This window comes from Zea mays, chromosome 4 (assembly GCF_902167145.1).
Source record: "Zea mays cultivar B73 chromosome 4, Zm-B73-REFERENCE-NAM-5.0, whole genome shotgun sequence".
NCBI lineage: Eukaryota > Viridiplantae > Streptophyta > Magnoliopsida > Poales > Poaceae > Zea > Zea mays.
Window position 1 is genome coordinate 244,802,406 of NC_050099.1, and position 72,089 is coordinate 244,874,494.

Here is a 72,089-nt window from a genome sequence, read left to right on the forward strand (position 1 = left end):
TCGGATCGGATCTGCGACGAACGGCGCGGGCGACCGGAACTGCGACAAAGTGACGCCGGCCAAGGATGGCGCGTGGGTTGTGGCCGGCGCTTCGCCGTTAGTCAGGTCGGTGCTCTCCTCTTCTGCGCCTCTTCTGTGGATCTCGACCTACGCCGTTGTGCTCCGCGGTGCCTGTGCCCATAGCGTTAGGTGAGAGTTAGTCACCGGATTCTAAAGTCCCACAAATCCGAGCCCTGCCTTGCCTCGATGCGTGCTCCGCATCCGTCCCGTCGCCTCTGCTTTTCCAACAGCGTCGGCTCGCTGTGCTTCTGTCCTTTGCCATAGCGCCCATGCTGCTGCTTTTTATTTTACTACATATATGGAGCACCTTCGCTCGTGTCTTCCTCTTTCCCTCGGCCTGGTACCTGGCGGAAGCGCCTTTCTCCTCCTCGACTCTGTCGCCGTCGTCCGTTCCTTTCTTCGGATCCTAATTTCTCTTGTGTCGATTCCTACTCATCTCTTTGTTGGATCCGTGTGCGTTGGCTCATAGTGTCTGTTGTTCTTGTAGATCTGCTACGTAGCAGAAGGGCAGACACACGCAGATCCTCTGGCTATCCTGTCGGTCTCTTCTGCATCTGTTCCAGGTGAGCCAGTCCTTCCACCATTCCTCTCTTTGTTATCTTGATTTGGTGTCGTGATTCATTTGGTCCTACACGTTTTAGCGCTACTTTCTATTCTGTTTGCATGCATAGATGGTTGTTTCCCATTTCACTGAGAAGTCTATCTGCATTAGAAAAGGCAAATGCCAGGTGTCAACGACAACATAAAAAGAATACTAACATTGCAAAGTGGTTTCCAAGGTTGAGCTGTTCTTTTAAATTTTAGACAAATGAAATGCTGCAAAATAGGTAGTGTTCAAAACGTGAGCTCATTACAGAAACGAATAAATCCCATCCACTGGTCCATTGTTATCACCTTGTAGTCATTTTGGTACTGAAACACATTTCAAATTTAGCATGTCAATTAAGCACCGAGCCTCAATGAAGAAAGCATGAACAAAACCACAGAAGATCCTACTACCACTAAAGGCTGAACCTGGACACTAATCTGCACCTGAACTATAATCCGGACACACAAGCTTATTTGCCAACAACATTCAGCACCCCATGGCCAGCCACAATTTCCCAGACATCACTTTTCATTACATTCAACACCCTGAGGTTTGTTGTTGTTGGATCACTTTCAACATGGTTTGGCAAAGCTAAGTGCTTGTACATGCCATCTGAACACTTTACCTAAGCATTAGCAAGATACGTTAGAAATTAGACTTACCTGAACAAATACTGAATGAGTATAAAAGTTGTGTACTATTATATTTGCGCCAAGAAGTGCCATCAGTGAATAAGCGCTTTCACCACTCAACTTGGGAAACATCGCATTCATATTGACTGGGGTATGTGGGTGACTGATTAATAAACCAAGCACAAAACAAAGAAGTGTAAATCCAGCTATACATGCATTACATATCCCAGCCACCTTATCTTAGAATGAGCATGAGTAGGAAACAAGAATTACATAAGGTCGAATACTTTAGAAGGTAATCATTTTATGATGGGGTTATTTTGGGATTTATAGATTTACCAGTCGGGAGAGTGTGTATGGTAGTAGATTAACAACAACACTTGCAAAACATATGGCTGTGATAAGATTGTCGTGTTCAAACACAAGGTTGAACCCCACTGCCATGCCTGCAATCTGAAGTAGCCAAATGTTAAGTGTTACACTTATAAGGTGAGAACTACGACATGCTCTGATAAGGAGTAATGAGTACTCCAAAAATAAATGCATGCATAGCATGATTACATAAACATCCCAGAATGAATCACAACAGAGCGAAAAAACCATAAGTTTGTAGGCATACCATTGTCAATTCAGAGGTCACTAAGGATAGCCATGCCTAGAGACCAAGAATAACACATATCACCTTACTGTATTCCAGGCAGCAGATCTATCAGTCATGTAGAAGTACAGAAAGTAAGGTTGATATCTCCAAAAGACTATGCAGGAAACAATTTAAAAGGCTTTAGAATGAAAAGAACACTAAATTGATAGAACTTAAACTCCAAACTATAAAGTTTATGGTTGGCAGTTCTCCTTGTTTCTTATCTGCATCTAATACTAAAAGAAGGAATTTTCATTCATGCCCCGGTCCGTCTGTCCCTCCACTCCCGAAGCATAATTCCTAACTGGTTTTACTGAGAGTAGCAGTACGTAATGAATTAGAGATACGAATCCTAATTGGTTTACTGTCGTGATGAATTAGAATAAGAATCCAAATTAGTTTACTGTCTCGTCCATGACCCGAACTCACAACATGTGAGTAACTAAGTTAAAATAGGGACGTCCAACAAAGTATAGAGTCTGATTCCAAGATGTATTTACCTCAAAATTGAGCCTCAATGAAGAAAGCATGAACAAAACCACAGAAGAAAAGTATAATCCATTACCATGAGGTAATTATTAAGCTTGTCAACCTGAGGGCGGAACTGTAAGCCTAATACTAGATTCAGCAACTCACAAGCAGCTGGTATTTCTATACATTTCTTCTTATCCTCTGAGGAAAGATAATCATTGTGAAAAATCACAGAAATAGCAGTCATCCTAATCACTTTGCTTTGGAGCATTATAATTTACAATAGAAACCAACCATACCTGTGAGGCAATAACGAAATGCATATATGTAGAAATCCTGGAAACTGGATGGCCTTGTAACCTGGAAATTCAAGCCAGTTCTCCGTTCATCCTGATAACATAAAAACATGTATTAGTCAACACTTGAAAACATAGAACAATTTTTTAGTATTAGAACTAAATCAGGTCCTTCATTGAACACTTGAATAGCAGTATGTAATGCATACCAGGGTAAAACAACCTTGCTTATCACAGCATGTGCCTCTTCTGTGGATCTCGTCATACGCCGCTGTGCTCCGCGGTGCCTTTGCCCATAGCATGTGCCTTTCCTGTGAGGGCCCTGATTTACACCTGCATTAACCAAAGAAATAGGGTCTGTTTCTGATGCACCTGCATGTATATTATCTCATTCATGGTATTCTTGGAAAAAGAACAAGGGAATGAAAAGAAAAACAGAGATAAGATATGACACACTCAAATAATTCAAGTGGACTTTTCAGATTAGGTGTGGTCGTGTGGCGCTTCCTTAGCTGTCATTATGTCGCACATCAATTTCTTGGAACTGTACTTTTTTAGGGAGAGACAGAGTTATCTAGGCTATCGCCATGCCTAAGATTAAGTTAGAAAATATGGCTCGACCAACATATTAGAATACAAATTAGCTTATGTGGCTTTACAAATATGGCTTTCTCAACTGGGTCACCAATTGTCCTGAACAAATGATGGCCCATAGACCGAATCCTACACTCCAAAATCTTTGGTGGAGCAGATTGACTAGCATGCAATACCTAGGAACTCATATTACAAGACATTGGTACGTACTTCTGTTCTCAAGGTCTGTAGACACTTCAGAATCAGCGTGCTTGCAGCTTGCTCATCGGTTCTATTGCCGCTCTTGCTGCCTTCTTTCTCGTAGAGACACAACTGCATTACCTTCCCTTCCATACGACCACGACCCTGTTAGTTCTGTATCCATGTTTTGTGTGCACTGCCAATGATGGATGGGGGCACACGTGAGAGCATGGCGTGCTGCCGTCAAAGCCCGAGTGCTCAGCGTTCTGCGATTTTGTGAGGTATGTACTGGTATAGCTACCTTCTTTAGGTTTAATATGGCCCCTGGTTATGCCAGTCTAGCTCTTTCCCTTTCGCCTACACAAACATAGAACCGTTTCGTCTTTGAACAACTGCTGTCGAGCACATTAGCTGGCTTCCCAGCGTTTCACGGGACCTCCTCCTCTTCCCGCCAACTGCCTACTTTGTCGCAGAGATATGCCTGTGGTATCTCCCCTTCCATACGAACATGTCAGTTTGACATTCCTGTTGTTGTGTGTGCTGCTGCTAATGGATGGGGGCACATGTGAGAACATGGCGTGTTGCCGTCGAAACCCCATTGCCCAATGTTCTGCAATTTCCCAAAGTCTGCACTAATATTATGCGTTCTTTGAGTTGAATATAGCCTTTGTTTAAGGCAATCCGTCTCTTTCCATTTCGCATAGACAACCGAACGTTCATTATGTCTTTGAACAGCTACTATCGAACACATGAACACACTTGATCAGCCATCCGCTTCGGCGCCAACACATGCGTCGCGTTATGCAATTTTGTTGCGTTCTCAGCAGGTTCGTCAAAAGCGGCCAGGTTAGTGACTGTCAAGCTTTTGATGCTGCTTGTATCTACTACAACTCTATGCTCATACTAAGATGCGTGTGCACGCCGTTTGTAGGCAACAAGTCCTTACTCGACTTTCCTACGACGATTGCCACTGCTAACAGACACCATCGCAAACAGAGAATGTGTCGTACGCCTGCGTCTGCTGAACGAGCATGTGCCAACAATGGTTTTCCCTACCACATGTCTTTTCCAAAATAATCTTTTGGTTTCATATCTAGTGCACGTTAAAGAAAGTCTATGAAATTCTGCTCGCCTTCCTGCTTATAGTTAGCACGGATGGAGCCTCACCGCCTCTTGAGCGATCATACATCGAGCTGCTTAAAGGTACTTGTGTACCACCTAGACTATTTTCTCTACATGTTCCTAAAGTAATCCTTGCAGCGTTTACACATATTTGCCTGTAGAGACTTACAAAGATCGCTCATACTATGGTGGCCCATCGGACGAGTGCCCACATTGTGGCGCCGTTTTCTGGTTTCAAGAACAGGTCAAACGTGTGTCTGCTGTTGCGCAGCGCAGGCTTGTGTACAACCTTTGTTGCAGAGGAGGCAAGATTGTTTTGGAGCCTTACAAATGTCCACCGGCGCCCTTATGTGACCTGCTGCGATTCGATGGTGATAGTCGTGCCAGAAGGTTCCTTAGGCAAATTCGCTCATACAATTCCCTTTACGCGTTTACCTCACTAGGCGCCATCGTTGATAGATCGATAAATAACAGTACTGCACCTTATGCTTTCAAAATCAATGGTGTCATACACCATCGCATTGGCTCGCTACAACCCAGTCATGGATTGCGACCACAGTTTGCACAACTTTACATATATGACACTAAACACGAAGTGCAAAATAGGCTGGGCATGTTTGAGAATGAGCCTGATGTCCATGATCGCCCGGATCCAGAGGTGACCCGTTTATTACTTAACATGCTAGATGAGCATAACAAGCTGGTCGCGGCATTTCGCTTTGCTAAAAACGTTTAGATGAAGAAGGCGACCAAAATGTGACGTTGCGATTGTTAGGCTGTAACACACGTCATGACGCACAATACAACTTACCGGCCAATGGTGAGCTCGCTGCTGTAATAGTGGGTGATTGCTTACCTTCACAATACAAGTACGATGTCCTCGTGCACGCTAGAGAGGGTGGACTCAAACACGTTTCGTGCTTGTACCCGTCCTACATGGCCCTGCAGTACCTGCTGCTTTTCCCTTACGGTGATCATGGATATCACCTTGGAATAAAATACACTGACGTGGGAGAAGGCGATGCCACATGCCGCAAGTATGTTACGATGCTTGAATTTGTTAGACATCGTTCACACTATAGGCTCAACGAACCGAACCCATTCACTTGCTATGGTAGGCTGAGCAACCAGCTAGTTGTCGATGCGTATTCTACGATCGAGGCATCTCGATTGCAATTCATAGCGGACCACCAAAAAAATTGCGTTGTGAATCCGTACAGGGGATAACCGATGCCATTGGCAGGGGTCTCACCAGTGCAGATTCAGTTGGTGGAAGAGTGATCGTGCCTGCATCTTTTACGGGTGGCCGAAGGTACCATGTAATGAACTACCAAGACGCGATGGCCATCTGCAGAGTGTACGGCCCACCAGATCTCTTCGTCACCTTCACATGCAACCCTAAATGGAAGGAGATAGTCGATGTGCTTCACTTCGAGCCTGGTCAGCAGGCATGCGATCGTTCCGATATCGTTGTAAGGGCCTTCCATATGAAGGTCGATGAATTCATAGCAGACATTAGAGAAAATAAAATTTTTGGTCCTATCCGTGCTGGTGAGCTTCATCTTAACTTGACACATTGAGTGGTCCCTTAATATTGCTTTGCATGCTCTCATCTGTAGCCTTTCCTATGCAGTGATTTATACCGTAGAATTCCAAAAAAGGGGCCTACCACACATACACTGTCTTCTATGGTTGCTTGGTGGTCGTTCAAAGACAGAGGCCTGTGCCATTGACGCTTTCATATGTGCTGAGATACCTAACGTTGCCATAGACCCCTTGGGTTATGCTCTCGTTGATGAATTCATGATACATGGTCCATGCTGTGATTACAACAGGCGGTGTCCATGCATGAAAAACGACAGATGCTCTAAGAAATTCCCTAAGACGTACCAAGACGAGACTGTCATTGACGCTTTTGGCTATACCCTTTATAGAAGACGAAACAGATGCCGGTTCGTAGTAAAAGGTGGAGTAAAATTAGACAATAGGAGCGTAGTGCCATACAATATGCAATTGCTCAAAAATACAATGCCCATATTAATGTCGAGTGGTGCAACAAAACACACATGATCAAGTACTTGTTTAAATATGTTACCAAGGGAAGTGATCGAGCCAAGATATATTTTGAGTTGACTGCAAACACAACTAATGCATCTCCAGGCCCTCAAATAGCCCTGCCAAATGAGGTTCGCGAATACATAGATGCCAGATACTTATCAACATGTGAAGCTCTATGGCGAATCTTCGAATTTGACATTCACTTTAGAGTACCTTCTGTGGAACGTCTGGCGGTGCACTTACCTGAAAAAAAGTCGTGCAGTACGAGCCTGGGACAGACCTACAAGCATTGCTTTTGAGCCGTGCAGCAAAGAAGACAATGTTAACTGAATGGTTTGAAACAAACATGAAACATAGTGATGCACGTCACCTGACTTATTGTGATTTCCCCAAAGAGTGGTCGTGGGACGTTTCTATTAGGTGTTGGTGTAGAAGGAGGTTGTCGTCTGCCAAGATTGGTCGCATGTACTACGTGCACCAAACAGCTGGGGAGCTATACTATCTACGCATGCTCTTGATGTTTGTTTTAGGTGCGACGAGCTTCGTTGATATAAGGACCTTCCAAAATACTGTGTACGAAACATTCAGAGAGGCGTGCGAAGCACGTGGTTTGCTCGAAGGTGACAACGAGTGGAACCTTCTATTTGATGAGGCAATAGTCTCTGCCTCGGCGTTTCAGCTTCGACAAATGTTCGTTACCATTGTCGTTCATTGTCCTGTTTGCAATGTCCGTGCTTTGTTTGACAAATATTGGATCTACTTCACCGATGACATACACTGTGGTCTTAGAGAAGCCCTTAGCAACCTGCACTACACAGCTCCACATGAACAACTCCTTACGTTGCTTTTGAGGAAGCTAGCAGACACGTTCGCTAACAGTGGTGCCAACATAGCTGATTATGACCTTCCAATCTTATCATCATGTGTGTGACGTAGTGTTTGGCAACTGGCTGATAAACGACGAACTGAGTCCTGAACCATTGCTATTGCGTGACCATGCTGTCGCTGCTGTCTGCAGTTGAATGCTGACCAACGGCTCATTTTCGAAAAGCTGACTGAATCTGCGCTCTCCTGCTCATCGGGCATATTTTTCGTATGTGGACATGGTGGGACGGGTAAAACTTTCTTGTGGAACGCTATACTCATGCATTTGAGGTCCCAACAAAAAATTGTGTTGTTTGTAGCGTCCTCCGGCGTGGCTTCACTACTATTACCAAAAGGCCATACTGCTCATTCACGTTTCAAAATACCCTTCGATCTAGATGAGGGTGGTGTTTGTGGTGTCAAGAGAGGTACCATGTTGTCTGAACTTATACAGCAGACTTCTCTTGTCATATGGGACGAGGCGCCGATGACCCATAGACATTGCTTTGAGGCCCTAGACAGGACTATGTGTGATATTCTTTCGGAACATAGAGCGGAAAATGCGAACATCCCATTTGGTGGCAAACCTGTTGTGCTTGGAGGAGACTTTCGCCAGATTTTACCCGTGGTGCGCAAAGGTTCACGATCTGCAATAGTGAACGCATCAATTGCCAGCTCACCGTCGTGGCAACACGCTACTGTTTTGAAACTACGAACAAATATGAGGCTCTCCAACCCATCTTTACATGGTAAGGAACGTGTGGACTTGGAACAGTTTAGCAAATGGGTCTTAGATATCGGCGATGGTGCTCTGCCAGCGATGACAAGAGGAGACGAGTCCGAACCTACATGGATTACGATTCCTGAAGATTTGTTGATACATACGGATGGTGATGATGCTGCGGCACTCATATCCGAGGTCTACCCAGATTTGTTAGAGAAATATATGGACCCTACATAATTAGCTACACGCGCCATTGTATGTCCTAATAACCTTACAATCGATAAAATAAACGACTACATTGTCTCAATGCTCCCTGGACATGGTGTCCAATGCCTTAGCTGCGACACGATCTCAAAGGCGTCTGAACGCATACCTGATTTTGACATGCTATATCCTACTGAATTCCTAAACTCTATTAATGCAGCAAATTTCCCTTGCCACAAACTCGTGCTAAAAAGAGGCATCACAGTCATGTTGTTATGTAACTTGAACCAGACCGCAGGGCTTTGTAATGGAACATGGATGCTTGTAACTGAGGCCGGACATCGTGTTCTTAAATGCGTAGTACTAACGCCCTTCGGAGTCGACGAAGAGGTTTTCATACCGAGGATTGCGCTTAACACTACCGATGTCAAATGGCCCTTCACATTGCAAAGAAGACAATTTCCGATACGAATATGCTATGCCATGACGATTAATAAGAGCTAGGGTCAGACCCTCTCAACGGTTGGCCTCTACCTTGACAGGCCTGTGTTTATGCATGGTCAGCTTTACGTCGTTGTTTCAAGGGTTACATCTAGAAGTGGTCTTAGAATTTTGATTGAAAATCCTGATGGTTCCTGCGGATCACAGACTCGAAACGTTGTTTACCGAGAAGTGTTGTGGGCCGTAGATGCGGACCCCCTGCAGACTTCTTATTGCATAATCGACTCAGACCTGTACATAACCAATGTGTAAAATAAAAATGTGTATACCGGCAACGCGTTTAGTTATCGTACCTATTCTGTTCTATGACTGCTTCCCCACCAAAAGAATTTTTGGTCTCCTATATTGTTTGTCTAGCGGCCTACCGGCAAGCGAGCACTATATGTCGCAAGTTTACAAAGGGGAACCGCTATGTCTGCATGCTCCAATAGATCTTGTCATACAACATCCGTGGTAGATGCCTACTCAATGATATTGACCTAACTTTACCTAGCATGTTTCTCCTATCCTAAATATTTTTTTGTAAGCATACTGCCCTTGTCAGCATCGAGTGTAGTGTTTATTGGTTGCTTATTTCGCTGGAAATGACTGACCTCTGCTTCATTACTGCAGATGGGGGACATACTCATTCCTAGCCTTATGGTTGGAGACTGCTCTCGCACCTTGTGTTTGCGTGTCTCTAGGCTTTGGGAATTCCTTGATCCTCAGGATGACAATAGGCTCCTGCATATTGATCTTGTTTTGCTTGATGAAGAGGTAGATCCATCTTTATACTGGTCTGATACTTGTGCATGCATAGTAACCATCAGCTCAGCCAACATGCTATACAATGTCCTATGCAGTTCTTCTATACAGTGTTCTATGCAATTCTTGCGTGTTGCTTAAAATGTTACCTCCTTTTGTTAGGGAAACAACATACATGCCCATGTCTATCCTCCGTTGTGCCAACAGCTCAGTGTGCTGCTCGATGAGGGAGGGATGTACAACTTGAAGTATTTCTTAGTCAGGAAAGCTAACAGATTCTACAAATCGATAGAAAACTGCAACATGATCAGCTTTACAAAGTGGACTATGGTTGAGGTAGTCCTCCAGATCCCCCCTGCTTTCCCGGTTTGCACATATAACCTCACTCCCATAGACCAGCTCCAACCGCGTGTGGACTACAAGGAATATTTCACTGGTAACCTTCTACGCATAGTGGTTTACATGTTATAGGTAACATGAACACAGTACTAATGCCCTCGCCATCTCTATGGTATATGTGCTCGGTGTTGTCAGCGTGATCTCCCGTGTTTCATCACTACGCACAAGGGGACGACAGTCTGAGGTTATGAAGCGAACAGTCACTATAAGCAATGCAAGGTACCATGTGCATTCCTATCCTACTACACATTCCTTTTGGGTGCCACATACATATATGTAGTCTGATTTTGTTTGCAACAACATAGCAAGGAACCCATGAACAACCTCAACCTAGACCACAGATTACCACTTATCATTCTCCACGCTAGCAAAGTTGTCCATACGCTCAAGTGAATAGATGAAGGGTAAATGCACCGAGACAGTAAGAACGCCATTACATCACGTGGGGTCAATTTGCGTCCAAAAACTCAGCAGACACTATGTCCACAGATCATGCAGGGGATATGCTACAAACAAGTTGCCCATAGCGGGAAATAAAAAATGACATCTTCCTTGCAGAGGAAAACTGGTTCTAAACTACCTATGTCTTCAGTTGACCATGCTTCATTGCAATGTACCTTAGAAGAGATCATTTTTCCTGCTCAGTCAATCCTCCATGTCTAATATTATCCATTGCCCGGACAAAGTTTCCTTTACTACATGGGCATACCATGCATGTTGTGCTCATATAGAAGATTACTAAACAGCTTCAGCTACCATCGACCATTTAAACAAACAGCTATTTTGAAGCTCTAGACGCACAATTTACGACTTTTATTTCTTTGCGATGTCCACACCTAACACGATACAATGACCAATTTATTTGTAAACTCGTTGTTCTTCACTCCGACAGGGATATCGGGCCAACCGTTGATGTTGTGCTTTGGGGCGAGCGGGCCACAACTTTCCTAGCTGAACAGGTCCACAGGGACAGTGGATCCTCACCACAGATCATAATATTTGTTGGCACTCTCGTGAGGAGCTACGCTGGTAAGTCTACTACATCCCTTTGGTTGCACTGCTAATACGCATGAGCATCTGAAAGGTTCCATTGTATTTTAGATAATGTGTCTTTATCGGGAGGATCATCATGCAAGTGGTACATAGATGCACCGGTCCCGGAAGTAAACGCTCTCAGAACTAGGTAACTTACTCATTCTGGGTTTTCAGACATACAATTTTCAGTCGTCTTTCTCACCAAATCTGATTACTGTCATTCGTAAACTGGCATGGCTAAACAGTGCTGAAACCAACCACCACCCTGTCATTTGGGATCAGGGCAAAGCAGCTAATGAGAGTACAGTAATCGCAGTTCCTGAACATAAGAAGCTCAAGGATATTAAGTACCTCCATCCTTTTGAAAATAAGGTGAGGTCCCTCTACTCGGCTAAACCTTGCAGTCCTAAGGTTTATCATAGGTTGATACTGTTCACTTCAATTACATTGTTTATAGAAGAAGGAATGGCTTGTCATCGTAAAGGTGCTCAAGATTGATAGCTCATGGTGGTACAACGCATGCAAAAAATGCCTTAGGACAACCAAACCGCACGGTGACACATACAAGTGCACCAATAATTCCTGTGACGCGCCTACCCCAAGGTCAGCTCTTATACGTCTCTCCCGTTTTTGTTAAGGTCCTGCTAGATCGCCTGGACGCCTAAGCGATGCCTTAAAAAACACCGTTACCTATCTCTCTCCTTTTTGTTTCCTGCACACCAAACCTTTTTCACTCCTTAAAAATTCACATGCCCAGACCTATAAGGTCACTGTTTTGGGCGGAGGGAGTAACAAGCATTAGATAAAGAAATACAAAAACACAGAAATGAGACACTAAATTACCTCAAAACGGTTCCAAAAATATAAAATCAGGTGATGCATGAATGCTGACGTAGCAGAGAAAGCCAAATATGAGAAGCCTGGTAAAGCATAAGTCATAAAGCACCAGAAATGTGTCATTAGTTAATCAATAGTTCAGTCAGAAAAAAGATGTTTGATACACGTACGATATAAGTATTGATAGTGCTGATGTTCTCAGCTAACCACATATTAAAATTGCAATGCTGTAATACAATAAAGGGTCGTTGTTCAGTTTTTGTCCATGGTATATTTTTTCTAACAGGCTCTCTATGCATGATACAAGATACTGAAAGAAATATTAGGTTCTTACAGGATTTGGCAAGTAGGTTCCTGTGCCTTAGAGTTTTTAGGTTCTTACAGGATACTGAAAGAAACAGTTTTTGCCTCACATAAGTAGATATGGAAAACCAAAAAATACAGCAACAAGAAGCGTGGAAAGAACTGCATCGATATGGATGTCCGCACACTGAAAAGCAAAGATATCAGGATAAGTATTTAAGAATGATTAGCTTGAAAATTTTGTCCTGCACAAGATCATTTCTGATAGATGCATTCATGCTACCCGACTTATACTATTTCGATGAGACTAAGTGGTTTAATTTTAGCTTTCTCTACCCACATATCTTTTATTGTAGTTGCTCTCTCAGCAGTTTGCTTGAGCAAAAGGCCTAGATATTCCCTTAGGGAAAATTTGTTGTGGGACATCACGACTTCGTATTATTAGCTCTAGCCTATAGAACACAGCAAAAGTCACTGTTTGGGGGGGAGGCGCTGTCAAATTGTAGCTGTTAGCTGGGTGCCAGGGGCCCCATTAAAATACTCTTTACGCCCGAAAGAGGAGAGTTTTTTTATTTTGGTGTCCCTGCATCACAAATGAACCCGAGCCGACCCAAACCAGACCCAACAGAAATTTGTATGAAACAGTGAATTCTCTAAAGGGGCGTTCCAAACTAAACACACTGAGCATGATAGACACAGACCAACTTTACCCCTTTCAGTTGCATATTGCAATTTACAAGTAAATAATAAAAAAGATGAAAAAATCACCACAAGAGTTGCTATGATGGAGATTGTCCAGTATGTGGCTTGTGCAGTTAGAGTATCTTAGCTTTAGTGAAGTTTAGTGCTGGGAACAAGTCTTTTCTGCTGCCACTGACCCGAGAGTGGCTGTTGCTCTTGCTCAACCTACTTTGTTTATTGTGACTTGACTTTGTGTCAACCTCTTGACTTTTGCTTATTCCTATAACAAATTTCTTGTACTTAACACCCCTTAGCATATCCTGGTCCTCTTGGGTGAGAATCGGTGGCAAATTGTTTGTTTTGCCCGACAACAGTGTGATTGCAGCACCATTTTGTGTTGGTGAGCTGACTGGAGATTGATGGGAGACCTTACACCTCCACTAGTGTTTCCTGATTTGCTGATTAGATGATGAAGCCACACGACCAGCTCCAGGATAAGTGCTTCGGTCTTCTCCTTGTCAGCAAGATACAACGTCTCCATTCGGGACATATCCATCTGCCCTGATATCTTGCAGTTTAATTCAGATCTGTATTAGAAAAGAGATTGTTACCGACACATCATAGTTTCATCAATGTCCATTTACATCACTGAGAAACTTCAGTTTCATCAATTTCTGTGTAGAATGGCCTATGGCAGTTTTTGCAAGCGTGCTTGTTCTGGTGATATAGCTAAAAGAAAAGCCGTGAAAGCAAACTATGGCAACTAAGGGAGACCTTTAGTGTCTATGCCAAAATTTAGAACTAAATTGAACTAAGGGTTTCACCTAGCATCGTTGAAGGTCGGTTAAGTTGAGCTGTAGCTCAACTAGACTCACAAAAGGCTCGAGCTTAAGTGCTTAACATATGGTATCTGAAATGTTAACTGGATAGTAGCAAGCAGTACTTAGAAACTTGCATAGGAGTGAGAAGATGCTAATCATATTTGCCTTTTTAAAGCTTTACTCGACAATATACACATAGGATTGAGTAAAAAAACATAGTGAACTAAAGAAGCGCACCAGCCAAACTTGAGGTCTGATAACAGACCTCATGAGGAGACAATTTAGATACATGGCCTTCTTTACCCCTTCAGTAATATTTGAAACAAAAGGGAGAAAACCTAATAATAAGTTGGCTGCAAATCCTAGACACGTGGCAAAAGATCAACAATAGATCAAATAATCCTCTGTTTGAGATTTTCGAACTTTGCAAACAGGTCATCGCTGCTTTCCTGCATACATAGAAATATTGAAAAAGGAAGTCGATCTTCAGGTCACCGGGAACACGGCAGAAACATGTGCAATCGAGCCAGGTTTTATATGGTGATTCAGATTTGAGGATTCAGATGTACCTTGGAAAGGAGATATCGTACAATGAAACAAATTGTGAAACCACATCCTACTAAATCCAGCAATTTTGGGTCTGTTATAAGTCAACCAAGCAGGTTAATGAGCATTTGGTATTAGAACTAAGTGTAGATTTCCTGAAGGAAATTGTAACTTCTGTACTAGGGGGACTGAATCAACTGCACGAACAACAAAAGATAAGATCCATAAAGCAACAACAAAAGATAGGTTGAAGTCATTATATATATATATATATATATATTATCTATAGACCTTCAGACTGTTATGCATTTCTACTTGATCAAAATTTATGCTTGTCTTGAAATAACATGTAGGAAGGTAGCACTTGGAGAGATTTAATTAAATCCAGAGTTTAATTTGATATAATTGTCAGTGGAGGATTTTGAGAATAGAATTCAAGTAAACTCTACTGCTCCTGACTGCTGCCACCTGCCAGTCATTTCTTTCCTTCTGCTTCCCAGTTGTTTCTTGGATGTTCAATGTTCTGCTTACAAGTTTGGTTTCACTATGCTTTTGGTGTCTGATACCTTAACGTCTGCACTATAGGGCGCGCAACGCGCGCTTCCTGATCAACAATCAAACCACTCTGTGCAGGTACAAGATATCCCTCACCGCTGAAGACGATACTGACACCGCCAAATTTATCTTCTTTGGACGAATGGCGCAGCGCCTCATTAAAAAAATGTGGACGCCCTCATCTCGACTAATCCACCCGGTTTCATTCCAAGAGAAATTACAAATCTACTGGAAAAGTCTTTCGAGTGGAATGTTAGCTTCACCGAAAGCACAATTATTTATATCAGTGTTTCCTTCCAAGTGAATGCTATTGTCGGCGTTTCGAGACCGGGGGGGTCCCTAAGCCGACGAGTGAATGTCGCTGCGTGCCCCAGCCCAGATGGGTCGAGCGCGTGGGCGAGCGCGAAGGGGGGAAGCGAGGTGGCCGGAGATGGGCGTGAGAGAGGTGGAAATCCCGCGGCCTTCGTGTTCGTCCCGCGCCCAGGTCGGGTGCGCTTGCAGTAGGGGGTTACAAGTGTCCACGCGGGTGAGGGAAGCGAGCGGCCCCAAGAGAGCGCCTGTCCCGTCCTCGTCCCCGCGCGGCCAACCCTCTCTAAGAGGGTCCTGGTCCTTCCTTTTATAGTCGTAAGGAGTGGATCCAGGTGCACAACGGGGGTGTAGCAGAGTGCTACGTGTCTAGCGGGGGAGAGCTAGTGCCCTAAGTACATGCCGATGTGGCAGCCGGAGAGATCTTGGCACCCAGATGGTGTGATGTCGTGGCCGTCGGAGGAGCAACGGAGCCTGGCGGAGGGACAGCTGTCGGAGCGGTTGAGTCCTTGCTGACGTCCTCCTGCTTCCGTAAGAGAGCTGAGAGCCGCCGTCGTCACAGAGCTTGCGGGGCGCCATCATTGCCTATCTGGCGGAGCTAGCCAGATGGGACACCGGTCTTGTTCTCTGCGGCCCGAGTCGGCTCGGGGTAGGGTGATGATGGCGCTTCCTGTTGACGTGGCTGGCCTGCGCCCTAGGTTGGGCGACGTGGAGGCTCCTCCGAAGCCGAGGTCGAGTCTGTCTTCTGTGGCCGAGGCCGAGTTCGAGCCCCTGGGTCGGGCGAGGCGGAGGTCGTTCGAAAGAGGCCGGGGCGGAGTCCGAGCCCTGGGGTCAGGCGAAGCAGAGTTCGTCGTCTTCCGGGACTTAGCTCGAGTCCGAGCCCTGGGGTCGGGCGGAGCGGAGTTCGCCGTCTTCCGGGACTTAGCCCGAGTGCGAGCCCTAGGGTCGGGCGGAGCGGAGTTCGCCGTCTTCCGGGACTTAGCCCGAGTCCGAGCCCTGGGGTCGGGCGGAGCGGAGTTCGCCGTCTTCCGGGACTTAGCCCGAGTCCGAGCCCTGGGGTCGGGCGGAGCGGAGTTCGCCGTCTTCCGGGACTTAGCCCGAGTCCGAGCCCTGGGGTCGGGCGGAGCGGAGTTCGCCGTCTTCCGGGACTTAGCCCGAGTCCGAGCCCTGGGGTCGAGCGGAGCGGAGCTTCCTATGGTGCCTTTGGCAGGGCCTGACTGCCCGTCAGTCTCACTCTGTCAAGTGGCACTGCAGTCGGAGTGGCGCAGGCGGCGCTGTCCTTTTGTCAGGCCGGTCAGTGGAGCGGCGAAGTGACGGCGGTCACTTCGGCTCTGTCGGGGGGCGTGTGTCAGGACAAAGGTGTCAGGCCACCTTTGCGTTAAATGCTCCTGCGATTCGGTCGGTCGGTGCGGCGATTTAGTCAGGGTTGCTTCTTAGCGAAGGCAGGGCCTCGGGCGAGCTGGAGATGTGTCCGCCGTTGGAGGGGGGCCTCGGGCGAGACGGAGTTCCTCCGGGGTCGGCTGCCCTTGTCCGAGGCTAGGCTCGGGCGAGGCATGATCGAGTCGCTCGAACGGACTGATCCCTGACTTAATCGCACCCATCAGGCCTTTGCAGCTTTATGCTGATGGGGGTTACCAGCTGAGAATTAGGCGTCTTGAGGGTACCCCTAATTATGGTCCCCGACAGTAGCCCCCGAGCCTCGAAGGGAGTGTTAGCACTCGCTTGGAGGCTTCCGTCGCACTTTTTTGCAAGGGGACCAGCCTTTCTCGGTTGCATTTTGTTCCGGTGGGTGCGCGCGAGCGCACCCGCCGGGTGTAGCCCCCGAGGCCTCGGAGGAGTGGTTTCACTCCTCCGAGGTCCTAATGCCTTGCGTAATGCTTCGGCTGGCCTGGTTGTTCCCTCATGCGAACTGGCCGTAGCCCGGGTGTACGGTCGGGGCCCAAGTTCTCGGGCTAGTATGTTGACGCTGTCAACGGTTCGGCCAGAGCCGGGTTTGCGAGAGCAGCCCCCGAGCCTCCGCACAGGGCGAGAGGACGATCAGGGACAGACTCGGCTTTTTACATACGCCCCTGCGTCGCCTTTCCGCAAGGAGGAGGGGGGGGAAAGCGCCATGTTACCCTCGATGGGCGCCGAACATGGTGTCTCCGGTGAGCTGCAAGCGGGTAATCCGAGTGGACGTCCGTGCCCCGTTCGTTAGGGGTCGGCTAGGGGCCCAGAGGCACGCCCAAAAGTACCTGCGGGTGATCTGCCGGACCCGGTCCCCTGGCGACGGGGTCCGAGGGCTCGATGCCTCCCTCTGATGGGATTCCGTTACAAGATCGCTCCCGCTGGTCTCGGAAATGTCCTAGGGTACCTCGGGAGCGCAGCCCGAGCCTTGGTTATGTATCGGACGTACCCCTGGTCATCCCTCGCTCGGCGTCTGAGGCGGCTGTGAACCCTTCGGGGGCCAGCCTTCGAACCCCTGATCAGTAATGGGCGCGGAGCCCGAGTAGCCTGAGGCGGCCGTGGAACCCTTCGGGGGGCCGGCCTTCGAACCTCTGACCAGTAGTGGGTGTAGGGCCCACGCGATCTGAGGCGGCTGTTGAACCCCTCGGAGGGCCAGCCTTCGAACCTCTGATCAGTAGGGGGGCTCGGAGCCCGGTTCCTTCACGGGGAAGGATCCTTTTGGGGGTATCCCCCTTTCCCGGTCCCTGTTGCAAGAGATAGAGAAAGAGGAAAAAAGGAAAAGGATACGAAATCGAACGACGTGGTGTACCTTTTTTGGCGCGGTTATCACGACAAAGGCGAAGCGTCGCCCGCTTCTCCTGCCAGAAGCGCCGCCTGTCCCGCCGTGGAGTTAATGCGACGGGGCGAGTGGTTGGCAGGGCGATCGTCGCGCGTGCGCGAGCCGTTCGAGGAACGGATCACGGGCGCGTCGTCTTCACGCCGTGAGAGGGGGTTCTCTTGCTGCCCCCGGATGGGACGTGAGCTTGGCTGACGACGTGACCGCTGCTCCCGCTCGCCTGCCACCGTCATTACTGCCGGCCCACTTTCGGCCGCATTGACCGTCGCGCTAGGCTAGCGCTGCTGGGCCGTGCGCTGGGTCGCCTCGAGTCGCGGTATTGGTTCCGCAACCGAAGAGGCGCGGTGATGGCGCAAGTGGCGGTGCAGTTGCTTGCATGCAGCATCCGGCGCGCCGGTTGCGTGACGCGTGGGCCTGGGCCTCCAGGCCGGGCGCGTTGGGAGTCGGAGAAGCGCGTCCACTTGGTGCGGTTGCATGCCGCCTGCATGGCTGCCCGCCTCTCTCGCCCGTTGGTCTGGGCCAAAGTGGAGGGTCACTTGTAACCGCTGGGCGGTTGAGTGCACCACGCGCGGCGGTTTGGCTTCTTCTGCTCCGAGCCGGCCATCGTGATAGGGGAGGCGGCTGACGCCGACGTGGTCCCGAGCCCGCCTGTCGTGCCGGCCATGCTGGCGCCTGCCGCTACCGAAGTCGCCGCTGTCCCAGCCGGAGAGCGGCCGGTTGCTGTCGGCGTCGAGACGGCTGATGCGTCGGCGCCCAGTGCCTCGGAAGAGGTGGGCGTGGAGGCACGACCCGTCCAGCCGGGCGGCAGCCTCATCGCTGTGCGGCGGAGCCCCGGGGCCCGACGCCAGTTGCTCCGGTTTCGGACCCGCGAGGCCTCGGACCCTGTCTTCATTCTCGACGATGAACAGGAGGACCAGTCCTGGGATGAGCTCCGCGAGTGTGCTGAAGCAACGGTGGGGTCGCTCCGGTCATCGCTGGAGGTTTTCTGCAGGGACGTCCCCAAAATCCTCCAGGTAACGGTTTCAGGCATACCTTTTCTTTTCTGTGAACGAGGCGTTCTTCGTGATGCCTCGTTTCCTTCCCCAGGATCTGACGGATCGGAGCGCCGCCAAGTCGTCGTTCATCCGCCGCGAGGTCGATGTCTGGGGCTCGCTGCGATCCCTGAGGACCTCGCTCGCCGGGGCTACTGCGTGCCTCTCTCAGCAGGGTGCCAAGGTAGCGGACCTCCAGTTGCTCTGCACTGACCTGAGAGCCGAGGCGGCAGCAGCGCGCGCGGAGGCGGCAGCGGCGCGCGCAGAGGCGCAACAGCAGCGGTCGGAGTTCGTCCAGGTCGTCGAGGAGCGGGACCAATCTCGGGACCGGGCTACCGAAGCCGAAAGCCGGGCTGAAGCCCTCGCAGCTGACTTAGCCGCAGCCCAGGTCGCTGCCTCGGAGCAGCGTGCCCAAGCCGGAGGTACGCCTTGGCCGTCCCTGGTTCTTGTTCTTGTCTGTTTCCTCTGCTTGTGTTTGAGTTCTTTCTTCTGGCTGTTCGCAGAGCTCGAGCCCGCCCTTGACGAGTCCGCCAAGGCGCTTGCCGAGGCGCTTGCCGGAGCTGCCGAGCAGAGGGAGGCCGACCTCGCGGCCATGTCCGAGGCCGTCTCGGACGTTTATCGGATCCTTGGCTCCGGCGACGTCCCTTCAGGAAGCTCCCCTCAAAGCCGCCTTCAAGCCTTGGGTGATCACGCGCGCGGCAGAGTCCGCGAGGCGCTACACCACGGCGTCAGGTGGGCCTTTGCCGTGCTCGCTTCCCACTACGTTGTGGACCTGGAGCGGGTTAGTGAGGGGTATTGTCTTCCTGACGAAGACGAAGCTGCCCTGGCAGAAGTTCAGCGGCTCGACGCGGTCGCCGCGGGTCCGAGCGCAGTGCTGGCGACCACCTTTGAGGCGGAGATCCTTCCCCCTGCGCCGTCGCCGGAAGCTGAGATGGACCTTACCGAAGGCGGGGACGGAGCTGAGGGCGCGACTCCTTCCCAAGGCGGCGCCTAACTCTTGCTGAAACAGTTTCTGTTGGATGTGTGTGTGTCTTACTGCGGCCGCTGAGGCCTGAACACTTTGTTTTCATTGCATGAAGTCGTACTCTTCTTCCTTTTATTTTGCGTGTCTGGTTTAGCCTGTCAATAATAGGGTGGCTTCCCGAGTTGGGTCATTTTTCGTGGCGGGTGATGAGTGAGGTGTCCCTAACCCGGAGGCATAGGAGTTCCTCGGCTCAGTCGGCCTCACCACTTACATGTACCCACGTTCGCTTCTCGGGGCCCTGCTTCTGACATAGCCGGGAGAACGCAAAAGCCTTTTTTGATCGAAAATTTTGGATGCGGAGAGGTACACCCAATCTTGACGCAGAGGGGTTCCCCCTTTTTAGCCCCCGAGGGAGGGTCGGGCTCTGCCGAGGCGAGGCCGACCCTTCCTTGACGACTGAGACTTGTGTGGGAGCGAGGTATACGAACAGCTCGAAAACATCTTAAGGGTAGAAGCAACGTAGCTGTCGGACGTTCCAAGCGTTGCCGTAGACCTCGCCTTGACCGCCGGCCAGCTTGTACGTTCCGGGCTCCAGAACGTCGGCGGTGACAAGCGGCCTTTCCCGGGGGTGCGTGTAGCCCCGGGTACCCCCAGCAAGGGCTCGGGGTGCTGTGCGATGGTCGGGGTCTTCTCCTGGTTGGCTTCGATGCCCCGTTTGGAGATAATGAACTCCAAGACCATGCCCTAGGGCGCCCCGAGGACCCACCTTTCAGGGTAGAGCTTGACGCTTTTCGCTTCTTTTAGCTTGTGGATCTCCTCGCCTATCACTCTGCGCTTCTCCGTGTCGAATCGGCGCAGAGGCTGCTTGACGGGTCGGGCTCCGGCCCGAATATCCAGCGAGTGCTCGGCGACATCCCTCGGTATGCCGGGCATGTCCGAGGGACTCCACGCAAAGACGTCGGTGTTTGCGCGGAGAAAGTCGATGAGCACCGCTTCCTATTTGGGGTCGTGCCCGGAACCGATCCGGATCTGCTTGGAGGTGTCGCCACTGGGGTCGAGAGGGACGGCCTTGACCGTCTCCACTGGCTCGAAGTTGCCAGCATGGCGCTTCACGTCGGGCACCTCTTTTGAGAGGCTTTCCAGGTCGGCGATGAGGGCCTCGGACTCGGCGAGGGCCTCGGCGTACTCCACGCACTCCACGTCGCATTCGAACGCGTGTTTGTACGTGGGGCCGACGGTGATGACCCCGTTGGGGCCCGGCATCTTGAGCTTCAGGTAAGTGTAGTTGGGGACGGCCATGAACTTCGCGTAGCATGGCCTCCCCAGTACCGCGTGGTAGGTTCCTCGGAACCCGACCACCTCGAACGTCAGAGTCTCCCTTCGGAAGTTGGAGGGCGTTCCGAAGCAGACAGGAAGGTCGAGTCGTCCGAGGGGCTGGACGCGCTTCCCGGGAATGATCCCGTGGAAGGGCGCAGCGCCTGCTCGGACGGAGGACAGATCGACGCGCAGGAGCCCGAGGGTCTCGGCGTAGATGATGTTGAGGCAGCTGCCCCCGTCCATAAGGACCTTGGTGAGCCTGACGTCGCCGACGATGGGGTCGACGACGAGCGGGTATTTCCCCGGGCTCGGCACGTGGTCGGGGTGGTCAGCTTGGTCGAAAGTGATGGGCTTGTCGGACCAGTCTAGGTAGACTGGCGCCGCCACCTTCACCGGGCAGACCTCCCGGCGCTCTTGCTTGCGGTGCCGAGCCGAGGCATTCGCCGCATGCCCACTGTAGATCATGAAGCAGTCGCGGACCTCGGGGAACTCTCCTGCTTGGTGATCTTCCTTCTTGTCGTCGTCGCGGGCCCTGCCACCCTCCGCGGGTGGCCCGGCCCTGTGGAAGTGGCGCCGAAGCATGACGCACTCCTTAAGGGTGTGCTTGACGGGCCCCTGATGATAAGGGCACGGCTCCTTGAGCATCTTGTCGAAGAGGTTGGCACCTCCGGGGGGCTTCCGAGGGTTCTTGTACTCGGCGGCGGCGACAAGGTCCGCGTCGGCGGCGTCGCGTTTCGCTTGCGACTTCTTCTTGCCTTTCCTCTTGGCGCCGCGCGGAGTAGACGCCTCGGGAGCATCTTCCGATGGGCGGCCCTGGGGCTGCTTGTCCTTTTGGAAGATGGCTTCGACCGCCTCCTGGCCAGAGGCGAACTTGGTGGCGATGTCCATCAGCTCGCTCGCCCTGGTGGGGGTCTTGCGACCCAACTTACTCACCAGGTCGCGGCAGGTGGTGCCGGCAAGGAACGCGCCGATGACATCCGAGTCGGTGATGTTGGGCAGCTCGGTGCGCTGCTTCGAGAATCGTCGGATGTAGTCCCGGAGAGACTCTCCCGGCTGCTGCCGGCAACTTCAGAGGTCCCAGGAATTCCCGGGGCGCACGTACGTGCCCTGGAAATTGTCGGCGAAGGCTTGTACCAGGTCATCCCAGTTGGAGATCTGCCCCGAAGGCAGGTGCTCCAACCAGGCGCGAGCGGTGTCGGAGAGGAACAGGGGGAGGTTGCGGATGATGAGGTTGTCGTCGTCCGTTCCACCAAGTTGGCAGGCCAGGCGGTAGTCCGCGAGCCACAGTTCCGGTCTCGTTTCCCCCGAGTACTTTGTGATAGTAGTCGGGGGTCGGAACCGGGTCGGGAACGGCGCCCGTCGGATGGCCCGGCTGAAGGCCTGTGGACCGGGTGGTTCGGGCGAGGGACTCCGATCCTCCCCGCTGTCGTAGCGTCCCCCACGCCTGGGGTGGTAGCCTCGGCGCACCCTCTCGTCGAGGTGGGCCCGACGGTCGCGATGATGGTGCTCGTTGCCGAGGTGGCCCGGGGCCGCAGGCGCGGTGTTGCGCGTGTGCCCAGTGTAGACCGAGGCTTCCCGCATGAATCGGGAAGTCGCGGCATGAGGTTCCGAGGGGTATCCCTGCCTTCGGGAGGCAGAGCTCTCGGCCCGTCGGACCGCAGCGCCTTCCAGGAGATTCTTGAGCTCTCCCTGGATTCGCCGACCCTCGGTGGTTGATGGCTCCGGCATCGCGCGGAGAAGCATCGCTGCTGCAGCCAGGTTCTGACCGGCCCCACTAGATGCGGGTGGCGGCCTGACCCTGACGTCGTTGGCGACGCGGTGCTGGAAACCCTGGGGCAGGTGACGTATTTCTCCGGTCGGGGGTTGACTCGCCCATACCTTCCCGACGTCCCGGCGGATCGGCTCAAGCGCTCCTGCTCCCTCGTCGAGCCTGGCCCGCGCCCCGCGGACTTGCTCGAGCTGTGGGTCGTGACCCCCCGCCGGAACGGGGACCACAGCTAGCTCCCGCGGGATGTCAGCGCGAGGCACCGGCCTAGGGAGATCACCGTCCTCCGGCATGCCGAGATGGTTGCCTTCGGAGGGATCCCCTAGCTCGACGTGGAAACATTCGCGGCTTGGGCTGCAGTCCTCGTCGTCGAGGTTGCGGCTACCGTCGGAACAGTCGGAGAGGCAGTAGTCACATGCGGTCATGAAGTCCCGCATGGCACTGGGGTTGCCAAATCCAGAGAAATCCCAACAGATGTTGGGGTCGTCATCTTCCTCGGACCCAGAGGGCCCGTAGGTCGAGACGTCCGTCAGCCGGTCCCAAGGCGACCGCATGCAAAACCTCAGAGGGTTTGATCTCGCCTCTACGAGAGCGCCCGCCAAAGCAAGGTCGCTAGGCGGGTTGAGGCTGAGTCGAAATGACGTAGGATGGGAATCGGTTGGTACCTTTCGGTCGGCGAGCAGCGACATAGTCACGTCGGGGACTGATTGCACCGTCGTCCCAGGTACGAGGGCGACGTCCTGCAAGCTCTCCGCGAGCGCACTGGCGTCGTCCACTTGCTCGGGGTTGGCGTGTCGCGGGGAGACGGCGCTCGCCTTTATCTCAAACGCGAGGTCGACACCCGACGCGCCCCCCGTTGGGGCGCTGGGGACGTCGACTCGCTCGACAGCCGACGAGGCGCAGCCTCCCGCTTGGCCTTGGTTGCCCCGCCTCCTCCTCCGTTGGCGGGGGAGAGGACGGGGCGAGCTCGGATGTTGTTCTTCCACCACGCGGGGAAGACGTCGTCGATTCCGCCGCCGACGGGCGGGCTGCCGGCCGCCATTGTCGTTGTCGCGTGGCGGTGGAAGGAGTATCATGTCGTAGCTGCCGTTGAAGGACATGAACTCAAGACTCCCGAAACGGAGCACCGTCCCAGGTCGGAGAGGTTGCTGGAGACTGCCCATCTGGAGCTTGACGGGAAGCTGTTCGTCAACACGCAGCAGGCCCCTACCTGGCGCGCCAACTGTCGGCGTTTCGAGACCGGGGGGTCCCTAAGCCGACGAGTGAATGTCGCTGCGTGCCCCAGCCCAGATGGGTCGAGCGCGTGGGCGAGCGCGAAGGGGGAAGCGAGGTGGCCGAAGATGGGCGTGAGAGAGGTGGAAATCCCGCGGCCTTCGTGTTCGTCCCGCGCCCAGGTCGGGTGCGCTTGTAGTAGGGGGTTACAAGAGTCCACACGGGTGAGGGAAGCGAGCGGCCCCAAGAGAGCGCCTGTCCCGTCCTCGTCCCCGCGCGGCCAACCCTCTCTAAGAGGGCCCTGGTCCTTCCTTTTATAGTCGTAAGGAGTGGATCCAGGTGTACAACGGGGGTGTAGCAGAGTGCTACGTGTCTAGCGGGGGAGAGCTAGTGCCCTAAGTACATGCCGATGTGGCAGCCGGAGAGATCTTGGCACCCAGCTGGTGTGATGTCGTGGCCGTCGGAGGAGCAACGGAGCCTGGCGGAGGGACAGCTGTCGGAGCGGTTGAGTCCTTGCTGACGTCCTCCTGCTTCCGTAAGAGAGCTGAGAGCCGCCGTCGTCACAGAGCTTGCGGGGCGCCATCATTGCCTATCTGGCGGAGCTAGCCAGATGGGACACCGGTCTTGTTCTCTGCGGCCCGAGTCGGCTCGGGGTAGGGTGATGATGGCGCTTCCTGTTGACGTGGCTGGCCTGCGCCCTAGGTTGGGCGACGTGGAGGCTCCTCCGAAGCCGAGGTCGAGTCTGTCTTCTGTGGCCGAGGCCGAGTCCGAGCCCCTGGGTCGGGCGAGGCGGAGGTCGTTCGGCAGAGGCCGGGGCGGAGTCCGAGCCCTAGGGTCAGGCGAAGCAGAGTTCGTCGTCTTCCGGGACTTAGCCCGAGTCCGAGCCCTGGGGTCGGGCGGAGCGGAGTTCGCCGTCTTCCGGGACTTAGCCCGAGTCCGAGCCCTGGGGTCGGGCGGAGCGGAGTTCGCCGTCTTCCGGGACTTAGCCCGAGTCTGAGCCCTGGGGTCGGGCGGAGCGGAGTTCGCCGTCTTCCGGGACTTAGCCCGAGTCCGAGCCCTGGGGTCGGGCGGAGCGGAGTTCGCCGTCTTCCAGGACTTAGCCCGAGTCCGAGCCCTGGGGTCGGGCGGAGCGGAGTTTGCCGTCTTCCGGGACTTAGCCCGAGTCCGAGCCCTGGGGTCGGGCGGAGCGGAGCTTCCTATGGTGCCTTTGGCAGGGCCTGACTGCCCGTCAGTCTCACTCTGTCAAGTGGCACTGCAGTCGGAGTGGCGCAGGCGGCGCTGTCCTTTTGTCAGGCCGGTCAGTGGAGCGGCGAAGTGACGGCGGTCACTTCGGCTCTGCCGGGGGGCGTGTGTCAGGACAAAGGTGTCAGGCCACCTTTGCGTTAAATGCTCCTGCGATTCGGTCGGTCGGTGCGGCGATTTAGTCAGGGTTGCTTCTTAGCGAAGGCAGGGCCTCGGGCGAGCCGGAGATGTGTCCGCCGTTGGAGGGGGGCCTCGGGCGAGACGGAGTTCCTCCGGGGTCGGCTGCCCTTGTCTGAGGCTAGGCTCGGGCGAGGCATGATCGAGTCGCTCGAACGGACTGATCCCTGACTTAATCGCACCCATCAGGCCTTTGCAGCTTTATGCTGATGGGGGTTACCAGCTGAGAATTAGGCGTCTTGAGGGTACCCCTAATTATGGTCCCCGACAGCTATAAACGCAGAAATTGATGGTGGCAACATACTTCCAACTACATCGTCCTCACAGCCATCGTCGACCATACTTTCACAAGGTAAAGCTTATCGTATCTGTTTAGTTGAGCTATGTACGTTAGTTTGTGCCAAGTTAGGAATGAAACTAATGCTTTGTTTTCTCTGCTTCTTTATTTCCATTTCGTTCTACCTGTATATGATGGGTCACCTAAGGCTGAAACGACAGACTGCAGAGTCTGCCGGATATACACAAACTGGCACTGTGCTCACCTGAAAATAGGCAGCTTTATAAAAAAAATACAAAAAAACTCCTGAAACTACGTTGATTGAAACTAAACTGGTCAAATTGAGTAATGATTTATGCATATGGAAAAAGGACTAAACTTATACACTGCTCACATGCTGCACAAACTACACCACGAATTCAGTAGAACATATGCTAAAAAGAGGCTAATATGCATCATTTGTCGAGAACACCACATGCTGCGCACAGAACTGATGTCTATCTCAGAAAATTACTTGAAGCAACCACAACATTATAGCTCAGGTAGATATTCAGAATATGTTCCAGCCATATTAAAGACTCGGTAATATTACACTAGGACAGGCCATGCTAGCGTTTAGGCCATAGTATTACAGTTTAGAGTCATTTTTTCCATCTACAGAACAAGCATTTCCCTCTTCTGACTGAGTATGTTTCTTTTTTAGTGCAGGTCTTTTCATTGCGCCCTCTCCCCATCAACTGCAACTCTTCTGGCTCTAACCTATTTTTTGTCTGCCTCCTAACTCCACAGCAGGACAAGGATCAGGTGTCACACAAAACAAGGGGGTTGCCTTCATCCGTGAGCCGTCACTGACACCAGAGAGTCACAAAGTTTTGTCTAGCGCCAAGGTTCGCTGTTGTACTCAATGGAAAAAATAGCTACTTACAGTATAGAGCAATGTTCTCCTTCTGTATACACTAAGAAATAAGCCCTAGATATGTCTTTTCGTTGCAGTGTGATTTACAGACAGCCCCACATCAGGGAGCCAATCTGCTGCTAGGAACAGAGATTATCACTTCTCCGCCTAACGTGCAGACGCCATCAGGAGCTGCTTACAGTGTGCTAGATGGGTCTACAAACAAGACTCTGTGGGGGATAGATATCCCCCGGGTCCACTAAAGGAGTAAAAGACCTCACGAAAGGCCCAAGGGCCCAACAAATCGTAAGGTCATTCTTTCGTGGGCCTGGGGAGAAACAACCAACAAAGCAGAGCGACGTGAAACCGGATTGGTGCAAACCCGGACGGCCCACAACGTCGAGCGAGTGAATCGCAACAGAGACCCGACTTTCCCGCGCTGAAGCCCCCATGCAACGGAGCCATGCGAGGATAAGTCGGCGAGGGTTACGTAGGGATAAACTCAAGAGGTTCACTACCTTTTAGCTACTTGTTGTTATCATATCCACGTGTACTGCCCCACGGTCGAGTATATAAGGCCTAGGGGGCACCCCTTCAGAACGATCGACCCTATCTTACTTAGCCACCCATATCAACTCTCTGTGTCTTCGATCCGGAGAGCCCTCTTGTAACCACGCTCACCAAGCATACTCACCAGGACATAGGGTGTTACGCATCTCTAAGCGGCCCGAACCTGTAAATCTTGTCCACTGTCCCTCATGCGATCGGCACGAACCATTTTGCTACAGTTGTCGATATCGTCCTACTCCTAGAAACACCTTGAGGGGCAACCCCGGGTGTGCGGTCGGACCCAAAACACCGACAGCTGGCGCGCCAGGTAGGGGGTGTGTCGACGATCCAAGCTAGCTCAATGGCCGTCACCTTCTACAGCAAGATCACCATGCGTCCCGGATCCGTATTCTGCTTCGGGACAATCTCATCTGTAGCGGATGAAGAGGGAATTCTACATCGTATCGCGGATCCGCCGGAAAGGAAGTCTCCTCCAACGAACTCCGAAAATGCCGGAGAGGCGCAACCTCCAGCTCTTCGGAAGAAGATCGTCTCCGGAAAGTCGGGGGCCGAGGGCTCGCTGACCCGGAAGACTCCGCTGTCTACTTCCCCGACAAAAGAATGGACACGGATCGCGAGGAAGAAGGAGACCAGGGAAAAGCAAGTCGTTCTTTCCATTCCTCCGGCCTCAAAGGAGAACGGAAAGAAATTCGCCACGACAGCAACACCATTCTACCCCGACGTCCTCTTCATCGGGAGAGTGGAGTCGCCCACCGTCTCCGACGACGAACCGACCGCGCCCGGAGAGGAACCGCCTCAATGAGAATCCCGCCGACGGAGGAATCGGCGCAGGAACGTTCGACGACATCACGCGGCCGGAGAACGGGATCCGGAGCAGCTTGTCTCGCGAGACGAGGTCTCGGAGATAGGAGAAACTCCGGAAGAACGCGTCTTCAGAGAACGAAGGAACTCCCAACGACGTGATTGCCGATGGGCTCAGGAACAAGCTGAGCAAGACGCAAGACAACGCCGGGAGAATCCGCTCTTCGGGCGCAACCTGAATCCTGACTTCGCCCGAGCTATGAACACGCCAAGCGAAGTCGGAGGAGTACTAGCTCGGATAGCTGATGGACTTCCTCGGACTCCCGACGCCGAGGGATACCGACGCCTGTTCACCCAGGCAGCCAACCATCTTCTACCGCTCGCTCACCCACCGAACGATCTACGACACGCCATCAACAGTCGCCGAGACGCGCGAAGCTCCATCAATGCTTCGCGCGAACGGCGGCATGAGAACGAGATTTGCTGTCGGGAGGAGTACGACCGGGATCATGGCATCCCGACTCAGAGCCAGGCTACCAGGACTGAGTCGGCAACGGCCTCAACTGGCGGTACCACTCGGGGACGGTAGAGGAACCACAATCACAACTCCCCTCCCCGGGACAGACATCGTCCCCGACGACAGGAGGACACGTGCGGAGTGTCCGCTCTTACTCCGCGCCTTAGGGCCATCCAATGGCCTCCCAACTTCAAGGTATCCAATGTCGACAAATATGAACCTAAGCAGGATCCAGGGGGTTGGCTAGCCGTCTACACCACCGCTGCTCGAGCTGCCGGGGCATCTGAGGACGTTATGACCGCATATTTGCCCATCGTCCTTGGGCAAGATGCGCTGCAGTGGCTACGACATCTACCCCGACACTGCATCGACGACTGGGGAGACTTCAGTCGACGTTTCACTGCCAACTTCCAGTCCCTCTCCGACAAGCCAGCGCAACCGTGGGACCTCAAATCCATCAAGCGCCGGGGGGATGAGACTCTCCGGTCGTACCTCAAAAGGTTCCAGACCATGAGAAATCGCATCCCCGAGGTCACGGAGGCGGCCGTGATCGAGGACTTCTACAGAGGATCCAACGACTCGGCTTTTGTCCGAGCCATACTACAGAAAGCGCCGACTACTTCCGAGGAGCTGTTCCGGGAAGCCGACCTCTACATCACCACCGACGAGCGAGCTCAGGACCTCATCGGAGGAGCAAAGCCTGCACCGGCAGCACCACGACGCGACGCGAACCAGCCACCCGACAAACGCTGGGAGAAGAGGCCTCGCGAAGAAGTACACGCCGCCGGACCACCTGCCTCTCGCGCCCGAGGAGGACCTCGCGGAGGCGAGCGCACGTTGGACGACATCCTCGACGCCCAGTGCCCATACCACAAGGACATGCGCCACACTCTTCGCAACTGCCGGGACTTCAAGCACTCTGTTGGGCATGGCCGACCCTTCCAACCTCTACCTCCTCCTCCGCCGAGGGGAGGACCGGATGAACCACGACAACCTCATCAGCCGGAGGAGGGAGGAGGAGGAGTTTTCCCACGCGTCGACAGGGAGGTCAACGTCATCTTCGGCGGACATGGGTTGCAGGAGAACAAGAGACAACAAAAGCTCAACGACCGCCAGATACTGGTGGCGACCACCGGTCCTCCCGCCCCATACCGGTGGTCAGAACACCCGATCACCTTCACTCGGGAGGATCAATGGCTCAACTTCGACCATCCGGGCAAATATCCGCTCCTCGTCGATCCGGTGATCCGAGAGAGCCGGGTGAAGAAGGTGCTAGTGGACGGGGGGAGCAGCATCAACGTCACCTTCCCCGGACACTCCAAGGCTTGGGGGCTCACCTCAAAGAGCTCCACAAGTCGGACACTCCTTTCTTCGGCATCATGCCGACGGAGGGGGAATACCCGCTGGGCCACATCTACATGTCGGTCACCTTCGGAACTCCGGAGAACTACAGAACCGAGTTCCTGAGGTTTGAAGTGGCGAACTTCGACTGCGGGTACAACGCCATCATCGGAAGGCCAGGATTGGCCAAATTCATGGCCATTCCGCACTATACATACATGATACTGAAGATGCCAGGACCGCAAGGGATCATAACTGTGCGCACCGACTTCCAAGGCGCCGCAGAATGTTTCCGAGTGGCCATCCAAGCAGCCCTCACCACCAAACCGTCAACGGTCCCTTCTACACTGGCGAACTCTAAGCCTGAGGAGGACCTCGCAGTACCGGCAAACGAAGCTCAGGCCGCGACCTCTATGCGGCCGACTGAAGAAACCAAGCGAATCAACCTGGGGTTCGCTGATGAGCGCAAGACAACCATCATCAGCTCCAGCTTGGACGACAAATAGGAAAGCGCGCTCGTCCAGTTCCTGCAAGATAACCGAGATGTATTCGCATGGCAACCTGCGGATATGCCGGGAGTCCCAAGAGAACTGGCCGAGCACAAGTTGAAGGTTTATCCCCAGGCGAGACCGATCCGGCAAAAGCTACGTCGTTTCACGCCCGACAAGAGAGAGGCCATTCGCGCCGAGTTAGCTCGCTTGGTTGCGGCTGGATTTATTAGAGAAGTATTACACCTCGAGTGGTTAGCCAACCCTGTTCTTGTACTCAAAAAGAATAAAGTGGATTGGCGCATGTGCGTCGACTATACTGATCTCAACAAACACTGTCCGAAGGATCCCTTCGGGCTCCCGAGGATAGATCAGGTGGTGGACTCTACCACTGGATGTTATGTGCTATCTTTCTTAGATTGCTATTCCGGGTATCATCAGATTAGTTTGGCAAAAGAAGACGAGGAAAAAACGGCGTTCATCACTCCGTTTGGTGCTTTCTGTTATACCTCCATGCCGTTCGGCCTCAAAAACGCTGGAGCGACTTATCAGAGAGCCATTCAAACATGCTTAGTCGATCACTGGGGCAAGCGTGTGGAGGCTTACGTAGATGATGTGGTAATCAAAACAGAGAATTCGGAAAACTTCATCGAAGACTTACAGCTGGTTTTCAACAGCCTGAGACGATATAGATGGAAGCTCAATCCCAAAAAATATGTTTTCGGGGTACCAGCAGGAAAGTTGCTCGGGTTTATCGTCAGCCACCGGGGAATTGAGGCTAATCCAGATAAGATTGAAGCTATCATGAAGATGGAAGCTCCTCGGTCACAAAAGAAGGTTCAGCGACTTACTGGATGCATGGCGGCTCTGAGCAGATTTATATCCAGGCTGGGAGAAAGAGGTTTGCCATTTTACAAACTACTCAAGAAGGTGGATAAGTTTCAATGGACTTCAGAAGCACAAGAAGCTCTAGATGCACTGAAGAAATTCTTGACAACACCACCAGTACTGAAACCACCCCGGCGAGCTACGTCGACTCAACCGGCTGAAGATTTGCTACTGTATATCTCTTGCACGACTCACGTGGTAAGCACCGCGTTGGTAGTCGAGCGAGTAGAAGAAGGACATGCCTATCCAGTACAACATCATGTTTACTTCATCAGTGAAGTTCTAGGCCCCTCGAAGAAAAAGTATCCTCAGGTTCAGAAGCTATTATACGCAGTACTTCTAACTGCCCGCAAGCTGCGTCACTACTTTGACGACCACAAAGTCATAGTAGTCACTGGTTTTCCAATAGGGGATATTCTTCACAACAAGGAAGCCATTGGCCGAATAGCCAAGTGGGCTTGCGAGCTGGGATCCCACGACATCGAGTTCCGACCTCGCACTGCCATCAAAACTCAAGCACTGGTTGATTTCGTATCAGAGTGGACAGAACAACAAGTACCGGATAATCCAGAAACTGCAGAAGTATGGCGAATGTATTTTGATGGCTCGCTGAAGCTGCAGGGAGAAGAAGCAGGGATTCTCTTCACCGCACCTGGAGGCGAACACCTCAAGTACACCCTCCAGTTGCTATTCCCGGCCTCTAACAATGCAGCCGAGTATGAAGCTTTGATACACGGATTAAACATCGCCATATCACTGGGCGTCGAGAGATTGATGGTATACGGAGATTCTCTGGTAGTCATCAGCCAGATAAACAAGGAATGGGATTGTTCAAGCGATTCGATGGGAAAATACTGCGCTGCCGTCCGAAAGCTGGAAGATAAATTCGAGGGTCTGGAATTTCATCATATAGAAAGAGATCGGAACACAGCAGCCGATGTACTGTCCAAGCTCGGATCCAGTCGAACTCAGGTCCCACCCGGAGTCTTCGTGCAAGAAATTCTGCAGCCAAGTATCTCAATGGATCAAACAGAAGAGTGCAACATCATAGATCAACCCGAGTCAGACTCTGATGACTGGAGAAGGCTGATTATTAAGTATATAAAGAATGAAGAAGAACCAGACGACAAGAACTCGGCAGAGCGCATTGCCAGGCAGTCGGCTCACTATACACTCATTGTGGAGATATTGTACAGAAGGGGCGCATCAGGCATCCTCATGAAATGCGTTCTCCCGTCCACTGGGAAGCAACTTCTGGAGGAGGTCCATGCAGGGCAATGTGGAATACATGCAGCATCCAGAACACTAGTCGGGAAGGTTTTCAGGTCAGGATTCTATTGGCCGACAGCGAAGAACGATGCAGCCGAGTTAGTTCAGAGGTGCGAAGCTTGCCAATACTTGTCAAAGCAACAGCGCATGCCAGCACAGCAACTACAGACCATACCAGTAACCTGGCCTTTCGCATGCTGGGGACTGGATATGATTGGACCTTTCAAGAAAGCTCAAGGGGGATATACTCATGTATTGGTGGCGATTGACAAATTCACTAAATGGATAGAGTTCAAGCCCATTGCTTCTTTAACCTCTGCTAAGGCCGTGGAATTCATACAAGACATAATATTCAGGTTCGGGATACCGAACAGCATCATCACTGACTTAGGATCCAACTTCACCAGTTCAGAATTCTTCGACTTCTGCGAGCAAAAGAGCATTCAGATCAAGTACGCATCTGTAGCACATCCAAGAGCCAACGGGCAGGTTGAGCGAGCCAACGGAATGATATTGGAGGCACTCAGGAAAAAGGTCTTCGATAAGAATGAAAAATTTGCAGGAAAGTGGATAAGAGAATTGCCTTATGTTGTTTGGAGCCTAAGAACCCAACCTAGCCGAGCCCTGCATGGAAACACTCCTTTCTTCATGGTCTATGGGTCGGAGGCAGTGCTACCTGCTGATCTCAAGTTTGGGGCGCCAAGGTTGATCTTCGAAAGCATAGCAGAAGCTGAGGCCACCAGGCTGGAGGACATTAATGTACTTGAGGAAGAACGGCTGAATGCGGTAATCCAATCAGCACGGTACCAGCAGACTCTAAGGCGCTATCACGACAAGGCTGTGAGGCAACGGTTCTTTTCAGTAGGAGACCTCGTCCTCCGCCGAATTCTAACGGGGGAGGGACGACACAAGTTATCACCCTTATGGGAAGGACCCTTCATAGTAGCAGAAGTCACTCGACCCGGATCGTATCGCCTCACTCAGATGGATGGCACAGAAGTTGGGAACTCCTGGAACATAGAGCACCTCAGAAAGTTTTATCCCTAGCTGTATTTCAAAACTGCTAGGGCGACAATGTATTCTGTAAAGTGGAAATATGTCATCAATAAAGAGAGATTTCAAAGATACTCAGCTCGTTTACGATTGACTTGCATTCCTACTTAACTCGGGGTGACCACTATGCCCTACAAATGGAGCAATCGACTTAAGTCGGCAACGACTTAAGGCGGTGCAACATGCTCACGCTTACTTAACTCGGGGTGACCACTATGCCCTACAAACGGAGCAATCGACTTAAGTCGGCAACGACTTAAGGCGGTGCAACATGCTCACGCTTACTTAACTCGGGGTGACCACTATGCCCTACAAACGGAGCAATCAACTTAAGTCGGCAACGACTTAAGGCGGTGCAACATGTTCACGCTTACTTAACTCGGGGTGACCACTATGCCCTACAAACGGAGCAATCGACTTAAGTCGGATCGTTGCAACATGCTCACGCTTACTTAACTCGGGGTGACCACTATGCCCTACAAACGGAGCAATCGACTTAAGTCGGCAACGACTTAAGGCGGTGCAACATGCTCACGCTTACTTAACTCGGGGTAACCACTATGCCCTACAAACGGAGCAATCGACTTAAGTCGGCAACGACTTAAGGCGGTGCAACATGCTCACGCTTACTTAACTCGGGGTAACCACTATGCCCTACTAACGGAGCAATCGACTTATGTCGGCAACGACTTAAGGCGGTGCAACATGCTCACGCTTACTTAACTTGGGGTGACCACTATGCCCTACAAATGGAGCAATCGACTTAAGTCGGCAACGACTTAAGGCGGTGCAACATGCTCACGCTTACTTAACTCGGGGTGACCACTATGCCCTACAAACGGAGCAATCGGTTTAAGTCGGCAACGACTTAAGGCGGTGCAACATGCTCACGCTTACCTAACTCGGGGTGACCACTATACCCTACTAACAGAGCAATCGGCTAAAGTCAGTGGCGACTTAAGCCGGTGCAACATACTCGCGCCTATGTAATTCAGGGGGTGACTTCCATATCCCGCAAACAAATTTCATAATCATCATGCGTCATTTCATTACTGCAAATTTATGAACCAATAAATTCTGATACAATAAGAGAGTAATTATGTCATTCGAATGATAAACTGATGTCCTCTAACAAATACTCGATCATGCTAACCGCGCGCTCAGAGCACGCAGAATGTTTCTCTATTTCACAAAGTCTTTCTCAGGAGCGACCGACGAAGAAGGGCGACTCGAGGAATCAGGGGCAGCATTCACGTCAGCCTTTATGTCTTCAGGAACAACCACGCCGGGTCTCCTCATTAAGATTCGTCCCGCCCGAATAGCCTTGTCCATGGCTTTATCGCGCTGGGCTTTGAGAGTAGCAGCAGTTTCTTCGGCAACTTTAGCAGCCAGCCGAGCAGCCTCTAACTCCTGGGCAATGGATTTCTTGGAAGCTCGGAGTTCTTTGATGGTGGCATCCTTTGCTGATATCAATTGCTTAAGGCGGGTCACTTCGTCCGCAGATTCTTGCAGTTTACAACGTTGATTGTCCAGTTCCTCCATTGTAAAACGATGACTCCTCTCCAAGATTGACAGCGAGTTGCTAGAATCATGATACAATCTGTCAAGATTGTCACGAGAAGCAGCAAGGATACGCTTTTCTTCCTGCAAACAAAAATCAACTCCTTCAGAAACCAAGCAAGTAATAGGAACATAGCAAGGCAAGGCACAGTTTTGTAAGTTACCTTTTCAGAGTCAAGCCGAGCATGAAGAGAAGAACTTAGGGCATTGGCGTCATCCAAGGCAGCGGAAACCTGATTTAGTTCAGTTTGGCTCTGAGAGTACTTCTCCTCGAAGTCAGCGCACCGTTGAACCATTTCAGCCTGATCTCGGGAATGTTTTTCCTCAAGAATTGCAATCTGCCGAGTCATTCCTAGCAAGAGGTAATCAAGCAAAACGAGGTCAGAAGGTAAAATAGTCCACAAAGGCGAAGAGAAGAAAAAGGGCACTAACCAGCGTTAGTTGCCTCCAACTCGGATACACGACGATGAAGTGACACTGGATTCCAACACGCAAGAGACGAAGCCGCTTCTGGGACGGAAGCACCTTGCAATCTCAACTGGCTGGCCATCCCATCCACCAAAGCCTGATGAGAAGAACAGATGAACATAATGACAAAAGTTCATGCAATGTAAAGATCAAGCTAAAATACAGCACAGTACCTGGAGGTTGGAAAAGAACGAAGGGATCCCCAAATCAGGAGAAATCAGCTGATAACCAGGCGCCAGGCCACCACCCGAAGCAGCTTCCAACGGACCAGTAGGAATCAGCTCAGTGCCTTCAACAGAGCCAAACGCCCGATCAGCGGGGACGCTGCCCTCTAAAGTGACTCCCTGGTCCAAAGTTTGGGCTACCACCATGCAGCCAGAGTGTGGAGGTGATCCCGCGTGAACGTCCATGGAAGTGCAGGAAGGAGACCCTGCTTGGGCACCCTCGGGGGCTGGGTCATAGTTGGCACTGCCCACTTGAGCCGGATCATCCCCGACAGCACCCTCGGGGGCTGGGCAGTGGCTTACACTCTTCACCCGAGCTAAGTCATCCCCGGCGACATCCTCGGGGGCTGGGCATGTGTCAGCACCATCCTTGAGGTCCAGGCTCTCCGCAGTAACCACCTCTAAGGTTGACGGGCCTTCAGCCACTTCCATGGGACCAGGACAATCCAAGTCAGCATCCCGACCCTCAAGATCACGCTCTAAGGTCGACGAGGCACGGGATGACCTCAACCCAGCATCAGGCACGGCAGCGCAAGCCTCCGTCGCATCATCATCCACTGGCTCTGATAACAAGTCCTCTGGGACCATATCCTCAAGAGTTTGATCAAAGTTGGCCAGGGACAGTTCTTGCAGACCAATGAGGGCAGACAAAGCAGGAGAAGGAACTCCACTACTTTCACCGCTGGCGATGAACTGCCGACTGTTTTTCCGAGTTAAAGGAGCCTCATTTTCTTCCTTCTCATCTTCCATAGTGACAACACAAGCAACACCCCCATTGGGGTCAGCAACAGATGGAGCACCCACATTGGGATCAGTAGTAGTTTGGGTACACCCATTGGGGTCAGCGTCAGTAAGTCCAGTCGCAGGCACTTCTTCAGTAGCATGAACTGAGGTACCAGCGTCTTCATCAAAACTGGATACTCGCTGGAGGCGTCTTCTTTTCTTCTTTTGCTCATCAGCAGAAGGCTCAGGCTGATTGGTTCGGCTAGGGCGCCTCGGGCGAGTACTGACAGGTTTCTGGACATCCAAAGTTGTATCAACCTCTGGAAGGGGCACCACTGCCAACGTACCAGCAGGAGCAGCGTCGGAGGAATCCTCAGCTAGCAGATCAAGCATGGCATTTATATCGGCATCACTAGGGTTCAGGGGCACCTCAAAATGGACCTGTCGTTCGTCATCAGGAATCTTCCCAAGCGAAGCAACCAAAGTACTGACTTCTTCAGTAGAGGGTCGCACTCTAAGGCCCAAATTGCCATCAGTCACAGGTGGATTTGACACAAAAAGGGTGAAGGCTTTGGGAGGAGGCAGGTTCCAGGCTGAGTATGCCACTGGAGCACCAGCATTTGACACCTTACCCCTAAGGATCATTTCAAGTCGGCTTACCAAGTCTACAGAAGGAATTCTCCTGTTAGTAACCCGAGTTGAGTCGGCTAGCCCTCGATACAGATATGCTGGATAGGCCCTGTCTTTCAGTGGCTGAATGTTCTTGAAAACAAAGTCGGCAACCACAGCTTCAGCAGTTAGACCTCTCTCTTTCAGCAGTCCAACTTCAGTTAGCAACACACCTGCCTCAGCCACTTCCTGATCTGTGGGAGACTCGGTCCAGCTCGGAGTGCGAACGTCTGGCTGTCTTCCCGACCGGGAGGGGAGAGAATTTCCATAATTATCAACTATGAACCACTCTAGACGCCACCCCTTAATACTGTCCTTGAGGGGAATCTCAAGATACTCAGTTTTCCGCCCGCGACGCATCTCCAAACTGGCACCTCCGACCAACTGATGTTGTCCCCCGGCCATCCCAGGGCGACAATGATACAAATACTTCCATAAACCGAAATGCGGCAGCACACCAAGAAAGGCTTCACATAGGTGAACGAAAATGGAGATTTGCAGAATGGAATTAGGGTTCAAATGGGTCAAGTTAATGTGGTAGAAATCAAGGAGGCCACGGAAAAAGGGAGAGATGGGAAGGCCGAGGCCGCGAAGAAGAAAAGGAGTGTAAACTACAGACTCGTGGATATCCTCTGTCGGGACAGTAGTCCCGTGGCAAATCCGCCAAGAACAGAGTTCCCGCGGAGGAAGAACCCCGATGGATACGAGGTGGAGAAGTTCAGCTTCGGAAATGATGGACATATGGTTACCTGCGAAAGGCAACTGGCTGTTGGGGTCGATCAGAGGGATCACCGCAGCAGACGAGCTCGCAGTCTTCCTCTTGGGCGCCATCTCGATTTCACCAGCGAGCAGAGTAGGAGGCGAATGGCAGAGAGGATTCGGAAGCGGGAATGCAAGAACTAGGGCACGGAAAGCAAAGGCGGCTAAAAGCGCAGCTCTTATGGGATATTCTCGAGCCAGATACTGTTTCAAAAAGTGCCCAGTCATCACCCGGCGGTTATTTCCAAAACCCCAGCACGCCACGTGGTCATCCGGCAGTTATTTCCAAAAAGCCGATGCGCCACCTCATCACTCGGTTATCATCCTCAAAATAACTCATGCGGCCTGCTATCACTCGGCGTTGACTCTAAAACGCTGATTTCATATTCCGTCGCTCGGCATTACCTCTAAAATGCCGACGTCACCATCCAGTCACTCGGCGTTGACTCTAAAACGCTGATTTCATATTCAGTCACTCGGCACTACTTCTAAAATGCCGACGTCGACCTTCAATCACTCGGCGTTGCCTCTAAAACGCTGATCTCGTGTTCAATCGCTCGGTATTACTTCTAAAATGCCGACGGCGACCTTCAATCACTCGGCGTTGCCTCTAAAACGCTGATATAGCGTTCAGTCGCTCGACATTACTTCTAAAATGTCGACGTCGACCTTCAATCGCTCGGCACTACTTCTAAAATGCCAACGTCGACCTTCAATCACTCGGCGTTGCCTCTAAAACGTTGATCTCGTGTTCAATCGCTAGGCATTACTTCTAAAATGCTGACGTCGACCTTCAATCACTCGGCATTGCCTCTAAGACGCTGATATAGCGTTCAGTCGCTCGGCATTACTTCTAAAACGTCGACGCAGACTACAAGATTACTCGGCAGCTACTTCTGGAAGCGTCAGTGTGATGCCCAAGTTATTCATCTACTGTCTCGAAATAACCAGTTTTATAATCAAGCAAAGCGAGTCATCAAGAAGAAGCCAACGTCATTCTTTCATTAAGGGAAGACAATGAGCTTACAAATCAACTCTTCGCGAGTTGATGCTTCCCTACTATTACTACATTACATTACTACTACTACTATACTACGCTATACTACTCTACATTACTACTACATTATTCTAACTACACTATACTAATATCTAAAGACCAGTGGCGTTTAGCCACTGGCCTTGCTGCTGCTGCCACCACCGCCGCCTCTGGTGCTGCCCTTGCTCTCGTCGCCGCCGCCGCTGCCCCCGCTGCTGCCGTCACCGTCGCCGTCGCCACCGTCGTCGCCGTCGTCGTCGTCGTCCTCGTCCTCGCCGCCGTCCGAGTCCTCCTCATCCGAGGAGTACTCCGACTCATCCGAGCCCTCGAGCCCGGAGCGCTCGACGACCCGGATGTACGTCCAGACTTCCGCGGCAATCCCCTGGGAGTCGTCTGAATCATCAGACGACGCCGGGGGAGAGACGGGAGCCGGAGACCCCTCGGACTCGAAGGAGAACTCCTCCTCCGAGTATTCCGAGTCGCCGAAGTCCTCTGACGGAGGAGTCGGCTCGCGCTTGCGTTTGTTACTCTTGCCCATGGCGGAAGCAGACGGGAGAGAAGAGAAGGGTGCAGTAAAGAACAGCGAAGAGATGTGAAAAAACTAGAGGGGCAACAACGTTATTTATAGAAGGGAAAGGCAACCGCTCACCTCCAACCGTGGTCACTGAACAGTCGCAAAGCATTCAATAAGCACTTCCACCCGTCTGGAGACACGTCAGGCGGTTGACGCCGTTTCATGCAACACTACACCCATTGGGACTCCAGTCAACAGCGCAAAGGATATGATTACACTCGCCGTCCCATCACATTACTACTCAGAAGCAGCCGGCTAAAACACTCAGCGTACCAAGCCGTCCCTTGCCCACACCCATTGGGGGGACGCCCAGGAATTATCAGTATATTTTTCAAAACGGTCACATCTGTGCAGGGCACGCAGTGAATACCTCAAGACAAAAATGAGATATCAGTAAGGATCAGAGGAAAGCCAAATATAGCCAGCAAAGTACAAGATATGGCCGACAGAAGCGACGTGAAGACTAGACAGAGAACGTCCATCAAACGTCTAATCAATCGCAGAAGCAAATAAATTGCACACCTAGCAAGATATGGATGGATTGCAAACTCGGCTGCTAAAGACAAAATATATGTTGACCTCTGCAGCAAAATATTGATGACATAATGCTGTCCTCCAAAGCATAATGCAAATAGCTTCATGCCATTTTTTTACAAACGAAAGGGATAATTTTCAGCAAAGAGGCACGAAAGGAAGACCTTCGAATGGATTATCCTTAAAAAAATCCATTTGAAGGTCGGGGGCTACACCCATTGGGTGCACCTCCGGTGCACCCCATGGATTATCATTCCAAGCCGAGATAGTGCCGACTTCTAAGGCGTGGGACAAGATTAAAAGACCAACCCTCAACCAAGATGCAGGAGCACAAATGGAGATAATTTCTGGGGAAGACCTTCGAGTAGATTATTTTCTAAAATCTACTCAAAGCTCGGGGGCTACACCCATTGGGTGCGGTGCACCCAATGAAGTTCAAAATCCTACAAATTGAAATGCCGACCTCTAAGGCACAAGCATGAAACTAAACTTCGGTCAAATGAGTGATCGAAGCAAGAGAAGACAGCAGGAAGTCATTTTTCTTCAAAAACACCCGCAAGTTGGACCTGGGATCTTTGGGCTGATTACCTCTAAATTAACCCAAAGATCGGGGGCTTGTGGGGGATAGATATCCCCCGGGTCCACTAAAGGAGTAAAAGACCTCACGAAAGTCCCAAGGGCCCAACAAATCGTAAGGTCATTCTTTCGGGGGCTGTGGGGGATAGATATCCCCTGGGTCCACTAAAGAAGTAAAAGGCCTCACGAAAGGCCCAAGGGCCCAATAATTCGTAAGGTCATGCTTTCGTGGGCCTAGGGAAAGACAACCAACAAAGAAAAGAAGACGTGAGACTGATTAGTGCAAACCCAGACGGCCCACAACGTCGAACGAATGAATCGCAACAAAGACCCGACTTTCCCGCGCTGAAGCCCCCATGCAACAGAGCCATGCGAGGATAAGTCGGCAAGGGTTACGTAAGGATAAACTCAAGAGGTTCACTATCTTTTAGCTACTTGTTGTTATCATATCACATGTACTGCCCCACGGTCGAGTATATAAGGCCTAGGGGGCATCCCTTCAGATCGATCGACCCTGTTCTACTTAGCCACCCACATAAACTCTCTGCGCCCTCTATCCAGAGAACCCTCTTGTAACCACGCTCATATACTCACCAGGACGTAGGGTGTTACGCATTTCTAAGCGGCCCGAACCTGCAAATCTTGTCCATTGTCCCTCGTGCGATTGGCACGAACCATTTTGCTACAGTCGTTGACACCGTCCTACTCCTAAAAACACCTTGAGGGGCAACCCCGGGTGTGAGGTCGGACCAAAAACACCGACAGCTGGCGCGCCAGGTAGGCGGTGTGTCGACGATCCAAGCTAGCTCAATGGCCGTCACCTTTCACAGCAAGATCGCCGTGCGTCCCGGATCTGTATTCTGCTTCGGGACAATCTCATCCGTAGCGGACGAAAAGGGAATTCTACACCGCCTCGCAGATCTGCCGGAACAGAAGTCTCCTCCAACAAACTCCGAAAATGCTGGAAGGACGCTACCTCCGGCTCTTCGGAAAAAGATCGTCTCCGGGGAGGCTGGAGCTAGAAGCTCGCTGACCCGGAAGACTCCGCTATCTACTTCTCCGACGAAAGAATGGACACGGGTCGTGAGAAAGAAGGAGACCAGGGAGAGGCAAGTCGTTCTTCCCGTTCCTCCGACCTCAAAGGAGAACGGAAAGAAAGTCGCCGCGGCAGCAATACCGTTCTACCCCGACGTCCTCTTCATCGGGAGAGCAGAGTCGCCCGCCGTCTCCGACGATGAACCAACCGTGCCTGGAGAAGAACCGCCTCAGCGGGAATCCCGCCGATGAAGGAACCGACGCAGGAACGTTCGACGACATCACGCAGCTGGAGAACGGGATCCGGAGCAGCCTGTCTCGCGAGACGAGGTCTCAGAGATAGGAGAAACTCCGGAAGAACGCGTCTTCAGGGAACGAAGGAACTCCCGACGACGTGATCGCCGTCGGACTCAGGAGCAAGCCGAGCAAGACGCAAGGCAACGACGCGAGAATCCGCTCTTCGGGCGCAACTTGAACCCCGACTTCGCCCGAGCTATGAACACGCCGAGCGAGGTCGGAGGCGTTCTAGCTCGGATAGCTGACGGGCTTCCTCGGACTCCCGACGCCGAAGGATACCGACGCATGTTCACTCAGGCAGCCAACCATCTTCTACCGCTCGCTCACCCGCCGAACGATTTGCGACACGCCATCAACAGTCGCCGAGACGCGCGAAGGTCTATCAATGCTTCGCGCGAACGGCGGCACGAGAACGAAATTCGCCGTCGGGAGGAGTATGACCGAGATCATGGCTTCCCGACTCAAAGCCAGGCCACCCGAACTGAGTCGGCAACAGCTTCAACTGGTGGTACCACCCGGGGACGGTCGAGGAACCGCCACCGCCACTCCCCTCCCCGGGACAGACGTCATCCCCGACGGCAGGAGGACACGTGCGGAGTATCCGCCCTTACTCCGCGCCTTAGGGCCATCCAATGGCCTCCCAACTTCAAGGTATCCAATGTCGACAAATATGAACCTAAGCAGGATCCAGGGGGTTGGTTAGCCGTCTACACCACCGCTGCTCGGGCTGCCGGGGCATCTGAAGACGTTATGACCGCGTACCTGCCCATCGTCCTTGGGCAAGATGCGCTGCAGTGGCTACGACATCTACCCCGACACTGCATCGACGACTGGGGAGACTTCAGTCGACGCTTCACCGCCAACTTCCAGTCTCTCTCCGACAAGCCAGCGCAACCATGGGACCTCAAATCCATCAAGCGCCGGGGAGACGAGACTCTCCGGTCATACCTTAAAAGGTTCCAGACCATGAGAAACCGCATCCCCGAGGTCACGGAGGCGGCCGTGATCGAAGACTTCTACAGAGGATCTAACGACTCGGCTTTCGTCCGAGCCATACTACAAAAGGCGCCGACTACTTCCGAGGAGCTGTTCCGGGAAGCCGACCTCTATATCACCGCCGACGAGCGGGCCCAGGACCTCATCGGAGGAGCAAAACCCGCACCGACAGCACCACGACGCGACGCGAACCAGCCACCCGACAAACGCTGGGAGAAGAGGCCTCGCGAAGAAGTACACGCCGCCGGACCGCCTGCCTCTCGCGCCCGAGGAGGACCTCGCGGAGGCGAGCGCACGCTGGACGACATCCTCGACGCCCAGTGCCCGTACCACAAGGACATGCGCCATACTCTACGTAACTGCTGGGACTTCAAGCACTCCGTCGGACATGGTCGACCCTTCCAACCCCTACCGCCTCCTCCGCCGAGGGGAGGACCAGGTGAACCACGACAGCCCCATCAGCCGGAGGAGGGGGGAGGAGGAGCTTTCCCGCGCGTTGACAGGGAGGTCAACGTCATCTTCGGCGGACATGGGTCGCAGGAGAACAAAAGACAACAAAAGCTCAACAACCGCCAGATACTGGTGGCGACCACCGGCCCTCCCGCCCCGTACCGGTGGTCGGAGCACCCAATCATTTTCACTCGGGAGGATCAATGGCTCAACTTTGACCATCCAGGCAAATACCCGCTCCTCGTCGATTCGGTGATCCGAGAGAGCCGGGTAAAGAAGGTTCTAGTGGACGGGGGGAGCAGCATCAACGTCACCTTCCCCCGTACGCTCCAAGGCTTGGGGGTTCACCTCAAAGAGCTCCATGAGTCAGACACTCCTTTCTTCGGCATCGTGCCGACGGAAGGGGAATACCCGCTGGGCCACATCTACATGCCGGTCACCTTCGGGACTCCGGACAACTACAGAACCGAGTTCCTGAGGTTCGAGGTGGCGAATTTCGACTGTGGTTACAACGCCATCATCGGAAGGCCGGGGCTAGCCAAATTCATGGCCATCCCGCACTATACCTACATGATACTGAAGATGCCAGGACCGCAAGGAATCATAACTGTGCGCGCCGACTTCCAAGGCGCCGCAGAATGTTTCCGAGTGGCCATCCAAGCAGCCCTCACCACCAAGCCGTCAACGGTTCCTTCTACACCGGCGAACTCTAAGCCTGAGGAAGACCTCGCCGTGCCGGCAAACGAAGCTCAGGCCGCGACCTCTATGCGGCCGACTGAAGAAACCAAGCGGATCAACCTGGGGTTTGCCGATGAGCGCAAGGCGGCCATCATCAGCTCCAGTTTGAATGACAAACAGGAAAGCGCGCTCGTCCAGTTCCTGCAAGATAACCGAGACGTATTCGCATGGCAACCTGCGGATATGCCGGGAGTCCCGAGGGAGTTGGCCGAGCACAAATTGAAAGTCTATCCTCAGGCGAGGCCGATCCGGCAAAAACTGTGTCGTTTCACGCCCGACAAGAGAGAGGCCATTCGTGCCGAGTTAGCTCGCTTGGTCGCGGCCGGATTTATTAGAGAAGTACTACACCCCGAGTGGTTAGCCAACCCTGTTCTTGTACTCAAAAAGAATAAAGTGGATTGGCGCATGTGCGTCGACTATACTGATCTCAACAAACACTGTCCGAAGGATCCCTTCGGGCTCCCGAGGATAGATCAGGTGGTGGATTCCACCGCTGGATGCTCTGTGCTGTCTTTCTTAGATTGCTATTCCGGGTATCATCAGATTAGTTTGGCAAAAGAAGACGAGGAAAAAATGGCGTAAATCACCCCGTTTGGTGCTTTCTGTTATACCTCCATGTCGTTCGGCCTCAAAAACGCTGGAGCGACTTATCAGAGAGCCATTCAAACATGCTTAGCCGATCACTGGGGCAAGCGTGTGGAGGCTTACGTAGACGACGTGGTGATTAAAATGGAGGATCCGGAAAACTTCATCGAAGACTTACAGCTGGTTTTCAACAGCCTGAGAAGATATAGATGGAAGCTCAATCCTGAGAAATGTGTCTTCGGGGTACCAGCAGGAAAGTTACTCGGATTTATTGTCAGCCACCGGGGAATTGAGGCTAATCCAGATAAGATTGAAGCTATCATGAAGATGGAAGCCCCTCGGTCGCAAAAGAAGGTTCAGCGACTCACTGGATGTATGGCAGCCCTGAGCAGATTCATATCCAGGCTGGGAGAAAAAGGTCTACCATTTTACAAACTGCTCAAGAAGGTGGATAAGTTTCAATGGACGTCAGAAGCACAAGAAGCTCTAGATGCACTGAAGAAATTCCTGACAACACCACCAGTACTAAAGCCGCCCCGGCGAGCTACGCCGACTCAACCAGCTGAAGATTTGCTGCTATATATCTCTTGCACGACTCACGTGGTAAGCACTGCGTTGGTAGTCGAGCGAGTGGAAGAAGGGCATGCCTATCCGGTACAACATCCTGTCTACTTCATCAGTGAGGTTCTAGGTCCATCGAAGAAAAAGTATCCTCAAGTTCAGAAGCTATTATATGCAGTACTTCTAACTGCTCGCAAGCTGCGCCACTACTTTGACGACCACAAAGTCATAGTAGTCACTGGTTTTCCAATAGGGGATATTCTTCACAACAAGGAAGCCATTGGCCGAATAGCCAAGTGGGCTTGCGAGTTGGGATCCCATGATATCGAGTTCCGACCTCGCACCGCCATCAAAACTCAGGCACTGGTTGATTTCGTATCGGAGTGGACAGAACAGCAAGTACCGGATAATCCAGAAACTGCAGAAGTATGGCGAATGTATTTTGACGGCTCGCTGAAACTGCAGGGAGCAGGAGCAGGAATTCTTTTCACTGCACCTGGAGGCAAGCACCTCAAGTATGCTCTCCAGCTGCTATTCCCGGCCTCTAACAACGCAGCCGAGTATGAAGCTTTGATACACGGATTGAACATCGCCATATCACTGGGTGTCAAGAGACTGATGGTGTATGGAGACTCTCTGGTAGTCATCAGTCAGATAAACAAGGAATGGGATTGTTCAAGTGATTCAATGGGAAGATACTGCACCGCCGTCCGAAAGCTAGAAGATAAATTCGAAGGTCTGGAGTTTCATCATATAGAAAGGGATCGGAACACGGCGGCCGATGTACTGTCCAAGCTCGGATCCGGTCGGACTCAGGTCCCGCCCGGGGTCTTCGTGCAAGAAATTCTCCAGCCAAGCGTCTCGACGGATCAAATAGAAGAGTGCAACATCATAGATCAACCCGAGTCAGACTCTGATGACTGGAGGCAACCGATTATTAAGTATATAAAGAATGAAGAAGAACCAGATGACAAGAACTCGGCAGAGCGCATTGCCAGACAATCAGCTCACTATACACTCATTGGGGAGGTATTATACAGGAGGGGCGCGTCAGGCGTCCTCGTGAAGTGCGTTCTCCCATCCACCAGGAAGCAGCTTCTGGAGGAAGTCCATGCAGGGCAGTGTGGAGTACATGCAGCATCCAGAACATTAGTCGGGAAGGTTTTCAGGTCAGGATTCTATTGGCCGACGGCGAAAAACGATGCAGCTGAGTTAGTTCAGAGGTGCGAAGCTTGCCAATACCTGTCAAAGCAACAGCACATGCCAGCACAGCAGCTACAAACCATACCAGTAACTTGGCCTTTCGCATGCTGGGGATTGGATATGATTGGACCTTTCAAGAAAGCTCAAGGAGGATACACCCATGTATTGGTGGCAATTGACAAATTCACTAAATGGATAGAGTTCCAGCCCATTGCCTCTTTAACCTCTGCTAAAGCCGTGGAATTCGTACAAAGCATAATATTCAGATTTGGGATACCAAACAGTATCATCACTGACTTGGGATCCAACTTCACCAGTTCAGAATTCTTCGACTTCTGCGAGCAAAAAAGCATTCAGATCAAGTATGCATCTGTAGCCCATCCGAGGGCCAACGGGCAGGTTGAGCGAGCCAACAGAATGATATTGGAGGCACTTAGAAAAAGGGTCTTTGACAAGAACGAAAAATTCGCAGGAAAATGGATAAGAGAATTGCCTTATGTTGTTTGGAGCTTGAGAACCCAACCTAGTCGGGCCCTGCATGGAAACACTCCTTTCTTCATGGTCTATGGGTCGGAGGCAGTGCTGCCTGCTGATCTCAAGTTCGGGGCGCCAAGATTGATTTTCGAAAGCATAGCAGAAGCCGAAGCCACTAGGCTGGAGGATATTGACGTACTTGAGGAAGAACGACTGAATGCAGTGATTCAATCAGCACGATACCAGCAGACTCTAAGGCGCTACCATGACAAAGCTGTGCGGCAACGTTTCTTTTCGATGGGAGACCTCGTCCTCCGCCGAATTCTAACGGGGGAGGGACGGCACAAGTTATCACCCTTATGGGAAGGACCTTTCATAGTAGCAGAGGTCACTCGTCCCGGATCATATCGCCTCACCCAGATGGATGGCACAGAAGTTGGGAACTCCTGGAACATAGAGCACCTCCGAAAGTTTTACCCCTAGCTGTATTTCAAAACAGCCGGGGCGACCATGTATTCTGTATAATGGAAATATGTCATCAATAAAGAGAGACTTCAAAGATACTTGGCTCATTTATGATTGACTTGCATTCTTACTTAACTCGGGGTGACCACTATGCCCCACAAACGGAGCAATCGACTTAAGTCGGCAACGACTTAAGGCGGTGCAACATGCTCACGCTTACTTAACTCGGGGTGACCACTATGCCCTACAAATGGAGCAATCGACTTAAGTTGGCAACGACTTAAGGCGGTGCAACATGCTCACGCTTACTTAACTCGGGGTGACCACTATGCCCTACAAACGGAGCAATCGACTTAAGTCGGCAACGACTTAAGGCGGTGCAACATGCTCACGCTTACTTAACTCGGGGTGACCACTATGCCCTACAAACGGAGCAATCGACTTAAGTTGGCAACGACTTAAGGCGGTGCAACATGCTCACGCTTACTTAACTCGGGGTGACCACTATGCCCTACAAACGGAGCAATCGACTTAAGTCGGCAACGACTTAAGGCGGTGCAACATGCTCACGCTTACTTAACTCGGGGTGACCACTATGCCCTACAAACGGAGCAATCGACTTAAGTCGGCAACGACTTAAGGCGGTGCAACATGCTCACGCTTACTTAACTCGGGGTGACCACTATGCCCTACAAACGGAGCAATCGACTTAAGTCGGCAACGACTTAAGGCGGTGCAACATGCTCACGCTTACTTAACTTGGGGTGACCACTATGCCCTACAAACGGAGCAATCGACTTAAGTCGGCAACGACTTAAGGCGGTGCAACACGCTCACGCTTACTTTACCTAGGGTGACCACTATACCCTACTAACGGAATTATCAGCTAAAAGTCATTTACGACTTAAACCGGTATAGCATACTCGCGCTTATGCAGTTCGGGGGATGATTTCCATATCCCACAAACAAACTTCATAATCATCATGTAGCGTTACCACAAATTCAAAATTCGGATACAATAAGGAAGTGATGATGTCATTCGAATGATAAGCCGATAACCTCTAACGAGTACTTGATCATGCTAACTGCGCGCTCAGAGCACGCGAACTGTTTCTTTATTTTCCAATGTCTTTCTCAGGAACGACTGACGAAGAAGGGCGATTCGAGGAATCAGGAGCAGCATTCACATCGGCTCTTATATCTTCAGGGACAACCACGCCGGGTCTTCTCATCAAGATTCGTCCCGCCCGAATGGCCTTGTCCAGGGCCTTATCGCGCTGAGCTTTGAAAGTGACAGCAGCCTCTTCGGCGACTTTAACAGCCTGCTGAGCAGTTTCTAACTCCTGAGCAATGGATTTCTTAGAAGCTCGGAGTCCCTTGATAGCGGCATCCTTTGCTGATAGCAACTGCGTAAGGCGGGTCACTTCGTCCGAGGATTCTTGCAGCTGACGGCGCTGATTGTCAAGCTCCTCCATCGTAAAACGGTGGCTCCTCTCCAAGATGGTCAGCGAGTTGCTGGAATCTCGGTACAATCTGTCCAAGTTGTCGCGAGAAGCAGCAAGGATGCGTTTTTCTTCCTACAAGCAAAAATCAACTCATTCAGAATCCAAGAGCATGATAAGGCGAAGCACGGGTTCGTAAGCTACCTTCTCAGAGTCAAGCTGAGCATGAAGAGAAGAACTCAGAGCGTTGGCATCATCCAAAGCCGCAGAAACCTGACTCAACTCGATCTGACTTTGAGAATACTTCTCCTCGAAGTCAACGCATCGTCGAGCCATTTCAGCTTGATCTTGGGAATGTTTTTCTTCAAGAACTGTGATCTGCCAAGTCATCCCTATCAAGAGGTATTCAAACAAAATGAGGTCAGAAGGTAAAACAGTCCACGGACAAGAACAAAGAAGAAGAAGAAAGGATACTAACCAGCATTAGTTGCCTCCAACTCAGATACACGACCCCGAAGCAACACCGGATTCCAACGCTCAAGAAATGAAGCCACCTCCGGGATGGAAGCACCCTGCGACTTCAGCTGGCTGACCATTACATCCACCAAAGCCTGATAAGAAGAGCGGATGAACATAATGGCAACAATTCATGCAACATAAAAGTCAAACTAAAGCACAGCACAGCACCTGGAGGTTGGAAAAAAGCGAAGGGATCCCCAAGTCAGGAGAAATCAACTGATGATCAGGAGCCAGACCACCACCCGAAGCAGCTTGCAGTAGACCAGCAGGAACGAACTCAGTACATTCAGCAGAGCCTAACGCCAGACCAGTGGGGATGCTGCCCTCTAAAGCGACCCCCTGATCCGGAGTTTGAGCCACCACCATGCCGCCAGAGTGTGGAGGTGAACCCACATGAACATCCATGGAAGTGCAGGAAGGAGACCTCGCTCGGACACCCTCGGGGGCTGGGTCAAGGTTGGCACTGCCCACTCGAGCCGGGTCATCCCCGGCAACACCCTCGGGGGCTGGGTAGTGGCCTGCACTCCTCACCCGAGCTGAGTCCTCCCCGGCGACATCCTCGGGGGCTGGGCACGTGTCAGCACTATTCAAGGGATCCAAGCTCTCTGCCGTAACCACCTCTAAGGTTGACGGGCCTTCAGCTACTTCCATGGGATCAGGACGATCCAGGTCAGCATCCCGACCCTCAATATCATGCTCTAAGGTCGACGAGGCGCGGGATGATCTCAACCCAGCATCTGGCATGGCTGCACAAGTTTCTGTTGCATCAGCATCTGCAGGTTCCAACAACAGGTTCTCAGGGACCATATCCTCTAGAGCTTGATCAAAATTGGCCATGGACAGTTCTTGCAGACCAATAAGGGCAGACAAGGCAGGAGAAGGAACTCCACTACTTCCACCGCTAGCGACGAACTGCCGACTGTTTTTCCGAGTTAATGGAGTTTCATTTTCTTCCTCCTCATCTTCCACAGTAACAGCACAAACAGCATCCTCATTGGGGTCAGCAGCAGGCGGAGCACACCCATTGGGATCAATGTCAGCAAAGCCAATTGCAGTCATTTCTTCGGCAGCAGGAGCTAAGGTACTGGCATCCTCGTCAAAGCTAGATACTCGCCGGAGGCGTCTTCTCTTCTTCTTCTGCTCATCAGCAGAAGGCTCGGGCTGACTGGTTCGGCTAGGGCGCCTCGGGCGAGTACTGACGGTTTTCGGGACGTCCAAGGTCGCATCAACCTCTGGAAGGGGCACCACTACCAATGTACCCTCAGGAGCAGCATCAGATGAATCCTCAGCTAGCAGATCGAGCATGTCATTTATGTCTGCATCACTAGGGTTCAGGGGCACTTCAAAATAAATCTGCCGTTCATCATCAGGTATCTCCCCGAGCGAAGCAACTAAGGAACGGACCTCTTCAGCAGAGGGTCACACTCTAAGACCCAAGTTGCTATCTGTCACGGGCGGATTGGACACAAAAAGGGTGAAAGCCTTGGGAGAAGGTAGGTTCCAAGCCGAGTATGCCACTGGAGCACCAACGTTTGAAACTTTACCCCTGAGGATCATTTCGAGTCGGCTTACCAAATCAACAGAAGGAATTCTCCTATTGGTAACTCGGGTTGAGTCGGCCAGCCCTCGGTAAAGATATGCCGGATAGGCCCTGTCTTTCAGCGGCTGAATGTTTTTGAAAACAAAATCTGTGACCACAGCTTCGGCAGTCAGACCTCTCTCTTTCAGTAATCCGACTTCAGTAAGCAACACGCCTGCCTCAGCCACTTCTTGATCCGTGGGAGACTCAGTCCAACTTGGAGTACGAACGTCTGGCTGTCTTCCTGAGCGGGAAGGGAGAGAATTGCCATAATTATCAATTATAAACCACTCCAGACGCCAACCTTTAATGCTGTCTTTGAGGGGTATCTCGAGATACTCGATCTTCCGCCCACGGCGCATCTCCAAACTGGCACCTCCGACCAACTGATGTTGCCCCCCGGCCATCCCAGGACGGCAGTGATACAGATACTTCCATAAGCCAAAATGCGGCAGCACGCCGAGATAAGCTTCGCAAAGGTGAACAAAAATAGAGATTTGGAGAATGGAATTAGGGTTCAAATGAGTCAGGTTGATGTGATAAAAATCAAGGAGGCCACGGAAAAAAGGAGATATGGGAAGGCCAAGGCCGCGAAGAAGGAAAGGAGTGTAAACTACTGACTCGTGGGTATCTTCGGTTGGGACAGTGGTCCCGTGGCAAGCCCGCCAAGAACAGAGTTCCCGCGGAGGAAGAACCCCGATGGAGACAAGGCGGAGAAGCTCAGCTTCAGAAATTACAGACATGTGGTTACCTGCGAAGGGTAACTGGCTGTTGGGGTCGATTGCGGGGATCACTGCGGCAAACGAATTCGCAGTTTTTCTCTTGGGCGCCATCTTGCTTCTCACTGGCGAAACAGAGTAGGAGGCGAGTGGCAGAGAAGATTCAGATGCGGAAATGCAAGAACTAGGGCACGGAAAGCAAAGGCGGCTAAAAGCGCGACTCTTAAGGGATATTCTTGAGCCAGATACCCTTTCAAAAAGTGCTCAGTCATTACTCGGCGGTCATCTCCGAAATCCCAGCATGCCACGTGGGTATCCGACAGTTATTTCCAAAAAAGCCGGCGTGCCACCTCATCACTCGGTTATTTTCCTCAAAGTAACTTGTAAAGCTGGCTATCACTCGGCGTTGCCTCTAAAACGCCGACCACGTGTTCAATCGCTCGGCATTACTTCTAAAATGCCGATGCCGACCTTCAATCACTCGGCGTTGCCTCTGAAACGCCGACCACGTGTTCAATCGCTCGACATTACTTCTAAAATGCCGATGCCGACCTTCAATCACTCGGCGTTGCCTCTAAAACGCCGACCACGTGTTCAATCGCTCGGCATTACTTCTAAAATGCCGACGCCGACTTTCAATCACTCGGCGTGTCCTCTAACGCGCCGACCAAGGGTTCAATCGCTCGGCATTACTTCTAAAAATGCCGACGCCGACCTTCAATCACTCGGCGTCGTTTCTAAAACGCCGACCCTGTATTCTGTCGCTCGGCATTACTTCTAAAGTGCCGATGCCGACCTTCTATCATTCGGCATTGCCTCTAAAACGCGGATCTTGTGTTCGATTGTTTGGTGTTACTTCTAAAACGCTGATGTCAACCTACACATCGCTCGGCGTTGTTTCTACTACATCAAAAGAATCAGTTCAACATTCAGGAAAAGCAACGACAAGTCATTGAAAAAGGGGGATCAACGATAGTTCTTCATTAAAGGGAAGTTAACGAGTTTACAAACCAACTCTTCACGAGTTGGTACTTCCCTACTTCTACTCTACATTACTACTACTACTAAACTACACTATACTACTCTACACTAATTACTACTACATTATTCTAACTATACTAAACTATACTAACATCTAATAAGACCAGTGGCGTCTAGCCACTGGCCCTGCCCCTGCCGCCGCCGCCGCCCTTGGTGCTGCCCCTGCTGCTGCCGCCCTTGGTGCTGCCCTTGCTGCTGTCGCCCTTGGTGCTGTCCCTGCTGCCGTCGCCGCCGCCCCTGCCACTGCCGCTGCCGTCACCGTCGCCGTCGTCGTCGTCGTCGTCGTCGTCGTCTTCACCCTCGTCGCCGCCGTCCGAGTCCTCCTCATCCGAGGAGTACTCCGACTCATCCGAGCCTTCGAGCCCGGAGCGCTCGACGGCCTGGATGTACGTCCAGACCTCCGCGGCTATCCCCTGGGAGTCGTCCGAGTCATCGGACGACGCCGGGGGAGAGACGGGAGCCGGAGACCCCTCGGACTCGGAGGAGAACTCCTCCTCCGAGTATTCCGAGTCATCGAAATCCTCCGATGGAGGAGTCGGCTCGCGCTTGCGCTTGTTGTTCTTGCCCATGGCGGAAGCAGACAGAGGGGAGGAAAAGAAGGCAGTAAGGAGCAGCGAAGAGATGTGAAGAAACCAGAGAAGCAAAGGGGTTATTTATAGAAGGGAAAGGCAACCGCTCACTTCTAACCGCGGTCACTGAACAGTCGCAAGGCATTCAATAAGCACTTCCACCCATCTGAAGACACGTCAGACGGCGGACGCCGTTCCATGCAACACTACACCCATTGGGACTCCAGTCAACAGCGCAAAGGATATGATTACACTAGCCGTCCCATCGCATTACTACTCAGAGGCAACCGGCTAAAACACTCAGCGTACCAAGCCGTCCCTTGCCCACACCCATTGGGGGGGGACGCCCAGGAATTATCAGTATATTTTTCAAACGGTCACATCCGTGCAGGGCATGCAGTGAATACCTCAAGACAAAAATGAGATATCAGTAAGGATCAGAGGAAAGCCAAATATAGCCAGCAAAGTACAAGATATGGCCGACAGAAGCGACGTGAAGACTAGACAGAGAACGTCCATCAAACGTCCAATCAATCGCAGAAGCAAATAAATTGCACTACCTAGCAACATATGGATGGATTGCAAACTCGGCTGCTAAAGACAAAATAGACGCTGACCTCTGCAGCAAAATATTGATGACATAATGCTGACCTCCAAAGCATAATGCAAAGTAGCTTCACGCCAGTTCCCACAAGCGAAAGGAAGACCTTCGAATGGATTATCCATAAAAAATCCATTTGAAGGTCGGGGGCTACACCCATTGGGTGCACCTCCGGTGCACCCCATGGAGTATTATTCTAAACTGATATAGCGCCGACTTCTAAGGCATAGAGCAAGATTGAAAAGACCAATCCTCAACCGAGATGCAGGAGCGCGAATGGAGATAACCTTTGGAAGAAGACCTTCGAGTAGATTATCTTCTAAAATCTACTCAAAGGTCGGGGGCTACACCCATTGGGTGCACCTCCGGTGCACCCAACGAAGTCCAGAGTCTTACAATCCAAAATGCCGACCTCTGAGGCACGAGCACAAAACCAAACTTTGGTCGAACAAGTGATCAGAGCTATAGAAGACAGCAGGAAGTCATTTTTTGGACCTTGGATCTTTGAGTTGATTACCTCTAAATCAACCCAAAGATCGGGGGCTTGTGGGGGATAGATATCCCCTGGGTCCACTAAAGAAGTAAAAGGCCTCACGAAAGGCCCAAGGGCCCAATAATTCGTAAGGTCATGCTTTCGTGGGCCTAGGGAAAGACAACCAACAAAGAAAAGAAGACGTGAGACTGATTAGTGCAAACCCAGACGGCCCACAACGTCGAACGAATGAATCGCAACAAAGACCCGACTTTCCCGCGCTGAAGCCCCCATGCAACAGAGCCATGCGAGGATAAGTCGGCAAGGGTTACGTAAGGATAAACTCAAGAGGTTCACTATCTTTTAGCTACTTGTTGTTATCATATCACATGTACTGCCCCACGGTCGAGTATATAAGGCCTAGGGGGCATCCCTTCAGATCGATCGACCCTGTTCTACTTAGCCACCCACATAAACTCTCTGCGCCCTCTATCCAGAGAACCCTCTTGTAACCACGCTCATATACTCACCAGGACGTAGGGTGTTACGCATTTCTAAGCGGCCCGAACCTGCAAATCTTGTCCATTGTCCCTCGTGCGATTGGCACGAACCATTTTGCTACAGTCGTTGACACCGTCCTACTCCTAAAAACACCTTGAGGGGCAACCCCGGGTGTGCGGTCGGACCAAAAACACCGACAGGGGCCTGGGGAGAAACAACCAACAAAGCAGAGCGACGTGAAACCGGATTGGTGCAAACCTGGACGGCCCACAACGTCGAGCGAGTGAATCGCAACAGAGACCCGACTTTCCCGCGCTGAAGCCCCCATGCAACGGAGCCATGCGAGGATAAGTCGGTGAGGGTTACGTAGGGATAAACTCAAGAGTTTCACTACCTTTTAGCTACTTGTTGTTATCATATCCACGTGTACTGCCCCACGGTCGAGTATATAAGGCCTAGGGGGCACCCCTTCAGAACGATCGACCCTATCTTACTTAGCCACCCATATCAACTCTCTGTGTCTTCGATCCGGAGAGCCCTCTTGTAACCACGCTCACCAAGCATACTCACCAGGACGTAGGGTGTTACGCATCTCTAAGCGGCCCGAACCTGTAAATCTTGTCCACTGTCCCTCGTGCGATCGGCACGAACCATTTTGCTACAGTTGTCGATACCGTCCTACTCCTAGAAACACCTTGAGGGGCAACCCCGGGTGTGCGGTCGGACCCAAAACACCGACAGACTCATAAAAGTGTTACTGGAAAAAGGTTAGCTTCATGCCAAGCAATCTACCTACCCTGTTATTCCCATATCATGTCATCACTTTTGCATGCATGCCATGGGACCAAACTTTACATAGGTCTCGCACATCGCCTTCCAAGAAGGTTACCAAGAAACTTTATAGAGATGATGGCACAGAAGATGACGATGCTGCTGGTTACACAGACGTTGATGCTGAGTAATGGTATGTCCAATTCTCCCCTACAACTTCATGAGATATATGCTTCCAAGTGTTTCAATTGCATGTAGTATAAGGCAGTGGGTACTAGGCAACCCTAAACCCCAATTTGCTTAATGATATGGCTCCAATCTCCAGGGGTTCCTGCACTTTATTAAGGAGACTGAGTGCCATCGTGCTATAACCCAAAATCCAAAACGAAAGACAAAAGAAAGGAACAATACATTGAGATTCGATAATCATAATTTATTTTCTGGTGCAAAAAGAATGTGACATTACAGCCTTTCAATTCAGATAAACAACAGAAACATTCCAAGCACAGATTAATAGTGCTCCCCCAAAGAAGTCACACAGATTGATAACTATTTTAAGGTCAGATGCAATTTCTTGATAAATCATCTGAGAAGGTAAAAAGAGAGTTCTCTTATTTTGTACAATAGTTGCTCATAACTCAAGACTCCAAGAGATCTTGGATGCAGCAGTAGCTACATAGCTTGCCTTAAGCAGCTACATTATTCCAGGACAAAAGAAAAACATTTGCACCAAGAGTTGCAATACAAGACCATGAAAGAAATGGTAATGGAGAAAAGCTTAAGTTACTTTGCAAACAACATTTAATCATATTTTGTAGAAAAAGAGCGATTGATAGAAACAAGTACCTCTGGATTTCAACGCGTCAAATAGTTGTTGCCTCATGTTAATGATCCTATCAGCCACGGCTTTCAGTTCCAGAGTCCATTGGTTGAACATCTCGCTGCAAGTTAATAAATAGAATCAAACAACAGGAAGTAACCACTTTGTATAGCTCTTCGACCCACGTCTGAATATGGCACTGCAATAACTACTTTTAGCTATCTAGGACACTGTGATGCATAGGAACAACATTCAAAGCAAGCTCGCAGGTCATCAAATATCTCAAATAAGCATTCTAAAACTAACAATAGGTCCATATGCGGTTCATTGAACTAATATATAAACAAAAGAGAAAATGGTGTAACCTTCTACCAATATAGGTCAAATTAGAAATTAGCAAGTTTTCAGAAAAGAGGTCAATAGGCTAAAACATCAACAAGTCAAAAAATCGATAGTCAAATGATTTCGAATGGTTTGCCTTCATAACATCTTCCGTCGAGATGTACGGAAAAAAACTTAGACATTATATTTGAGATTGCAATGCTTGCCAAAACTTGTTAATTGATTGCTACCTTTTTTAGTTGCAGTGCTTTTGGACACGAGCACCACCAGCTATGGAGGCCCGCTTTTGGGAACTGAGGATCGCTTTTGGGAACTAAGGATCGCTTTTGGGAACTATCCCAGTTCATCTAGGTTGCTGTTAGAACTTCCCCCTGCTGTGTAGGGCGTATGGTTTTATGCTTGTAAGATATGGGCAGCGCTATGCTGTGTGCTTCACTGCAAGATATGTCTTTTGTTGCTTGGTCATAGCTATGCTATGCGTGCAATGCTGCGAGGACCATACTCGCAATGTGTAAAGCATGCCTATATAGTCTAGGCCTGAACAAACTAGAAACATTGCTTCCCTTGGTACTTCTACTATTTCTCTTTGTCATTTTGTGCTACTACCAACCATCTATTTGTCGTTCCTATGTAAAGTATGCCTATATAGTCTATTGGTTGTTCTGTGCTACTACCATCCATCTATTATGTGCTACTACCAGCCATCTCTTTATCTTATAGTACAGGAAATAAACGCCGGAGCAGCTCCTATGCTCCATTGAAGAACGAATACAGTCCAATTCTGGATGATGAGTGAGAAAGATACTAAGGTATATCATGTAACCCATCCTTGAATTTCAGATTACCTTTATTCATGTGATGTAGGTTGGCTATAATGTCATGGTGGATAAATTTACCAATAGAGTTGTGCGGTTGTCCAGCTAAGCTAGCCTCTAATTGTACTATTGCATCATGATAGTCACACTTACCATGGTACGTGATGAACTCATCCTGAATAATGCTCCAGAAATTTATTTTACATTTTTTATAGAAAATATAGATCATACCATGCAGAGGGTCGCTTTCAATGCATTTTAGGTTTCGACTGTAACCAATGTATTTTTAGTACTGAACTTTAATTTCCAGTTTTTCTAAATTATTGATGTCATTTTCGTTTTTAGAGTTATCGTTTTCAATTTCGTTTCCAGAAAAAAAATATAAAAACAAAAATAGTCTTAGTGTTTATCAGTTTCGGACCGTTTTCACGCCTAGCCTAGCTCCAATCTCTCTGCTGCCAAACCTAAAAGATTGGAGCGGGATTGCTCTGATTTTGGCATTGTATAAGGGGGTCGCTTTCAGCGATGACTGCTGAGAGAACAAACATTCCAGTACACGAGAAAATCATTGAGAGATCAGGGTGGATTGGTGGTGTAGCGTCACACATCTTCTGTGCGCTTTGCCTATTTGGGAAGTCGTTTCTTTTTTGCCCCTGTTTCGGGGCTGCTTTTTTCGTCCACATTAATTCAAATGATAATAAATAGACATACATGCAAACCGCGTTCATATGTTACTTAATGAATGTATGATTAGTCTAAAACGAATTATATTTTGGGATGGAGGGAGTACCTCTGAATTAAGCCTTTCTTTTTCTTGAGAATGGCGTTTCAGATCAGCTTCTATAGCAGACAAGCTACCTTTTGAAAGCAACCTTTCTTCAAGTGATTCTATATCACGAGTAAGTTGTTCCACATCAGCCTTTGTTTTCCTGTACTTGAGATTGTCATCAATGTTTCTTTTCAACTGGCCCTGGCCCTGCAGTAGTTCTTTGCTCTTGTTTAACTCAGTTGATATTCTTTGATGTTTTGCCATGCAACTCTGTAACTGAGAATGGCAAAGAGCATGCCTTCCCTGCAGTTCCTTAAGCTTTTCGTTTTTCTTGGAATCCAAGTACCTGAGAGAAAAAATTCAGGTTACCAATAAGCAGCAAAAGTCAGGTAAATGAAAATCTGAGAAATGGAAAAGGATACCTAACGTCGATCATGATGAACCATCCCAAATGGGCTTGGCTGCTGATCTGGAAGACTGGAGCTGGAAAGATCAGCACACCGTTCCTGCTTCATCTGGAAGCAGGTCGATCAGAGTGGTCGTGCCCTTTCGATAAATGCAGGAGAGACAATATTGTCCTGTTCTATACTTGCGTTCATGGTAATGTAATCTTCCGCGTTGATTTTCCAGTGTTATAATTTGTGTGTTATAATTTGTTAATTTATGTGTTATAATTTGTTGAACATTATAAGTTTTCCAGTGTTAAGCATCCTAGTTTTTTCTCTAAAAGACTCACAATTTTACCCAACCAGAATGCATTCAAGTTATGCAATTCAAAAAAATTGGAAAAGGATTGGCATCCTTTGATCCATGAGAAGGTCATGAAAGTCATGCACAGGTACATGCATGTTATAACCTACATTTAGAGCTCATTTTGTTATGTCATGTTTGCAATTTGCACTTCACGTGAGCTTAACATTGCTGAATTTGGAAACAGGCATGACAGGAGAGTTTTTGCATGGACTGTTCATGATATCAGCTCCATGAAGAAGATGTTGTATGAGCATGTTGATGCCATTATGACCAGTAACTCTTCTCTTCTACAACGGCTTATGCAGGAGACCAGAGCTGAGTATATGGAAGATGGATTTATCTTACCATAGGAATTTCTAGCAGTCAGAACATAAGGGTTTAACTTCTCAGCAGAGAGGACCAACTAGCGAGTTGGCTTTGAGGGATTATTCATAAATTAGATGATAATTACTTTAGTTTCTAGCGCATTCGGCACTTCGGTCATAAATTTCATGTTGCTTTGTCTAATTGTTACCACAAATTAATATTTTAGTATCATTCCAATTTGATATGCCTCATAATAACCATGATTACTGCAGGGCGCACGAAGTGCGCCTCCTGATCTAGTTTCATTAAAAACAACCATTAATTTATTATAATAATTCTATACAATGATTTATTAAAAACACAAATTGGAAACATATAATACCAACCTACTGTAAAAGTTACAGTATCCATCCTTATTATAGACAATTTATTCAACTAATTGATAATGAATCTAGACTCATATACAAAACACTTGCACTAATTATTGTATGAATCTAACTCAATATCAAAACTGTGAGTGCATATGTTTCTTCTTGTCACTGAGATGTCAACAGTGGGCCTTAGCTGAGCACAGTCACCGTGGTGTACTGTCAGACATGAAGTTGTTGATGAGGTCTTGGTTGATCAGTGCTTTCTTGTCAACAGTCACAAACGCCTGTTGGGTCAAGATGTAATCGACGCATGGTGCCCACTTCCTAGTTCCCAAATGAGCAGTTCTAACATGAAGGCCACACCAGACTCGATCAGTCACACACCTAATTATCTCCGAGTAAGAGTGGCCCTTCTTCCTAACGACCTCAATCTACAATGGAGTCAAACAAAAGACTATTAAACATTTCAATAACCGGTGTGTGATGAGATGCTATTACCCTTCTGGATATGGGATCGAACCTGAGCAAGGAAGATGTTAATGGGCAAAACAAAAAAAAAGATATCTAAAAATAACTGAAGTCTACAAGTTGTGCTTCAATGGCACGCTTGATAGCAGGTAACTCTAAGTGATGTTGAATAACAAAAAAGAGCATATTCAATGAAACAAGAAAATGAAGCAAACATAATGTAAAAGAAACTAAACATGGTAATGGACAATACAAAGTAGCACAACTTACAATGCACTTGGTTTCATGTTACCTGCAATAATGACAACGATGTTATCTATGTAAGTTCAACTCTTCCTCCACTATATTTCATCCGTGAGTTGCACCTATTCTGTATTTTCCTACACTACACCAAAATCATACACTTCCTACGTTTTTTAACTTCCTACAGGTTTTATAACAAACCGTAAGAAATAAATAACTTCCGAGAGGCAACTGGTACCTCTAGGAAATAAACATAACTTCCTACAGATTTTTATAAAAGCTGTCGGAAGTTAAAAAACCGTAGGAAGATAACTAACTTCCTACGGCCTCCTCTAGGAAGTTAGGTTTCATCTGTTCACCAGCCAAACGAATAGCTAACTTCCTACGGCTGGCTCTAGGAAGTTAGTGAGAGCACCTAGAGGGGGGGTGAATAGGTGATCCTAAATAAAAAAACTTAAATCTTAAAGCCACAAACTTGATTAAGTGTTAGAGCAATAAAGCCAAATGGCTAGAGAGGAGTTCTTGCAAAACACAATAACCACAAAAAGATCAACACAGAGAGGCACAGTGGTTTATCCTGTGGTTCGGCCAAGTCCAACACTTGCCTACTCCACGTTGTGGCGTCCCAACGGACGTGGGTTGCACTCAACCTCTTTCAAGTGGTACAAATGCCCACTTGAATACCACAGTGTTTCTCTTCCTTTCACTATATCCCATTTGCGAGGAATCTCCACAACTTGAAGTCTCTCTCCCTTACAAAAGATGATCACAAATGAACACAGAAGTAAGGATGGGATGAGCAACACACACAAGTTCATAGCAATACGCACACACACGGCCAAGACTTGAGCTCAAATGAATATCACAAAGTTTTCACTAGAACAGAGCTCAAATCACTAAGAATGTCAAACGAGTGCGCAAAGACGAAGTGTGAATGATCAAGAATGCTCAAAGTATGCTTGGTGTGCTCCTTCATGCGCCTAGGGGTCCTTTTTATAGCCTCAAGGCAGCTAGGAGCCGTTGAGAGCAATCTAGGAAGGCAAATCTTGCCTTCTGTCGACTGGTGCACCGGACAGTCCGGTGCACCACCGGACACTGTCCGGTGCAGATCTCTTTCCTATTCTGGTGTAGCCGACCGTTGACGATTTGGAGCCGTTGGCGCACCGGACACTATCCGGTGCCCCCATCAGACCGTTGGTCGGGCCACGCGTCACGCGCGAATTGCGCAGCCGACCGTTGGCTCGGCCGACTGTTGGCTCACCGGACAGTCCGGTGATTTATAGTCGTACGCCGTCGTTCAATTCCTGAGAGCAGCCTCTTCACCAGAGCCAGCCTGGCGCACCGGACACTGTCCAGTGCACCACCGGACAGTCCGGTGCACCCAGACTGAGCAGAGTCTTGGCTGCTTGATCTAAGTCTTTTCCATTTGTCTTTTCTCTGATTCTAGCACTTAGACAAATATGTTAATACACAAAAACCAATGTACTAAGTCTAGAATCATACCTTTGTATTGATTTGCACTTTGTCCACCATTTGGCATAGTTTTAACACATAAACATTTGTGTTGGACACTTAATCACCATAATACTTAGAAATGGCCCAAGGGCACATTTCCCTTTATCTCCCCCTTTTTGGTGATTTATGCCAACACAACAAAAAGCAACATATAGAAGTGCAACATCAATGCAAATGAGAACAAGAATTTGTTTTGATTCAAATTTGGCATATTTGGATCATTCTTTGCCACCACTTGGTTTGTTTTTGCAAATCAAACTCAATTTCCTATCTCTAAGTCAAATTCACTTATCGAGGCATAGAGAAAGGTATTCCAAGAGAAATTGATCAAAGATTCAAAAACTCCCCCTTTTCCCATAATCAAACAATCTCCCCACAAGAGACCAACTTTTGACAAGAAGAGACATTAAGAGGATTTTGACAAAACAAAAACTCTAACTCTATTATTTTCAAAATTAGCTGATCCATTTCTTGCTTTGGCCTTATTTTCTCCCCCTTTGGCATCAAGCACCAAAACAGGATCAATCTTGGCCCTTAAACCCCATTGCCTCACCCAAAATCTTCAAATAAGAGTAAAAGGCAATAAGAGTATGGAGATGAACTTGGAGTAAGTTACCCTGTCATCGGAGTGCAGTGGAAGTCTTTCATGGTCCAAGTCCACCTTTCCCTTTCAATCCACCTTTGAGACTAAATCAAGCAAGCTCAAACACATGGTTAGTCTCAAAGGGTCAAGTTGTAGCACATCTCCCCCTAAAGTTGTGCATCACTTGCAAATGGACTTGTGAGGTCCAGGGAGTGCTTGTACAACTTGAGCACCATGAATAAACAACAAAATGCATAAGGAATATGATCAAAGCATAGAACACATGTATGCTATAAATCAATCCAAGTTCCGTGAATCTAAGACATTTAGCTCACTACGCAACTTGCAAAAGGTCTTCTCATCTAGAGACTTGGTAAAGATATCGGCTAGCTGGTTCTCGGTGCTAACATAAAACACTTCGATATCTCCCTTTTGCTGGTGGTCTCTCAAAAAGTGATGTCGGATGTCTATGTGCTTTGTGCGGCTGTGTTCAACAGGATTATTCGCCATGCGGATAGCACTCTCATTATCACACAGGAGTGGGACTTTGCTCAGATTGTAGCCAAAGTCCCAGAGGGTTTGCATCATCCATAGTAGTTGCGCGCAACACTGTCTTGCGGCAACATACTCGGCCTCAACGGTGGATAGGGCAACAGAAGTTTGTTTCTTAGAACTCCAAGACATCAGGGACCTTCCTAAGAATTGGCACATCCCTGATGTACTCTTCCTATCGACCTTGCATCCAGCATAATCGGAGTCTGAATATCCAATCAGGTCAAAGGTAGACCCCTTTGGATACCATATCCCGAAGCAAGGCGTAGCGACTAAATATATAAGAATTCGCTTCACGGCCACTAAGTGACACTCCCTTGGATCGGATTGAAATCTAGCACACATGCATACACTAAGCATAATATCCGGTCTACTAGCACATAAGTAAAGCAAGGAACCTATCATAGACCGGTATGCTTTTTGATCAACGGACTTACCTCCTTTGTTGAGGTCGACGTGTCCGTCAGTTCCCATTGGAGTGTTTGCGGGCTTGGCGTCCTTCATCGCAAACCGCTTGATCAAGTGTTGGGGACTTGTTCTCAATAGCTTCAATTTAAGAACAAGGCAACATAAAAAGTGTTAAATGTCAAAGTCCTTCGTCCTTCTGAGACATTATTTCCTTTCGGATATAATGAATTCCGGATGAAGGTTGTAAAGGAAAAACCTTCGAAAGCACGATAAACGATGAGGAAGAATTCGTAAATGAAATACGAAAACTAACATAAACAGTTAAACATTATTATCAACTTACTTTTTATTTGCATCATCGTATCAACAATAACAAATTATAAATGTACCTTCGATTTGAAGGAAAGCAAGAGTACAAGCGTGATGTAAAAGCGAATGTCCAGTCAGCGTGAACAGTACGGGAGTACTGTTCATCTATTTATAGGCAAGGGACGCAGCCCATGTAAAATTACATTCATGCCCTTTACATTTGCTAATAACTCTATAGTAATTATTCGAGGTCTGATTTGTCTTTTCATCTTTAAGTCGGTTCCTCTTTTCTGTTGTCATGCCGAAGCTTTCCTGCGCACAGCTTCGTGATAACCTTGTCCTTCGTCATAATCACCTTTCGTCTCGCTCAGGCTTCGTCCTGACCATGCTCTGTATACTCATGATCCGAATCCGAAGATACCTGTTCACATATTTCACTTGGAAAACATTGTCAAATCATGTTTTTGAGGACCTTCGGAAGCTGAAGGCCCCCAACAGTAGCCCCTCGCAATATTAATTTGCAAGAATGATAAATTCAGATTGCGATATGGACGAAGGCCTTAAGCCGAAGGTCCGAAAAAACACATTTCCTTTGCTAGAATAGCAATAGTCAATGACAGGTGGTGCCCTGCCACTTGCAACGTATTTGGCGTATAAATAAGAACGCACCGCGAGCACATTTAGCACGCTTTCTTGCCGTCTGCTCTTGCCTTCCTAATTTTTAGCTCATTGCACACCAACGCTTGCCCGACTTTTTAAATTTTTAAGCTTCGTCTTTGAGAGCACTTTTCTTAGCATTTTTGAAGATGTCTGAAGACAAGAAAGTTGTCGCAGAGTCGAAGCTAAGCCTTTCCGAAGAGATGAATCTCGGCTTCCTTGAATCAATAGCAAAGACAAATACAGAGAAGATTACTAGGGAGATTTTAGAGGGTTTATCTGAAGACACTAGTGACAGTGACAGCTATGATGTGAATAGTGGTGGTGAAGATTCCGAAGATCGACCTTGGCGACCAAGCCATGCAGTTTTTTGAAAATCAAGCATTAAACAAAGCCATCTTGCCAATATGAGAGGTAGATATTTTTGGGATTTATCTATTGTGAGGGCTGATGAAGGAGAGAAAACTTGTCCGACTCCCGAGGAGGATGAAGTCGTGATATTTCGAAGTTTCCTTAAAGCTGGACTTCGGTTTCCTTTGAGCAGTTTCGTGGTAGAAGTTTTGAAGATATTTGAAATCTATCTCCATCAAATCACTCCCGAAGCAATCATAAGGATGGGAATCTTCGTATGGGCCGTGAAGAGCCAAGGTTTGGAGCCAAATGCAAAAAGTTTCTGCAGTATGCATGAGCTATTGTATGAGACGAAACCATGGGGTAAGGAGCAATATCACAACAATTTTGGTTGTTATAGCTTTGGTGCCCGCTCTGGGTCAAGTTGTCCCGTGCCAACTTTTCGGAAGAGATGGCCTGGGGACTGGATGAAGGAATGGTTCTATGTGAAGAACGACTTGAAAACGCGAGAAGATATTAAAGATATCATTATGCGCCCTATCTTGCAGCGCTTCGGCCTTTGGAAACCGAAGGTGGAAATTGACGAAGCAGCCGAAGAATGCCAGAGGGCCTTCGGCGTGGTTTGCTCTTTCATCGGGACAAGGGATTTGATCCAAGAACATATTGCCTTCAGAGTATGGCCGCTTGCAGAAAAGTGGGAAATGCCGAAGGAAACCGTCAGCGAACCTATCGAAGGTGGATTAGTTATGTTAAAATTCTCCTTCAAATATGGAGATAAGTTCGGCGAGCCAGATGATGACTGGTTGAAAAGTATTGAGGCCATAAGCGATGAGCTGCTTGGGCCATACTCGAAGGCAGAAGATACTGCACTGTCTGCAGCCTTCGGAGGCCGGAAGAAGAAAAGACTTAACCGAGTATTTGATGCCGTTGGGTTCGTCTATCCTGACTACCGCTATCCAATACGGGGTCAGAAAAGGAAAGATACGGCTTCTGCGAAGGAGGCTGCTTCAGCCGCTCCTAGTGAGCCAGCACCGAAGAGGAAAAAGATGAAGGTTCTTACGCACCGGCCACACTATATTGAACCGGACATAGTGCCCGAGTTTGTCGGTGAATCCTCTTCGGCCCCCGAAGCCAAGGAGCCGACTCCCCTGCCGAACATTGAAGAGCCGGTCATAATGTCGGAGATAGAGAAAATAGAAGAACCGAAGGCTAAAGAAACAAGGGCATCTGAAATTTTAAGTCCTTCAGCAAAAGTTGAAGTACCAAAAAGCCAAAAAGGGCCAGCATTGACCCCCAAAAGAAAAAGGATGGTTAATGTACTGGATGTATTGGAGACAATAAAGTCTTCAAGCACCATTCCAAAGAAAATTGTCGAGACTCCCGAAGTGCAAATCGAAGCCTTTGGTGCCGAAGCTTTAAAGCACCAATCTGAGACTGAAGCTGGGCCTTCAGAGCCTGCCAAGGTGAAGTCCTTGGAAACCAAAGAAACAGAAACAGCAGAACAAATTTTGGCTGAAGAAACTGGCACTGCCGCCCCCGAAGCATTTTCCAAAGCTTTCGATTATATTTTACGACATGCTTCGGGGAAAGAGTTGACTGAAAAAGAAAAGCAAGAGGCTCAGTTTTATGCCCAAAAATTGAAATATCCAAAGGGGGCGTTGATATTCAACGACAGCGGAGAAGAAGATTTCTTGTATTGTCTCCATGACAGCAAGGAAATTTCTGTCTGTCGGGAGATGAGCAAGAGTTTCGGATTCCCAACATTAGAAGACGGGCTCTCGGTGTTGTCAAAAAACGAGCTAGCCGACAGTTTGGCGTACAACAGCTTAAAGGTGCAAAAATGAGATCTTTGTATTATTTCTTGAAACCAAAATTTTTCATTTGCTTAAACTTATTGACACGCATTTTTTTTGCAGGGCCTTATACTTAGCAATGCCCTCAGGGCACAAAAAGATGCCGAAGACGAAGGGTGTATTATGGCCCTGAGTAACCTTCGTTCCGAAGTAATTGAACTAAGGAACGAAGGTCTCGAAAAAGATAAAATATTACATTCATTGGTGAATAGAATAAAAGAAGACGAACCTACTTTCAGAGCTCAAGCTGAGGCTAGGAAGCGTGAAATTGAGGATCTTCGGAAACAACTAGCCAGAGCTAAAGAAGAACGCACACTTGAAGAAACAAAACGAGAAATTAGTGAACAATGGGCAAATCACTTAGAAAAAAACGTTGAAGAGCTTCGTGCGTCCAAGAAAAGGTGCTATGACAAATCTATAGAATGTGTCAAGAAAATAAGAACCAGCTTCGCTAGCATTGGCGCATTCTCAAGTGAGGAAAACTTCATAAGGGGTGACCCCGAAGGCCCAATTGGATGGATCAGCCACGAAGCTGAAGCCTTTGAAGAGGTTTTGAATAGCCGCGGAGACATATGTGCCTTTTCGGGTGCCAGGGGGATTGCCACTATTTTGGAGAGGAAAGGTTGTGACCATGTGAAATCCTTGGCACAATCCGAAGCCGCCTTATCTTTTGAAGATATAAAAGACCCCTCGGCCGAAGCAAGCCTAGTTGGTGGAAAAAATTTCACCGACATCTAGGACAATGGTGGCCGGGAGATGGCCCAAGAAATTATACGAAAAAGCGGAAAAGGTTTTCATGACGCTAGAAAAGTAGCAGAAGCCGCTGAGAAAAATGCGGATCTCGAAGGGCAAATAGGTACTGACTAGTAGTTTTTGGCTCTTTGTTGTGATTTTTTGATTTCAAACTTGTCTACGCTTTGTAACACAGTCGCACTTTCTCCTCCCTCAGAGCCTGCTGAGCCATCGGCGGACCCCCATGTGAAGGGAGACGACGAAATTAGAAAAATGGCTGAAGCTATCATGGATAAAGTTGTTGATCAACTACTAAACGAAGCTGCATAAGTAGTTCTAAGGGAAGATTAGATGTTATTGTAAAAACATTTGGAATGTAATATTTGTTGAAAATCATGTGTAATATTCTGTAATATATAAGCTATTTATGGTTCAATTCTTTACGATGCATGAAATGTTACATACATACCGTTTTTGAGCCTTCGGCGAAAAAACACCTTCCCTTCTTTTCATGCTTCGTAAATAATATCCGTATTTTCATAAAAACATCCAATCTTCGTAAAAATCAGTATACAATAGATCTTTTCATTTCAGAATTTGACGAAGGCATGCTTCTTCAATAATTATTTTCGTGCCTTGGCCCTGTTTCTTCGAAACAATTTCTGAATATCAACATTGAAACCCACTTCTTGCGTCATTGATGCAATATGATGTATGATGTTATGCTCATGCAAATGATGTGATGATATGATGTTATGCAAAATGATATTTGCCGAAGATCGACATTTATTTTTTACTGCAAGCCTCCCTTAGGAGCTTCTTCGCCTTTTACTTCAGCGGAATCAGTGTTTATTTTTCGTTGTAAGCCTCCCTTAGGAGCTTCTTCGCCTTTTACTTTCAGCGGTATCAGCGTTTATTTTTCGCTGTAAGCCTCCCTTAGGAGCTTCTTCGCCTTTTACTTTCAGCGGTATCAGCGTTTATTTTTCGCTGTAAGCTCTGCATTCCCTTCGGAACGACTTTTGAGCAGAGAACTTACGCTACGCTCCCTTAGGAACGACTTTTTGTTAGTTCGGAGATTATCCTTGTAACCAAAAATTCTTATGCTTCGGCAACTCCGCTATTTTGTGGAGAAGGTATATTTTTACTGTGGCGAAAACGAAACTATTACAAGAAATCGAAAACGACAAAAAGCACTTAGGATCTCAATAATTGTTCCTTATTAAAAAGAAAATGATACTAAATGTAAAAACTGCTGCCGAGGTAGGATATTTGTTAGTAAATGTGCTTCGATTCTGGCACAGTACTATTGACTGTGCGAGCTTCAAACTCTTCTCTGAAGTCCCGTTGGAGATGTGTATGCTGACTCCCTTCTGGCTGCTGGCCTCATTGCATTGGTGGTGGAGGTGGAGGCTGTTGCCAAGATGCCTGAGGTTGGCTTGCCGAAGCGACAGAAGCTGCAGGGTGGTTGCCTACATACTCTGGAATGTAAGGCGAATGGTACGAAGCAGTGTGCATAACTTGCTTCGGCTGGCTCTGTTGGGTGCAGCTTCTGCTATCTCCTTTTGTTTCTGGATGGTAACATGGCACATCCTGGTGGTATGGCACATCCACAGAATAGGCAATAAATCTTCCTGGGCTGATCCCCAAATCTTCCTCTGAAGCCCCTGGCACCTCTGCCCCTTGGAGCTGGAGGCCGAGGATAGTTCTGCTGCTGCCCCGAAGCCTGGGAGGAATATTGCGGCCTCTGTTGCTGGCTTCCCCTGTCATCGTTCTGAGTAGAATGAATCGATCTGACATGTCTGGGATGAATTCTTCCTCCGAAGCCCCTGGCTATTTCGGAGAACCTGTAAGCTTCCTCTCTTCTCTGTCTAAAATCATTGTCAGCGCGGATGTATTCATCCATTTTCTGAAGCAGTTTCTCCAGAGTTTGATGGGGCTTTCTGGCAAAGTATTGGGCTGAAGGTCCCGGCCGAAGCCCCTTAATCATGGCCTCAATGATAATTTCATTGGGCACTGTTGGCGCTTGTGCCCTTAGGCGTAAGAACCTTCGGACATACGCCTGAAGATATTCCTCGTGATCTTGGGTGCACTGGAATAAGGCTTGAGCGGTGACCGGCTTCGTTTGAAACCCTTGGAAACTGGTGACCAGCATGTCCTTCAGCTTCTGCCATGATGTGATTGTTCCTGGCCGAAGAGAAGAGTACCAGGTTTGTGCAACATTCTTGACAGCCATGACGAAAGACTTCGCCATGACTGCAGTATTGCCACCATAGGAAGATATCGTTGCTTCGTAACTCATGAGAAACTGCTTCGGATCTGAGTGTCCGTCGTACATGGGGAGTTGAGGTGGCTTGTAGGACGGAGGCCAAGGTGTAGCCTGTAGTTCTGCTGACAGAGGAGAAGCATCATCAAAAGCAAAATTTCCATGATGGAAATCCTCATACCAGTCATCCTCATTGACGAAGCCTTCCTGATGAAGCTCTCTATGCTGAGGCCTTCGGTTCTGCTCATCTTGAGCAAGATGACGGACTTCTTCAGAGGCTTTGTCTATCTGCCTTTGCAGGTCAGCTAGCCTAGCCATCTTTTCCTTCTTTCTTTGTACCTGCTGATGGAGCATCTCCATATTTCTGATCTCTTGATCCAAGTCGTCCTCCTGAGGCGTTGGACTGGTGGCCTTCCTCTTCTGGCTTCGGGCCTCCCGAAGAGAGAGGGTCTCCTGGTTGGGATCCAGCGGCTGCAGAGTGGCAGCCCCTGTTGCTGAAGCTTTCTTTGGCGGCATGACGAAGGTCTATGCTTGCCGAAGGTGTTCAAAAGTCAAAAGTGGAAGTGAGTTCACCAGAGGTGGGCGCCAATGTTGGGGACTTGTTCTCAATAGCTTCGATTTAAGAACAAGGCAACATAAAAAGTGTTAAATGTCAAAGTCCTTCGTCCTTCTGAGACATTATTTCCTTTCGGATATAATGAATTCTGGACGAAGGTTGTAAACGAAAAACCTTCGAAAGCACGATAAACGATGAGGAAGAATTCGTAAATGAAATACGAAAACTAACATAAACAGTTAAACATTATTATCAACTTACTTTTTATTTGCATCATCGTATCAACAATAGCAAATTATAAATGTACCTTCAATTTGAAGGAAAGCAAGAGTACAAGCGTGATGTAAAAGCGAATGTCCGGTCAGCGTGAACAGTACGGGAGTACTGTTCATCTATTTATAGGCAAGGGACGCAACCCATGTAAAATTACATTCATGCCCTTTACAATTGCTAATAACTCTATAGTAATTCTTCAAGGTCTGATTTGCCTTTTCATCTTTAAGTTGGTTCCTCTTTTCTGTTGTCATGCCGAAGCTTTCCTGCGCACAGCTTCGTGATAACCTTGTCCTTCGTCATAATCACCTTTCGTCTCGCTCATGCTTCGTCCTGACCATGCTCTGTATACTCATGATCCGAATCCGAAGATACCTGTTCACATATTTCACTTGGAAAACATTTTCAAATCATGTTTTTGAGGACCTTCGGAAGCCGAAGGCCCCCAACATCAAGTCTTGTGTGTACTTAGTTTGGGAGATGAAAGTGTCGTCCTTGAGTTGCTTCACTTGGAACCCAAGGAAGTAGTTCAACTCGCCCATCATCGACATTTCGAACTTTTGAGTCATCACCTTGCTAAACTCTTCACAAGACTTTTGGTTAGTAGAACCAAATATTATGTCATCGACATAAATTTGGCACACAAATAAGTCACCATCACAAGTCTTAGTGAATAAAGTTGGATCGGCTTTCCCAACCTTGAAGGCATTAGCAATTAAAAAGTCTCTAAGGCATTCATATCATGCTCTTAGGGCTTGCTTAAGTCCATAGAGCGCCTTAGAGAGCTTACACACGTGGTCGGGGTACCGTTCATCCTCAAAGCCAGGGGGTTGCTCTATGTACACCTCCTCCTTGATTGGCCCGTTGAGGAAAACGCTCTTCACATCCATTTGGAACAACCTGAAAGAATGGTGAGCGGCATAGGCTAACAATATGCGAATTGACTCTAGCCTAGCCACAGGAGCAAAAGTCTCCTCAAAGTCCAAACCTGCGACTTGGGCATAACCTTTTGCCATAAGTCGTGCCTTGTTCCTTTTCACCACCCCGTGCTCGTCCTGTTTGTTGCGGAACACCCACTTGGTTCCCACAACGTTTTGCTTGGGACATGGCACCAGTGTCCAAACTTCATTTCTCTTGAAATTACTGAGCTCCTCCTGCATGGCCAACACCCAGTCCGGGTCTAGCAAGGCCTCTTCTACCATGAAAGGATGCATTCTACCCGCAATGGTTGGCCATACAATCGCGATTCATAATGGAA

General features: G+C 49.6%; 1 protein-coding gene across 1 annotated transcript; it reads left to right on the top strand.

Annotated features, from left to right (window-relative positions):
• The first annotated feature begins 9,982 nt into the window (after positions 1-9,982).
• LOC109945651 (uncharacterized) lies at positions 9,983-57,351 on the top strand. The gene is made up of 7 exons (XM_020551963.1): positions 9,983-10,115; positions 10,195-10,297; positions 10,971-11,107; positions 11,180-11,261; positions 11,359-11,485; positions 11,571-11,716; positions 57,300-57,351. Exons 1-7 carry the CDS (start codon positions 9,983-9,985, stop codon positions 57,349-57,351), a joined length of 780 nt encoding a protein of 259 aa, XP_020407552.1.
• Positions 57,352-72,089: the final 14,738 nt, after the last annotated feature.

What these genes read in the sequence shown, in the direction of transcription:
- LOC109945651 (XM_020551963.1), top strand. Translation starts at nt 9,983, where the DNA reads ATGATCAGCTTTACAAAGTGGACTATGGTTGAGGTAGTCCTCCAGATC. An exon ending in CTACAAGGAATATTTCACTG is followed by an intron (nt 10,116 to 10,194) that starts GTAACCTTCTAC and finishes TCTCTATGGTAT; the next exon opens with ATGTGCTCGGTGTTGTCAGC. An exon ending in TGTGACGCGCCTACCCCAAG is followed by an intron (nt 11,717 to 57,299) that starts GTCAGCTCTTAT and finishes TTTTAGTTGCAG; the next exon opens with TGCTTTTGGACACGAGCACC.